At 49.3% G+C, this 71084-nt stretch overlaps 3 protein-coding genes across 3 annotated transcripts; 2 read left to right on the top strand and 1 right to left on the bottom strand.

Annotated features, from left to right (window-relative positions):
- Window positions 1-16112: 16112 nt before the first annotated feature.
- LOC136504564 (mRNA-decapping enzyme-like protein) lies at window positions 16113-20258 on the top strand. The gene is made up of 8 exons (XM_066499505.1): window positions 16113-16443; window positions 16545-16585; window positions 16685-16734; window positions 18022-18166; window positions 18766-18822; window positions 18933-19056; window positions 19339-19791; window positions 19867-20258. Exons 1-8 carry the CDS (start codon window positions 16258-16260, stop codon window positions 19918-19920), a joined length of 1110 nt encoding a protein of 369 aa, XP_066355602.1. The 5' UTR covers window positions 16113-16257; the 3' UTR covers window positions 19921-20258.
- A 400-nt stretch (window positions 20259-20658) lies between these two features.
- LOC136505858 (probable F-box protein At2g36090) lies at window positions 20659-21893 on the bottom strand. The gene has a single exon (XM_066500993.1). The coding sequence runs from the start codon at window positions 21832-21834 to the stop codon at window positions 20827-20829; it is 1008 nt and encodes a 335-aa protein (XP_066357090.1). The 5' UTR covers window positions 21835-21893; the 3' UTR covers window positions 20659-20826.
- Window positions 21894-23171: 1278 nt separating this feature from the next.
- Window positions 23172-38005, top strand: LOC136503156 (zinc finger BED domain-containing protein DAYSLEEPER-like). Its single transcript, XM_066498325.1, has 3 exons — window positions 23172-23210; window positions 23256-24231; window positions 37113-38005. The coding sequence occupies exons 1-3, from the start codon at window positions 23172-23174 to the stop codon at window positions 38003-38005; spliced, it is 1908 nt and encodes a 635-aa protein (XP_066354422.1).
- Window positions 38006-71084: the final 33079 nt, after the last annotated feature.

A 71084-nucleotide genomic window follows, 5' to 3' on the forward strand; every position in this document is an offset into this window, starting at 1 on the left:
CGGTCTTGTAGTTCACCTACACACAAGAGATCAAGCTTTAGGAACCCAAACTTGTTGAGGGCCCTTCACCTTCTCAACAAGTGACTTTGCAACCCAAATTTTCTTAGGCCTATTCTTGTTGGGAGGTCCTAAGAACATGACTTTTATTTTCCCACTAGAATCCTTTCTAAGGATGTAGTGAGCATTGAAGGCAAAAGGTCTAGCATGCTTGGGCAAGGGTTGTGGTGGTGGAGTTTTGCACTCATGGGCAAAGTGACCTTTTTATCCACACTCAAAACATCTCTTTGGCTTTGGCTTTGACTTGTGTTGTTGTTGAGCTTGAGCCTTCTTCTCTTGGTTTGCTAAATACCCAATGCCACTTCTATTCATCTTCATGACGGTGTTCATAAGTAGCTCACTTTGTAGATACTTGCCTTTTGTGAACTTGGTCAATCCAATCTTGAGATGCTCTTTCTCCAATTTGAGCTTCTTGTTTTCTTCCTTGAGAGCATCATTGTTTTTCTCTTCCTTGAGCTTCTTGTTCTCTTCTTTGAGCTTCTCATTCTTAAGGATAAGTCACCATCATGATCAAGAGTTTCTTGCACAATAGTGTTGTGGCTTTTGATCTCTTCAAGATCTTTCTTGAGCTTTTCATTGTCATTCTTGAGCTTGACAAACTTATCATAATCATTGGCCTCAACCACTTGCTTGCCCTTGCTACTAGAACTTTGCTCAATGCTCTCAATGATCAAATCATCACATGATGTAGCTATATCAATCATAACAACATCATTAGTAGCATCATGTGGCTCATTGGATAAAAATTCTTGAGCAATAACAAGATTATCATGATTGATCTTTAGAGTTGTATATTCTTCTTTTAGCTTGTTATGGCTAGTGATGAGCTCATTGTGTATCCTCTCAAGTTTATCATGTTTATCTCTAAGCTCTTTCTTAGAAGATTTGAGCTCCTTGAGTTTGGATGATATAGCATCATTTGCTTCTCTAAGCTCAATACTAGCCTTTTCCGCCATATCACATTTTGCTAAAAGTGAATCATTCTTAGCTTCTAGCTTTTCATTCTTAGCTCTAGTCTTTATAATGATCTTAGTGTATTGTTTTAGCAATCTAGCAAGATCATCATAAGAAGGTGATTCATATTCATCATCATCACTATCGCTATCATCATTACTAGCATGTTCATCACCACTACTATCATCATCATTTGATACCTTGCGTTCATCCTTGGCCATAAGGCATAGGTGTGTAGAGGATGATGGCGGTGGTGGCGGTAAAGATGATGAAGAGTCAATAACAATTACGGCCACCTTCTCGTTGTCACTATCATCATCGGATGAGCCACTAGATGAATCAATGTTCGTGAGCTAATCACCGACGATGTATGCCTTTCCACTCTTCTTCTTCTTGTGAAAGTATTTCTTCTTGCCATCTCTCTTCTTGTATGCCTTGTTTTTCTTCTTCTCATCTTCTTCTTCATTACTTGAGTCATCTTTCTTGCCCTTGTACTTGTTCTTGAACTTGTCTTTCTTGGACTTGGTGCATTGGTGTGCTAGATGACCAAGTTCTCCACAATTGTAGCAATCCATCTCGGAGATTGGCTTCCTTTTAGAGCTAGTGAAGAACTTCTTCTTCTTGCTATCGAACTTGATGCCATTCTTGTTGAGCTTCTTTAGCATCTTGGTGGTTTTTCTCACCATGAGAGCAAGACTTGCATCATCAACTTCATCATCACTTGAGCTCTCATACTCAAGTCTTGCTTTGCCCTTCTCTTGGCTAGCTTTGAATGCTAAGTCCTTTTCTTTTTTCTTTGTAGAGGATGAGCCATCTTGAGGTGTGATGTGCATGTACATCTCATGAGCATTGATCTTTCCTAAGATTTGTGTCGGTGTAGCGGTGGAAAGATCATCTTGATGAAGCACGGTCACGATATGCCCATATTTATCAATGGGGAGGACACTCAAGATCTTTCTTACAACATCGGATGGTTGCATTTGAGTGAGTCTAAGCCCATTGACTTTCCCTACAAGAACATTCAAGCGTGAATACATTTCATTAGCACATTCTTTAGGAAGCTTCTCAAAGGAGTTAAGCTTTTTTACGACAAGATGATAGCATTCCTCACGCTCACTCTTCGTTCTCTCATGGAGCGCACAAACGTCCGACCATAGAGCATGGGTGTATTTGTGCTTCCTCACTCGGTTAAACACATCTTTGCAAAGGCCTCTAAAGATGGTGTTTCGTGCCTTTGCATTCCATTTCTCATAATTCACCTCATCGCCTTTTAGGTTACTAGCATCCCGAGGTTTTGGGAAGCCTTATGAGGTGGCTCTAAGTATTCCAACATCTAGAGCTTTTAAGTACGCCTCCATGCGAATTTTCCAATATGGAAAATCACCCCCTCAAAGATAGGAGGAGGTCCATCCCCGTGAGACATCTTTCTCTAGGCGGTTAAGCCTAAATATATGAGCACGAGGCTCTAATACCAATTGAAAGGATCAAGATGCTCAAGAGGGGGTGTGAATTGGGCTAATTCTAAATTTCTTTACAATAATTAAATCTAACGGTTAGCCCAATTAACCCCTTATGCCTAGAAAGTGTTTATAATGTTCTACCACATAAAAAGTCTTGCAACCTAAGTTCCAATCCTACTCTCGCATGGCAATTCTATGAATGTAAAGACAAGTATTGAATTGCTCAAAGTAAAGGCTCAAAGTAAATGCTCAAAGTAAAGAGAGAAGGAGGAACGCGGCGATGTTTTGCTAAGGTATCGGAGAGTCACCACTCCCCATTAGTCCTCGTTGGAGCACCTGCGCAAGGGTGTAGCTCCCCCTTGATCCGCGCAAGGATCAAGTGCTCTCTATGGGTTGATTCTTTGACACTCTGTCGCGGTGAATCACCTACAACCACTCACAACTTGAGTTGGGTCATCCACAAGCTCCGTCGGATGATCACCAAGCTCCCAATCACCACCAAGATGTCTAGGTGATGGCGATCACCAAGAGTAACAAGCATGAACTCTCACTTAGACCACAACAAGCCTAATGAGAAGGGTGGATGCACACTTTGCTACTCTTGATCTCACTAATGAGGGCTCTCTTTGGGATTCTCAAATCTCAATCACCACACTAGGATCTTGCTCTTCTTGGCACACTCAAAGGTGTTTCTCAGCTGTTGAAATGAGCAAAAGTACCCCCACACGAATGGAGGAAGTATTTATAACATAGGCTAAAAAACGAACCGTTATCTGCCTCTACGGGGTGACCGGACGCTCCGGTCATGTTGACCGGACACGCCAGTCAGTTCACCCCAAATTCCAGTGATCAAATAGTGACCGGACACTGAACAGCGTCTGGTCGTGATTTTCCCTCTCTGGAACCTTACTGGAGTCGACCGAACGCTGGCCCTCAGCATTCGGTCACTTCACCTCTCAGCGTCTGGTCACTTCCAGACGACTTCACCTTGATCAAATGAACTAACCAGACTCTGCGCCAATGTCCGATCACACCGAAGCTAGTGTCTAGTCAGTATTTGACTCTCCATTCACTTCGAACTTTCGAACATACAAGAATGAAGTTTGCTCCAAAGGATCTAAGGGCTTTTAGGAGCTACCTAGTGCTAGGTTTAGCAAAGTGTGCACCACACCTAACCCACTAGACTCACCCGGGTCAAGCCACCCTTCCATACCCCCCTTAATAGTACGGCCAAAGGAAAAACAAAGTCCTAAACTACTCTAAGTGTCTCTTCAACACCAAACGACACTTAGAACTAGTCCATCCTTAACCTTGTCGTCCATCCTTTGAAAACCGAAACAATTTCCATCGTAGGGGCATGACCACCATAATAGCCCAATCGATCTCCATTACCATGGCCTAACTTAATTGCCTCTGCAAAACACACGTTAGTTATAGTAATCACGTATTGTCATTAATCACCGAAACCCAACTAGGGGCTTAGATGCTTTCAGGGGGCCTTACTGTATGGGAGTCAATGGCGCCCACAATACTATAGGAAAAATGTCGGCGCCTACAACACCGCTTCATCTCTGTTGTGCTAGGGAGGTTGCAGAGTACTATTTCTGTAGGTGTACAGAGTACGGTCCCTGGTATTGTGGTTTGACTTATGCACCCTGCCTTACTTTCTCCGTCTGTTTCCTGGTCCTTACCGAGTGGGCATCCCCGGTCGGTTGGTCCTAGTCGACTCTGATTGCGCCAGTCGGAGAAGAGCAGTGAGCAGCAGTTTGGCGCATCCCCGGTCGAAGACGCGGGTCAAAGTCAGAAGTAGTGTTTTGGCCAAGCCTTCCAGTCGGAGAGGCCATCTGGAGGCGGGCTAGAGACCGAAGCGAGTGCTCCGGTCGAAGAGGTGGGTCGGAGTCAGAAAAGGGCGCCGTTCCTCCTTGGCTAGACCTTCTGGGCGGTGATTGGATCGTCCTTCTGGCCTGTCGTATAGGTAATTGGGCTGACCTATGAGTTGCGCATTGTTTGTAACATTGCCTGCTGGGCTGAGCCTTTGTTGGGAAGTTGGTCCATGAGGGACTCGGGTTTATGAACCCGACAGGAGCCCCCGAGCCCTCGGGCGATTTGGGTAGAATCATCTGGGGTATTTTTGTCTTCACGGTGGGTGCACGCGAGCGCACCCACGGGTGTAGCCCTCGAGCCCCTAGGCGATTTGGGTAGAATTGTCCGAGGGGGTTTCGTGTTGCCAGCAGGGGAAGTTTGTTTTGTCAATGGTAGGCGCGAGCGCACCCGCAGGTGTAGTCCCCGAGCCCCCAGGCGATTTGGGCAGAATCATCTTGGGGGTTTTTGTTAGCGGGCGTGTGTGCATGTTTTTCAGTCGAGACAGAGTCATCAACCAAGGCATCATTGCGTAGCTGAGGCATTCAATTTTTGGATCAGGCAAGGTAGAGCTCATGGATCCTAGCGTCGATGTGCGCCATGGGATCGGGCGAGGTAGTTAGTTTAGGGATCGGACGAGATGAAGCTCATGGGTCCTGGCATCGGTGTGCGCCGTGGGATCGGGCAAGTCAAAGTCATGGATCCTAGCCTCGGTGCAGCCCGTGTAGCTGAGGCAGTTAGTTAGTTAGTTAGTTTAGGGATCGAGCGAGCCAGAGCTCGTGGATCCTAATAGGGCAAGTTTGGGATCACAGACCCAGGCATTTTTGGTGTGCAGTCAAGGCGTAGCCGATGGATGGGGCGAGTTTAGGGTTGCAGACCCAGGCGTTTGGTGTGTAGTTGAAGCATAGCCAAGGGATGGGGCGAGTTTGGGGTCGTAGACCTAGGCATTTGGTGTGGAGTCGAGGCGTAGCCGATGGATGGGGCGAGTTTGGGGTCGTAGACCCAGGCGTTTGGTGTGTAGTTGAAGCGTAGCCGAGGGATGGGGTGAGTTCGGGGTCACAGACCTAGGCGTTTGGATGTCTTGAGCCCTCGAGCCCCATTGGGCTTTGGTAGGGGTCAGTTTTGAGTTGTGTGCGTTACCCCGTCCTCGGTTTCTCACAACCGGAGGGGCTGAGTTTTGTCACTTGCCTCGATCGCTCAAGCTCGAGTGACGCGCTCGGTGAGCTCGCTAATGGGTATGATCGAGTGGAATCTGGGTCCATCGTTCATGATGGGGTCAGCATAGCCCTCTTGTGACATTCCACTGCTCCTTTACCTACAACCCGGTAGATGCCTAGGTTGTTCTAAAGACTGACCTGGGTGGCCTGCTGGCCTCCCTTGATGGAGATTCTATGGGCTTGGTAGAGGTTTAGGATCGAACGAGAAGGTTGAGATGACCCTGTCTGCTTTGGGGTGGACTGGGTGAGGGCCGCACATGGCTCATCTGCGTTTTCTCCCCTGGCTCTGTTTGACGTGGGGTGGCCTCAAGCCCTTCATGGGTCGGCCTTCGAACCCCTATCGGTCGTTGCTCATGTCGAATGAGGCAACTACCGATTTGTGATGCAACATAGAGCGTTGTGATGCATTTCGCTGCACGTGCGATGGCTTAGTTCCCGAGACCCCACACGGTTCAGGGCCTAAATTGTCTAGGGGGCACGGGCGTATGGAATGAATGCTTGTATGGATGTATGAAATAATTATAAAGAAATAGGGGGGTCGGTAGTGTTACCTTGATGACTCAAGTGACGGGGTTTGAAGAGCTCTAGTCAGAAATGTCTGACCGAGACCCGTGCTCGTCGTTCGTGATGGAGTCAGCATGTCCTACATGGGGCATCCCTTTGCTCCTAACCTGTCTCTCGGTATTTTTCCTGAGCCATTCGATCGACTTTAGGAAGCCCGATGGTTTCTCCTGGCGAAGATCCCGTGTTTTGGGTTTTTTCAAGTCCTGCCTGGGGAAGCGGAGAGCCGCCTACGTGCGGTGGCACTTTTGTTCTTGCGCCTGGTGTACGGTAGTGGTGGGCCATACCCAGGGCACGTCCTGTCTGACTAGGGGCCATTCCATTGGGCAGGGTGCGTCTCATCGATCAGGGCACGTCCCATCGTATCCCATCTGCATTAAATGGGGAAGGGAGAGGGTTTTTCGCTCCATTGTTTTGATTTTCCCAATCGGCGCGCCTTCCCCAACTGCTGCGCCCTTTTCCTTAAGTAGGAGAAGAGAGAAGGTTTTTGCCCTGTTCCTTCACCTATTCCTCATCTGCCACCTCCTCTCATTTTCCTTCTTGCCAAGAGCATTTGTGAGAGTCGTGGCGGTTCCTAGGAAAGAAAAGGGAGAGAGCGAGGGAGAAGAAAAAACTCACAAATCCTTTCGCGAACCTAGAGCGAAATGTCATTTTGGAGGTCATCCACTATGAGGGAGTCGGTGCTAAAGGTCTTCGCCATGAAGGGGTTTCTACCATCGAAGGAGGTGGCGCTTTGGAGGGCTCCCAGGGGGGAGGAGTTCCCACAACCTCATCCCAATGAGGTGGTTTCCTTTCTTGCCTTCCATGAGAATGAGTTAGGATACCCCACACACTAGTTCCTGCATGGGCTCCTCAATGAGTGGGGTCTAGAGCTACAACACCTCAATCCGACGGGGGTGCTGCATATTGCCGGCTTCATCACCGTCTACGATGACTTCTTCCGGCGGCTGTTCTCTGGGCGACCTTTGCTGGTGGGGAATCCACATGAGGTCATGCCGGTGGGAGGCTTTGCCCTATAGAGAAAACCAAGCGCGGAGGGCTCGTATCCCATGTACATCCCCTACGATTCCAACTGGGGGTGGCATGGGGAGTAGTTTTATATCAGGAACCCAGTGGAGGCGCCGTTCTCAGTGTTCACTAGCAGGAGGCCTTAGAGGCGGGATAGTTGGTCGTGGGGCCTTTCCCGTTGGGAGAAGATGAAGGTGGAGATCATCAAGGCAGAGCTCCAGAAGCTTGTGCGGCGCGGTCTTGACGGGGCGTGGGTGTTCCACACCCTCTATCACCACTGGGTCGCTCCATTGGTGGAGAGGGCATGGCCGATGTGAAGGTATGGCGGCCTGTTGGACCCTAATCGTGTGTCGCCAGAGGAGCTGCCAAATGACGAGGTCTAGAGTCACCTCAATTGGGTGCTGTAGTTGAAGCCCAAAGAGAGGGTCGATGGAAAGCCCGGACCTGTCAATGCCTCGGTGGTGTCCAAATAGGTATGCTCCCCTCTCCTTACTCTGTGTTCTTTTCCCCTTTGTTTTACTACTTTTTTATTTTGAGTTGCCTATTTTGTAGGGACTTGAAGCTTACAAGTTCTGGACACACCTTCTGAAGGGGCCGGAGGGCGTGGCTCGGTGGGCCATCCAGAAGGAGGCGGCGAATGCCAAGAAGAAGAAGAAAGCCGAGGAGTGTTGGTGAAAGTATGAGAAGGAGAAGGAGGTCGCCCGACACATGAAGGTCGGGGAAAGAAGGAGCGATGTCAAGTCAGAGCTCGAGTTAGAGGATCCCACAGAGGTGGATGACATGATTTTCTCTGAGGAGGAGGAAAGTTAGAAGGTCGTTGTGACCTCGGTGGAGCATCGTGACCCTGCGGCGATGTCTGCTGGTGATGAGCAGGAGGCGGAGAGGCATTCCAAGGTTCCCGTGCCGAGGAAGCATGCTACGAGCGCGGACGCCGTCGGTGAACGAGAGGCGAAGCGAACGTGGTCACCGCGCCCCTCAGTGGCGTCGCCAGTCTCGTCCCCACCTACTACAGGCGTGAACAAGCAGGCCAGGTGGTCAGAGGAGCGGGCTTGCACCCGTGCATCGCCGGGACCAATGCCAACGTGTGACTCGCAGCGGGAGGATGTCCCGCCTGCTGCTACGGTCGGCGCATCCTGAGCTAAAGGTCGCGGTGACCCGCAGGCCGAGCAAGAGCTGGTGGGGATGACTCTGCCCCTGGCTGAAGTGAGGGGGCATAGGTCATAGCCTAGGAGTGGTCCTCGCCCTGCGGACCCATCGACGCCGGGTCTTGGTTTTAGAGTCATGACGCTTACCTCCCGGTATGTTTTTCTTCATTTCTTTTTGATCTTTTGTGGTTGAGTCTTTTTGGAGTATGACTGACCTGTACTTTTTGTCAGTGGCCAGATGATGATGGGGTTGAGCATCGCCCTAACTCCTGTGCTAGAGGTTTGGAGGCCCACCCTACAGCGCACCACAGTGAGCGGCGGGGGAATAGGGTGGGGGTGGCGAGTCCTTCCCTTCCGGGGGTGGTGCTCCCTAGGTTGGTTGCTAGTATGACGGTAGCGGCGACGATGATGCTGGCGGCGATCCCGATGGTGACGGCGGAGACTTCGCTGGTGGTGTCCCTCGCGGCCTCTCCTCCACTAGCTGTGGTGGAAGAGGAGAAGGAGACTGAGCCCCCTGCCTCACTAGGCAGAGGGCTGCACAGCTCACCCTCGCGGTTGGAGCTGAAGGCGCTGGGGGGAGACTCGACCGGGATGGAGTCGGAACACCCTTCAGCAGCCTGCACAACTGAGGTTGTGGAGATCCCATCCGACGACGAAGCGGATGATGTGGTGGAGCTACCGGTGCCATCACGGGAGCTGGTGGTGGTTCAGTCAGAGGCTGGGCCCTCATGTGGGCTGTCGAAGGGTGATCTGGAGTGGCCCGGTGAAAGCTCTAGTTTGGTTTTGGTGAATTGATGAAACCCAAAGTGCTAGCCTAGTTTATCAAGTGATCATGAGATAGGTAGCACATTCCAAGTGGTGAAGCAAATAAAGATCATGACATGATGATGGTGATGCCATGGTGATGATCAAGTGCTTGGACTTGAAAAGAAGAAAGAGAAAAACAAAAGGCTCAAGGCAAAGGTATAAATGGTAGGAGCTATTTTGTTTTGGTGATCAAGACACTTAGAGAGTGTGATCACATTTAGGATAGATAGCCGTACTATTAAGAGGGATGAAACTCGTATCAAGATGCGGTTATCAAAGTGCCACTAGATACCCTAACTCATTGCATATGCATTTAGGATCTAGTGGAGTGCTAACACCCTTAAAAATGTTTGTGAAAAAATATGCTAACACATGTGCACAAGGTGATACACTTGGTGGTTGGCACAGTTGAGCAAGGGTTAGGAACTTCACTGGCGGAGTGTCCACCCATAGAGTGCGAACAGTCCGACGGTGCCACCGATGCCCTAAACTTAGGTGAATGTGGTCACTGTAAGTGACCGGACGCTGATCTCTGAAGGACCGACGTGTTCGGTCAGTAGCAGCAGAAGAAGCGTAGCGTCGGTCGTCGACCGAACGCTGGTGCTGAAATGACCGAACACTGGCTAGCTGCGTCTGATCACACTGACATGGTCATGCATAGGGGAAACGCCAAGTGATCGGACACTGGGTGAGTCCGGTCGAGCATGACCGGACGCGTCTAGTCATGAAAAATCATTTCTGGATGCTTACTGGAAACGATCGGACGCTGGGGTTCAGCGTCTGGTCACTTTGAGCTGCTGCATCCGGTCATCACATGACCATTGAGATCAAGCGCTTAGTATTTGAAGAGAGGGAACACGTGGCATGCATCGCGTGACCGGATGTTGAGGTCCAGCGTCCGGTCGATATGACCAGAGCGTCCGGTCACCCCATGTTGTGCCTAGTGAAGGGGTACAATGACTCTATTTCATGGGGGCTTCTATTTAAGCCCCATGGCCGGCTCAAGCTCACACTCTTAGCCATTTGCATTGACATAGCAACCTTGTGAGCTTAGCCAAAGCCCTCCCACTCATCTCCATCATTGATTCATCATCTTTGTGAGATTCGGAGAGAATACAAGTGCATTGCTTGAGTGTTTGCATCTAGAGGCACTTGGTGTTCGTGTTTCGCTGTAGGATTCATTTGTTACTCTTGGTGGTTGCTGCCACCTAGACGGCTTGGAGCAGCGAGTATCGTCGAGCTAAGGTTGGTGATTGTCTCCGGCTCCGATCGTGGTAATTATGAGGGGTTCTTGACCTTTCCCCGGTGGAGAGTCAAAAGGTACTCTAGTGAATTGCTCGTGGCTTGTGTGATTCTCATATTGTGTTGGTTGTGCGGCACCCTATTGAGGGTTTGGCGTGTGATGCCAATTAGCGCGTGAACCTCCAAGTGAGTGAATCGCCACAACAAGGACTACCTTGCCGGCAAGCAAGTGAACCTCAGTAAAAAATCATTGTGTTCATCATTTGATTCCGAGGTGATTGGTCTTCATTGATATTGATTCTTGTGATTGATTGATTCACTCCTCGACACGGTGGTATAACTATCTTACTCTCTCCCTTTACATTATCGCAAACTAGTTACCAAGCTCTTTAGTGTAGCTAGTTGTGAGAGCTTATTAGTTTGGTTAGTGTAGCTCTTTAGTTAGTCTTTGAGAGCACACTAACTTAGTGTAGTGCCATAGCTATTGTATAGATAGAAACTATATAAACTAGAATTGTGGTAGGTGGCTTGCAATTTTAGTAGACTAGCGTAACACTTGCTTCGCCTCATAATTATCTAATTGGTTTGTTAAGTGTTGTTATAGAAATTTTTATTAGGCTATTCACCCCCTCTAGCCATTAGGACCTTTCACCTGGCCTTGAGGACCCATCAAAGGCGCAATTCGTCCTTCGGGATTCCCAGGAGTGTCAGCTCTAGGACATCCTTAGGGGGAAATGACTCGCCATGGAGTCCAATCTCGCCAAGCTGTCGGTGAAGCTCGAGGACACCCAGAAGCGGGTTAAGTCCGCCTAGCAGTTGGTTAAGGTTGACCTGTAGCTCGCCGTGGAGGTGAGTTTCCCGTGTTTGTCCTTGATCTCTTAGTCTCTTGTTGGTTGCCTCAGTATGCTTGTTTTTTCATTTTCATAGGGTCTTAAGGAGATGTCGTCCTGCAAGTCCTGTTTCCTCCAGATGGAGCATGCCCAGATGGCCGAGCTTGAGCATCAGTTGGAGTCCACCTGCCATGAGTCCCAGGACCTGGTGGCCGAAGTGACCACGGTGCGGGTGGAGGAGCAACGTGCAGTAGAGCGGGTGACCGCCGCCGAGCGAGGGCTTGAGGTGGTGAAGGCCCGCCAAGCAGAGACCAAGGCGAGGCTTTGGAAATCCCTAGCGGACACCGAGGCGTCATTCCAAAAATCCCTGGAGACCCTTGAGTCGGAGTGGAATGCCCTGGAGTCAGAGCGGAATGCCCTGGAGTCATCGCAAAAGGCCCTGGAGTCAGAGTGAAAGGCCCAGTCGGAGGCAGACCAAGAAGTGCTCGTGCTTCAGGGCTGGGTGATGGGGATGGAGGAGGCGAACGCCCGGCTGCACGAGCAGGTGGCCCGCCAGGCGGAGAAATTCTCCGTCCTCGAGAACTTCTGCCTCGGCACGTACCTTTTCTATTTTTTGTCGTATTGGTTTCTTCCTTCAACTTGTTTCTGAGCTTGTCGCCCTTCTTCTAGAGCTAAGCGGAAAGGTGAAGTCATTGGAGCGGGACCTGGAGATGGTCAAGGCGACTTTTGGCTGGAATGTAGAGGCACTAGCCAAGTCTCTTGAAGGGCGACGTGCTCTCAAGGGGGAACTTGACCAGATCCGTAATGTTGCCTAGCTCATCGTCTCGGAAGTCTTCGGGTCGGTGCCAAGTACTAAAGCGCCCGCCATCCAGCTGGCAGAGGTCCCGAATGAGGTCCGGGCCCTCATCACACATGGGCTGTTCTATGGAGCATTAGGGGTGTTGACTTCAGTGGCGATGTACCACCCAAACGTAGACTTCACCACTATCTACAGCGGGTATGCCGATGGCTTGAGCACGGAGGACATCCAATCGCTCTGGGAGAGCTTGCTGTCGCATGCAAGGTTGGTGGCAGAGCAAGTCTCTGTGCAGTGGGTGATGCATGCCCACCGTGAGGACATGGCCGGAAGCGCACGTCGGGGGGACGTCGCCTAGCCTGTGGATGGCACGGAGCCTAGGTCAGAAGTGGACATCGCCCCACCTTCAACCGAGCCGAATGTCGTCCCATCGAGGAGTGAGCAGCCCACGCCTTCGTTGGTTGCACCGGCAGCAGATGCCATCGAGCCGCCCCAATAGCTTGTAAAGTATAAGTAGTTTAGTAGATGCAAAAAGTTAAGTTCATGGGGGAGCCCCCGCATAAACATTCTTGTGTACTTAATGACTACAATCGATTTTGTTTTTTGTGATTGAGTCACTCCGTTTGGGGAAGCTTGTCCCTTTCGTTCCTTAGTTTTATCTTAGCATAATTTTGTTTTTTATTCTTTCTTTTTCGTACATGCCCATTCGTCCCGTAGGCTGCAACCTTAGGAGTCTGGGCGTGGCCCGTGAAGCTCAGCTGCTCGTAACCGTAGGTAGAGGTGGGGTGCGATAGGTCAGGATATTTTAAAGCAAAGCTACGTAAGGCAATTTAAAGGAATGAACTACCCTTTTGTTCGGGTAGGAAGGAGTTTCACCATATGATAATAAACAAAAAAAAGAGGTAGTAGTGCACCCTCGTGGAGCCCCCGAGCGACCTGGGCTAAAAATGTTTGGGTCAGGGCGCTTTTGTAGGAGCAAATGTTAAGTAAACAATGGTAAGACTGAATTTTAGGGGAAGAAATGACATAGCTGTTCCAAGCGCTGGTGAGAACATTGTCGTTGTCGTCCTTCAGTCAGTAGACGTTCGGTCGGATCACCTCGTCCTTCAGTCGTCCGGATCCTTGCCCACAACAACCCCTTTCTTGGCCGCTTCTTCTTCGCCTTTTTCTTCCTTCGGTCCGCCGGCCTGTCGCAGAAGGCGCTTGAGGAGCTCGCAGTCCTTGTAGAGGTGTTTGACGGGGTAGTCGTGGTTGGTGCACGGGCTCTCCATGAGCTCGTGGAAGTGGCCCAGAAGGTCCTGCTAGGGCTGCTTGCTCATGTGATCAGCCGTGGCGACCAACGCGGAGTTGGTCAGTCGACGATGATCTTTTCTATTCTTTTTCCCTCTCTGCGTGGAGGGGTCCTCGTCCTGATCCTAGCGCTTGGCCTTGCCTTTGCCTCGGCGTTCGTTGGAGCGCTGCAGGAGCGGCGCTCATCGGATGCGTTGGACAAAGGCCCATGGTCCCGGGCCATTCGGGCTGGGACTCCGGTCGCTGCTATGAACGTCTTGGTTCGGCTTGAGCCGCTCGTGTGCAGGTGGTCAGTGCGAAGCGGTCGCTAAGCCATGATGAGGCGGAGATGTGGCCTCCTATGCCGCGCTTAGCGGCTATGGCGGTGAGCGTGTGGACCGATTCATCTAGTGCGTCCCCACTCCCGTGGTGGGGAGAGAGGCTGTGAGTCGGTGTCACGATGCAGAGCTCTCCGCCTATTGAACGGCGATGGTCTCCACTAGTGCCCGGAGGTTCCGGTGGATCGCCTGTTCCTAGGGGTCGTTTGGCTCGGGAAGGCCGCACAGAAGCATTGCCGCAGCGTTGATGTTCAGATTGGCCAAAGTGAACTATGGGGGATCATTCCCCTTGTCCATGGTGTTGCGCTGGACCCAACGGGCACGACCCCGGGCGCTGCTCGCCGGTTTATGCGCACGGGGCGCAGTGTGGTGCGCCGAGCGCACTGGCGCAGTCTGTGGCTGGTTCAGTCGCTGTTGTCGTAGCTCCTCGCCGTGCTCCCGTGTGAGATCAGAAGTCTCCACACGAGGGTTCGGAGTGATGTGAGTCTACAAGGACCCCATCACCACCGGTGGCTGTCCCGGAACGTCCGCCATAGCGCACTTTCGGGACGGATGGTGGTTAGGCGCCATGTCGCCGATGCTAGAGCCGTCACTCTCAACATCGTCATCCATGAGGTCGAGGAAATAGGTGGGAGCATAGCTCGTCATCCCCATGAATTCGGATATGAGAGGGGGCGGCGCCGGCATCCTTTGAAGCCCCCGGGCGTACGCGTCCGCGGGAGACGCGAGGCCTTAGGGGAACCGGTAGTATGGCGATCGCGGCGGGGACAACGGGGTCCCTCTGGATAATCGGTGAAAGATAGAGAATAGCAAGTAAATAACAATATGTACATTACTCACAGCGGGGTTTGAGCAGAGAATTTGCTCGGAATGAAGCGCAGATGCCTCGTCGTTGAAGTCGTCATGCGTTCCGAAGCCGATGGAGGGTGCCCCTCCGATGGGCGCTGGAATGAGTGCCTCCTCGCGAAGGTGTAGTACGCCGAGCCAGTCGGCGACGAAGTCCAGGCTTCCAAAGAGGAAGGCCTGGAATGGCTCGGAGATAGATGGAACCCACATCCCGACAGGTGGGAGTGCAGGAAACTCCAGTGAGCCGAAGCGAGTCGTATCGTCTGAGCCCGCCATGGCGAAGGTGGCGGAAAAGTGGGCCATCCGATGACGAAAAAGTGTTGAACGTACAGTGTCTTCCCCACGGATGACGCCAACTGTCGGTGCAGAAAGTGACCAACAAGTAAATATTTATAGTTTTGTCGTATGTTGTGATCGGAGGTGGCCTAGCACTCAATGATACATGGTTTATATTGGTTCAGGCAACATGCCCTACGTCTAGTTTGAGTTGGTCGGTGACTTTATGCCTAGAGTCTAGAAGTAATATTTCAAAGAGTAAAATTCACAAGTGCTCCCTAACCTTGCACAGTGGTGTCATATGGGCCACTAACTCCTAAATTTTGCTTTACGGATCCCTAAACTTTTACTATAATGTCCTTTGGGTCTCTAACTCTCGAATTTTGATATTTAAGTTACCATGATGCCATTTAGGTCCCTAAACTTACATATTAATATATAAATGGTGCTAACGTGGCATGCTAATTATATGCTGATTGAGAGATTGTTTATACGTAAATTGATTATAAAACATTGTGCTATTCACTGATTCACGTGTAAAGATCTGATTCACTAGATTGTTGCAGTGACGGATGTTGCCATAAGATATAGAGGGGCCATGCTAAGAGACGAAGCTCAAAACTAATTCCATACATAGTAAAGAAACTTTCTAATTGAAAATATTTAGATAGTTAGAGGAAGTGAATAGCCTATAAAAATTTATTCTTCAATAATAAAGACGCTAGACAAAGTTCAATAAAAGACAATCATATCCTAATAGTCACTACTATGCCTAGCCTAATTGTGTACAGGTTTATAGATATCTAATGGCAAAAAAATAATCATTTTTTATTTTCCAAACTGCACTCACCCCCCCCCCCCCCCCTTGTTTTGTATAAAATCCGAGCACCGAGCTCATGACCCTATACTCATAAGAGTTAGAATAACTCACGTCTAATTATGATGGATATAGAGTCCAATTCCAATACGAATGGGGTCCCGTCCTACATACGTATCTTGTGTATTTTTTAAACCCATGCCCCGTGTTCATATGAGTTAGAACAATCCGCATCCAATATATATACTGAGCCCCGCTGCAAACATGGACATGTTTGCTAGTTTGCATAGAGTAGGAAGCAATCGTATTGAGTGATCTCCAGCAAGTTTGTAGTCAATTTTGCTAAAATTTAAGTTGTGGACACGGTTTTTTTAGTTACAGCGTCTACCTTTTGACATAGGATTAATATCTACTTACACTAATTTTGTTATTATTGGATATATTAGATGAATTTGGACTCAAACGCAATTAAATTAAGGTCGGATTGGACATTAGTTATTTTGTATTGAGTTAGATTAGACTTGAATTTTTTCCGTTTAATTTAGTTGGATTTTTACTAATCCATTACCACGTCTATCCAGGATCCACGCACGAGGGGTGAGGACTGAGGTGTCCCGTGTACGGTGCTGTAAATTTTGTTCCGGAAACATCTCCTCCTCCTCTCCTGTGCTGTCTCTCTGCTCACTCCCCCAGTTCCTCTCTCGCTGCTAGAGCTAGACCAACTCTCAGATCCACCCCAATTCCCAACACGCGGAGACCGAGCCCAGTCCAGCGATGCCGCCGCCACCGCCGCCGCAGGCGAACGGGGGGAAGGTGACCCCGAACCTGGCGATGGACGCCGAGGCCACGCGCATGCTCAACCTCACAGTCCTCCAGCGCCTGGACCCCGCCGTCGAGGACATCCTCATCACCGCCGCGCACGTCACGCTCTACGACTTCAACATCGACCTCAACCAGTGGGTGAGCCAGCGATTCTCCGCCTCCTCTCCTCTGCCCGCCCTGTGATCCCATCCGACTCCGATCTGATGCGGGGCTTGTTTTCCTCTGCTTGCGCTGTGCAGAGCCGCAAGGACGTGGAGGGGTCGCTGTTCGTCGTCAAGAGGTGAGTCACGGGGATCTGGGAATCGAGGGTTCTACTCTAGGGTTTCCATCGGTGCGTCTGTGATCTAATTGCTTCTGGAACCTGTTGGATCGCATGTAGGAACTCCCAGCCGAGGTTCCAGTTCATTGTCATGAACAGGCGCAACACTGGTACGCACATTGCGATCTGCACTGATTTTGCTCGCCTGTTGCTTTGGTCGTTAGCTTGTGTGCTGGTTAGTACATTTTGTGCTTGTAGGATCCGTCGCAAGTGCATTGGGACCTTTAGGCTATGGAGTACGGATCGCGATTAAGCATTCCTTCAGGGCATCCTAATAAGAACTCTAAATGTTAAAGCGGACTAAATAATTTTGCTGCAATACAGAAATGTAAGGTTTCGTTGATTGGCTGACTGCTGCAGCTTCTCGTATTATTGACTATACATCGGATCTTCCAACATAATGTTTTACAAACCACTCGTGATGCTACCACTAACATGTACAAATAGGAAAGGCGACAAAATGACGCAGGGCAAGTAACTCTTTAAAAAATTAAAAAAATGATCCATTTGAGGAACTTTTTTAATAACTACTCCAGATAGGCAGATACCAGCGCATCAATTCCTTTTTAGCTTGTAGAAGTAAACATTCAGCACAGAAATGTGCACTGTTGGCAAAAACAAAAGAAAAGGGTACTGTGTACTGGGATCTAGGTGCTTTGACCTTGAGTATAATCTTTAATTCTGTGTGGGTTAGTACTTACCACCTCAGCTCTATTTCTTAGTTCTTTATTTTGTGCTGTTAAATATGTACAAATACGAAAGGCGACAAAATGGCACTAGGGACAACAATGAATAGGGCAAGTAACTCTTTTCTTTTTAAAAAAAGTTGATCCATTTGAGAAACTTTTCAATAAGAACTCAGATACCTGTGCACCAATTCCTTTCTTTTTTGCAAGGAGATGTTAACATTCAGCACAGAGATGTGTACTCTTGGCAAAAACAAAAAGAAAACAGTACTGGGATCTAGGTGCTTTGACCTCTGAGTAGCAGAATGCTGATATTCTTTAATCCACACTCTGTGTATTCTGCACGATAAAATGAAGATCTGTGATTATGATATTTAATTCTTTGTGTGTTAGTGCTTAGCGTCTCACCTTTTTTTTTTCTAAGTTCTTCAATCTTTTTTTTTTAAAGGAGTTTTACCTCTGCTTATAAGAAAGCAACAGAATACAACCATCTGCTGGGGTTACCAGTTACAAAAGAAACCAGCACGTTGACAAGCTAATACAGCGACACACGCTCATATCTCGATCACATCAGTAGGAGCTACTACACTAGGAGTGAAAGCCTAAGTTCTTCAATCTTCATATTGTGCTGTTAAAGTGGTACATTTAGAGGCAAACTGATCATTGTGCCAGATTCCTCTTTTGAAAATCTTATTAGTATCTTCTTAACAGATAATCTGGTGGAGGATCTATTAAGCGATTTTGAATATGAACTTCAGCCACCATATTTGTTGTACCGAAATGCTGCCCAAGAAGTAAATGGTATTTGGTTTTATAACCAGCATGACTGTGAAGCTGTCGCAAGCCTTTTTGGAAGGTAAAGCTTCTCTCCTGCTTGTTCCACTTGTGCTAGTGGGTATAGAGCTGTTATGTGTAATTCAAGCGAACTTTAACTTGAAAGGGGATAGACTGTTATCGTGCGACAAATGGATGGATCTTAAGTTGTATAGGGCTGAACAATGCCAACAAAAGGCAGTTTCTCTAGGTGGAACTACGATGTGTATATACAGGTTGTAGGACCGAACTTGGGATAGGGATATTTTGTAACTTAGTTTCATTTACTGCAATCTTAACTCTTAAGCCTCTAAAAAAACTGATTTGTGAATAAGGTTATCCAGTCATTTAGAGGGGAGTTAATACATTTGATATGTAAATCAAGAATAATGCATATTGTTATATGCCAGTCAAGTTATCTGTTTTCCTCCAATCCTCTGAGCAGGTGGTATGCCCATCTCAAAAGAAAACCAGAGGGGTTTGAAAAGAAAATAAATGCGATTGCTAGGGATTTTTTACTAGTGAATGATGCTCATTTGATACATGAGGGTCAGAGTTATTATAGGAGACTCTGATATGACCTGTGTAGGTATGGAAACTTTTCCCTTTTGCTCAAATTTTGTTCAATACATTTTCTTGCAGAATACTGAATGCTTATGCAAAAGTGCCTCCAAAACCAAAAGTACCTACCACAAAAAGGTATTTTTGTTTAGTTTCTGGATCCACTGGGCAATATTTTCCCACGTTCTAAGCTCTGTTGTGATCAATATATTGGATTCACCTATGTAGTATCTTCTAATGTGCAACAGTGAGTTTGAAGAACTGGAGGCTGTTCCGACATCTGCTGCTATAGATGCCCCCCTTGAACCTCCGCTGTCATCCCCTGCTCTAGTTTCTGATGCACCTGAAGAATCACTGGTTAATTACTTCAACGTATGTTCTCTTCCAGCCTCGTGAAGCTCTGTTTCCTTATATGATGCCTTTCAGTTCATTTGATATATTTTGCAGTAGCTTAAGTTGTGTTCAAATAGTAAATATTCTTCATGTATCTGGAGTCTCAAAATGATGGCCATTGCCTCATCCTGATTGATACATGTTTACCAGTATAGTTTAGACTGCTGCTTGCTTGTCATGGTTGTATATAGTTTGGGCTATTATTTTATTTTTTTCCATAGCGTAATGCCTACTTACCTTTTTGTTTTAAACAATCCACAGGCTGCTGCTAGCATTGGGAGTGTATCAAGTGCACAAATGGCTGCCAGAGCACATCCATCGACTGAGGCCGTCGCATCTTCCCATGTGCCGCTGATTGTTCCATCTGCTACTCCAACACATCAAATACCTCATCCTTTAGGGGGGTCATCAGCTCCACCACTTCCCCTCCATGACACAAATCTGCATGCCAGCCATTCTGCAAATCTTCAAACACCAGCTTTCTTTGCACCTCCATCACCTTCTTCAACATCTGTGGCACCACCGGCTTCATCCATGATGCCTACAGCAACGCCTCTTCATCCAACTTCAACAGCTGCTCAACGTCCTCCATATGGCACTCCCTTACTCCAACCTTTCCCCCCACCGTCTCCACCTCCTTCCCTGACCCCTGCACACAACGCACTTGTTATTTCGAGGGATAAAGTTAAGGATGCCCTCCAGAGACTTGTTCAGGTATGCCTCGCATAAAACTGTACAATTTAACAATATTTATTTGCTATATGATTTAACTCTTGCTGTGTCCAACAGAATGACGAGTTCATCGATTTGATATATCGTGAGTTGCAAAATGCGCACATGTAGACTGCTCACTAGTCTGTATGGAGTTTATCAAAAACCAACGATAGTCTTATGGACCTGCTCGCCGCGACAAAGATTGCCCCCCTTGTTTTTGTTCTTGTGAGTTTTGTATGATTTATTTCTTAAAACTTGTGTATAGCTTGTCTCAAATGTAGAGTGCTTATAGCAGTGCTTGTAAGCATTTGTCCTGCTGGTTTCCAAATAACTGTATTGTCATATAGTATTTATGTAACTGAGTACCAACTACCAAGAATGTTAGATTCCGCGATGCCCGCCCTGGGGTATCTGGATTTTGTAAAACAGGACCTGTGCAGGGAATTTAAATGCCATATTTTTCGTGTGGTTTACCTTGGTGGTTCCTGGACATATTGACTCTGCCGTTTGACATTTTTCTTGGAAGATTTTCAAAATATCAACAATTCTTTTTTGAGTTTTTAAAATCAACAGGAAATTGGAGGGAGCCTTGTTGTATTTTTTAGCTCAGCTTCCATTTCATAAATGTCCAAACTTGTAAGAATAGCGGAGAGTGGAGCCATCTTTATCATCATTAGTGAAATGAGTAACGAGTCATCTGACCAAGCTCGGATGGCCCTGCCTAAATTGCTGTTCTTGTTAAAACATTTATGTATCCTGTAAACTGCACAATGTAGGTGCTAAAAATGTACGTACTAATAGGCCCTGGTCGTCTGAGCTTATCAGTCAGAATCAATCCTACTTTTTAGCTATAGAAACAGTATTTTTCTCTCGCAACAAATCAGCCCTGCAAATCAAATGTAGCAGCGATAAATTCTGCCCAACAGGACCTAAATATTTACAAGTATTGCGTCTGTGCGCGTGTCAACGATAGGTCGATAGCTCCCTTCCACTATTTACATTGCTCGGGCAACTTTCGTGGCGTTCACCGGAGTGTCAGGCCGTCAGCATCAGCAGGAACCCCAGGAAAGCCGCCGCTCCGACGCCGGAGCAGCAGAGGTCGATGATGCCCTCCCGCCTGGCCTCCCGCTCCTTCCTGTCGGCCCTCCCCTTCACGAACTCTTGGTACCGCAGCTTGGCCTCTTCTTCAGCGCCACGTCCCCGCCTGGCGCCCGCCATGGCCGCGGCCACCACGGCCAGCCCATCCCGTCCGCTGACGCCGCCGCCCTCGGCGTCCTCCACGCACAGGCTGACCTCCCTGACGTGGCCGTACCGCTCGTCGCACGTGACGGCGGCGTCCAGCACGACGCCTCCGCCGCTGACGCCGAGCACGAGCGCGAACCGCACCACGGTCTCCCCCGTGAGCCACCGCCGGTCCACGGACACGGGGCGGCGGCTGGAGGCGTTGACGGCGCGGCCGGACGCTGGGTCGATGAGGACCCAGCTGAGCTCGAGCTCGGCGGGGACGATGGGCGCCGCCGGCAACGTGAAGCCCTCCTGCGCGAGCGCGTCGACGCGGAACGGCGCGCCCAGGAACCAGGCCGAGGACGCGTCAGTCTCCACGGCGCGGGACATCACGCACGCGCCGCCCTGGCGGAGGTCGACGGCGGAGACGAGGCGCGCGGGCAGCTGCAGGCTGCTGAGCGGGGCGGCGCCGGCGGGCGTGGGTGGCTGTGGCAGTGCTGCGACCGGCACGGCGGGGAACGGGAACGCGTCGGCGAAGAGCCGCCGGTGGTGGTGGGCCTTGCCGGCAGCTGTGACGGGGGGCACGTCGCGGAGCGAGGGCCAGAGCGCGAGGCAGAGCGCGCGCCAGGCGGCCGGGTCGGCGGCGAGGTCGCGGAAGGCGGCGGACGTGCAGCCGAGCGCGGCCAGCGACGCGCCGTCCAGGCGGCGGAGCACGAGCGCCAGGACGTCCGCGGGCAGGTCCTCGATGGCCGTCGCGCTCTCGGCGCCGTCGTCCCCCGCGAACGCCGGGCAGCACCGGTTGTCGTCGTTGATCGCCATGAGCTCGCGGATAGGATCGCAGCGTCTGGTAGCAACGGAAGTTGTGGAGGTTCCTTGTTTCGGTTGGTTTTGGATACGACCGATGACCGAATCCAGTGTTTGGATATATATATATATATATACTTCTCTGTGCGTTTGTCATGAGTGGAGTAGGGTAAGTGGTCGCTGTCGGAATACCACGGTTTCGTGTTCGTCATGTTGATCGTACGGGAGGCTGCCGAGACGAGAAGCCACGGATCCCTCCAAGACTCAAAAGTCCAACAAGTCCCAATCCCATGGCGTTTGGTCTAAAGCCACGGAGTGATGGACGTGTAATCCGCTTTGACTGACGCGTCACGGTCATCCAAATCCAAGAGGTTGGTGTGTCTACTGCACGGCACGGCGACAGCAGCGCGGATCGATCCATTCCCGCTCCGGTCGACGAACGAGGTTGGTGTGCCCATATCTGGGCACAAAGCCCGAGCCCGTGAGCCCGGCACGGAGCCCACTATTTAGGCCCGGCCCTAGCCTGGCCCGGCCCGAAGGTCAATGGGCCCAGGCTGGCACGGCACGGGGGTGCAGGCCGTGCTTGGGCCGCACCCTAGGCCCACAGGCCGGCACAGCACGGCCCGCAAAATAACGGCAGGCCCGTAGCGGCCCAACGGCAAGCAGGCCGGCGGCCGCCGGCCCAAGAACTCCCCCCTCCTCCCCATATATAAACCGCGACCCCCCTTGGCCCCCACCCCCACCCTAACCCTAACCCCATTCCCCTCCCAACCGCCGCCGCACTCGACACCCGCTCGGTCGCTCGTCGCCCTCGCTCGTCGCCACTTGCCTCCTCTCGTCGATCCATCTTCGTCGTCGGTGCGACCGTCGTCCTTGGATCCGGTGATATCGCCGTCGCTCCATCACCTCTCCCTGAGTTCCCTGCTCCCTCAGTCCCTCTCCGTCTTCCTTTTTACTCCTTCTCCTCTGTTTGTCGATGAACATGTGAGTCCGCCTCCCCGTCTCTCTTCCGCCGTCGCTCGCCGTCCTTCTTAATCCCGTCTTGCCCTTGTGTGGCCCTCGTCTTCTCCGGCGCCGGGCTCCGGTTGCGCAGGCAAGTCTATCCCCATTCGTAACCCTAACCCTAGCCCCTAGATTTATATGTTTCTCAGTGTTTTGATTTTGTTTTTGGGATCATTTTCTCATCCTTTTCTTCTTTTCGTGTTCTTTTTCTTTGCAGGTCTGCTGCCAATGCCTCGTCGTCAACTAGCCTTGGCGTAGACGGACGACGGGCAATGGCACCGCGACCAAGCCGTAGCCGCGCACCGTTGAGGAACGGTGCTGGAGTTCAGCCGTCCGCGGCCGAGGGCCCCATGGCGTGTGACCCGCAGGGCGACGATGCCATGTTCCATGTGACTGGCGACGATGACTTGGTCGCGGCTGGGCTGTCCCCGTAGCACGACGACGACGGCCGTGACCCCTTTGCGGTGTTTGATGACGCCACCTACGGGACACAGCCGGCGATCGACGTCGATGCCGTCGATGCAGGGGCAACGGGGACAGGGACGGTGGACTCCAACACCCACTCCAACAGCACTGGTGTTAATGGTAATGCTGATGGTAATGGTACTCGTACTCCTTCCTCTGGTGCTGTTTCTGGACTTGGTAAGCGCAAGTCTAAGTGCTGGGGTGACTTTGAGGAGGTTTATGAGAAGATTAATGGTGTCAATGTGCGTGTTAGAGCTATATGTAAGATGTGTAGAACTATGTTGAGTGCTAGATCTGCTGCTGGTACTGGTCACATTCTTAGGCACCAAAAATCTTACAAACAGAAACTTGATAATGCTTTTAGGGTTCAGTCTCGACTAGCTTTTAATGCTGATGGGTCTTTGCATAATTGGAACTATGATCCTGCTGTTGCTAGAACCGAACTGTGTAGATTGATTGCTAGGCTTGATCTTCCTCTTGGTTTTGGTGACACTGATGCATTTGAGAAATATATTAAAAATTCTCATAACCCAAGATTTGTTAGATCATCTAGAAGAACCACCACTAGAGATCTGGATAAGTTATTTGTTGAACGTCGTGCTATGATTAGGAACTGTGTGCATGCTTCTGCATCTGTTGCTTTGACTTCTGACATATGGTCTGGTAATGCTAAAGAGGATTACATATCTGTTGTTGCTCACTATGTGAATGCTGATTGGGAATTGCAAAAGAAGATTGTTGGTCTTAGGTTGATTCAAGTTAAGCATTCTGGTGAAAACATTTCTGCTTCCATTGCATCTGTTGTTGAGGAGTATGGCTTGGTTGATAAAATCTTTTCTATCACTTTAGATAATGCATCTTCTAATGTTAAGGCTATGGAAACTTTGACACCCATGTTTGCTGGTTATCTTGGTTGTGATCCTGCACCTGATGATCCTGCACCTGGTTACAGTCTTGTGCATCAACGCTGTGCTTGTCACATTATTAATTTGATAGTCAAATCTGGACTAAAAAGAATCAAACCTTATATAGAGGATTTTAGAACTGCAATTAATTTTTTGAACTCCTTGTCGGTGCTTTGGAACCAGGGGTCCCTCAACCAACGAGTGAATTTGTGCTGTGTGCCCCTAATCCCGGATGGTGATGCAAAGAGACACAAGGTTTATACTAGTTCAGGCAATCGAGGCCCTACGTCCAGTCCGAGAGATCGATCTTGTATTCCTTGCACCGGAGTGCTCGTAGTAGGGGGTTACAAGCTAGGTGAGAGAGGGATCTAGCCCCAGGTCTCGGCGTGGGTGGTGCGGGCTACTTGAGGCGTTGTTCCCAAGCAGCGTAGGAGTGCGTAGTTCTAGCGGTGTGTTTGTCTTTCTGCCTTTCTCCTAGAAATGGCCCCGGTCCCTCCCTTTTATACTCTAAGGGAGAACTGGGACCGTACATAGGTTGCTACATAGCGCTTCTATAAATGGGGTGGCGTGTCCGAGCCCTGTAGCCGGCCACTGTTGTGGCATGGTCGATGGAGTGGCCCCGTCCTTGTCGTGCAGAAGTGACGCGCCGGTCATACTCGATTTTGTGCGTCATGGGGCTCTAGTACAGCTTGATGCAAGACATGGCGGGCGACGTGCTGGTCACCGTGCAATGACGTCGTAGGGAGCAGCGGCCCTGCAGATGCCGAGGCTGAGCCATCGTGGGGGGCTCGGCGGACATGGATCCTCAGGCCGCCGAGCCCCTGAAGCAAACTGCCGAGGCCTTGGGGGGAGTTATTGGACCTAGGTACTGATTCCGAGGCCACAGTAGCCCAGACGTGGCTCCCCACGCTGCGTTGTCCTCGGAGCAGGAGTTGGCAGCACAGTGAGGCATGGGCGTCCACCATGTGCATGGTGGTTAGTACAGTGGCGGGTAACCCCTGCCCAGTCCTGCCTCCTGTCCCGTCGGCCATTCCGCTATACTGTGCCGAGCATGCGGCCGATGTTAGGGGCAGCAGTTGGCTGAGTTAATGCGACACGACGTTTTGTCAGAGGGACGGGAGAAGGAAGAGGCAGCGGAGTGCTGCCGAGCCCGCCTTGCGCGAGACGGAGGGTCGGTGGCCCGGCCGAGGCCTTTGGCGGGGAATCGCTCGAGGTCAGTGGCGAGGGGGCCTCGGGCGAGTCGGAGAATCGGCCGAGGCCAGCGGTGTTTAGCTGGTTTCGATCTTTACGAAGTCTAAGCAGTCGGTTTTTGGGTCTTGCTTAGGGTACCCCTTCTCATGGTATCCGACAGTAGCCCCCGAGCCTTGGGGGAGTGGAGGCGCTCCCCCTGAGGTTCTGACGAGGATTGGCTCTCGACAGTTCCCGTTGGGATGGTGTTTTGTACTCAAGGTTTCGGTGGGTGCGCGCGAGCGCACCCGCCGGGTGTAGCCCCCAAGGCCCTGGAGGAGTGATTTCACTTCTTTAGGGGCTTTTTTCTCTCTTGAGTGAGGGGTTTTCATTGTGTTTGCCGGGCCCGTGGGTGCGAGTTCGGATCGCAGGGCCTCGACGATGCTGCAGAAAGAGCCCCTTAGCCTCCGCCTGGAGCGAGAGGGCCGTCAGGGGTTCCCCCGGCTTTTTGTATGACCCCCGTGCTTCCTTTTCGCTCGGAAGGAGGGGTGGAAGATGCCATGCTACCCTCGGTGGGCGCGAGCGTCGGCATTTCCGGTGAGCTGTTATCGGGTAAGTCCAAGTGGAGGCCCGTACCCCGTTCGCTGGGGGTCGGCTAGCGGTCCGGAGACGCGCTCCAAGAGTACCGGTGGGTTTCTCTAGTGGGTGCCAAGGCTGTTCGCTGGGCCTCGGTGGCTCGGTGCCTCCCTACGGTGGGATCCCATTCGAAGACCTCCCTGCCGGTCTCGGACACGACACAGGGCGCGCCCGTACAGGCTCGCCCGTAGTCGTCCCTGACTCTTTTGCCCTGGGGCAGCTATCGAAACCCCTGGGGGCCCAGCCTTCGAACCCCTGGACCGTAACAGGCTTGGGTCGCTTTGTCTTTATCTTGGGTGCAGGAAGAGCCCCCGAGCCTCCGCACGGAGCGAGAGGGCGGTCAGGGGTCCTCCCGACTTTTTTGTCTGTCCCCCGCACGTCCTTTTCGCTCGGACGGGGGGGCTGTTTGCCGAGCCCACTCGTGTGTGAGCTTGAGCCGCTGGGTCTCGGCAAAGTTGCAGGAGGAGCCCCTGAGTCTCTCGTGCGGAGCGAGAGAGCGATCAGAGGTCCCCCTGGCTTTTTGGTTTGCCCCTCGTGCGTGAGGGTCTGTCTGCCGAGCCCCCCTCGGGTGCGAGCCTAGGTCGCGGGGTCTCGGCGTCTTTTGCAGAAGGAGCTCCCTAGCCTCTGCACGGAGCAAGAGGGCCGTCAGGAGCTCTTCTAGCTTTTTGAACGACCCTCGCGCTTCCTTTTCGCTCGGAAGGAGGGTTTGTTTTGCCGAGCCCCCTCGTGTGCGAGCCTAAGTCGCTGGGCCTCGGCAATGTTTTTGCAGGAAGAGTCCCTTAGCCTCTGCGCAGAGCAAGAGGGCCGTTAGGGATTCTCCTGACTTTTTACTCGACCCTCGCGCTTCCTTTTCGCTCGGAAGGAGGGGTGGAATGTGCCACGCTACCCTCGGTGGGCGCGAGCGATGGCATTTCCGGTGAGCTGTTATCGGGTAAGTCTGAGTGGAGGCCCGTACCCCGTTCGCTGGGGGTCAGCTAGCGGTCCGGAGACGCGCTCCAAGTGTACCGGAGGGTTTCTCTAGTGGGTGCCGAGGCCGTTCGCTGGGCCTCGGTGGCTCGGTGCCTCCCTACGGTGGGATCCCATTCGGAGACCTCCCTACCGGTCTTGGACACGACATAGGGCGTCCCAAGCGTTTCGCTTGCTTGGGCCTCGGCCTCGTATAGGCTCGCCCGTAGTCGCCCCTGACTCTATTGCCCTGGGGCGGCTGTCGAAACCCCTAAGGGCCCAGCCTTCGAACCCCTGGACTGTAGCGGGCTCGGTGCCCAGTTCCTTTGCCTGAAAGGAATCGGGGGGGGGTTATTTCTCTCCCTACGGCTAATAACGGCAGGCACATCTTTTGAGGCGACTTTTTCGGGGAGGCGAAACGGCGCCTGCTGCTGCTGCGGTTGGACGCGACGTGGCATCAGCCGACGGGACATATCTGCACGCACGATTTAATGAGGAGGGAGTGAGCGCGTGGGCGGTAAAACCGGATCTGGATAACCGCGCCGGATCTTTTGGGGGAAACTTCCCCGATTTCGTCGCCCGACGGTTTCGTCTTGTCCCTGCATAAATACGCAAAGAACCTCGCCCTTCCCCTTCTTACCTTTTCCGCATTCGCCTTTGCTGCCTCCGTGCCGTTGCTGAGAGCATAGAGCGCCGGGGAGGAGAAGGGCGAGGGCGAGAGACTGAAAGAGAGAGGGAGAGAGATTACCGCCGTAGCAGCGTCCTCCGCTGTGCAATGGCTGGTGGTCCCGTCATCCTCCCGGCGGATCCTTGGGAGCGGTCCGACGTCACCGAGGAGAAGCTGCAGTCGCTCGTGGAGGCTGGTCTTCTTCGCCCGATCACCGACCCTGACGAGCCGGAGTGGATTGCTCCGGGGAACGAGTCGGAGCCGAGGCCGCGCGACGGCTATGTGGTGAGCTTCGTCGTCTTCCACGAGCGAGGCCTTGGGTCGCCGGTGGATAACTTCATGCGGGCGCTCCCGCACTACTATGGCGTGGAGCTTCACAATTTCAGCCCCAACTCCATCGCGCAGGTGGCCATCTTCGTCGCCGTCTGTGAGGGGTACTTGGGGATCGCTCCCCACTGGGAGTTGTGGCTCCACTTGTTCCGAGCGACGTTCACCACCAAGCCGGGGGGAACGAGGGGGGCTCGGAAGGTGCAGAGGGCTGGCGGCTGCACCCTTCACGTACGCCAAGACCGGCAGTCCCTCTACATCCCGGCCCAGCTGTCATCGTCCAACCATCGTTGGTATGACGACTGGTTCTACCTCCGCAACGACGGCAGAGGACTTCCCCCTTATACCGGGCGGGTTGTAGAGAGTCAACCAGAGAAATGGGGATACGGCGTCGTCAAGGTCGATCAGCCTAGGCTGGAACCGCTCTTGAGGGCCTTGGGGAAGCTGCGTGACCACGGCCTTTCGGCGGCCGTGGTCGTGGCGGCTTTTCACCGCCGGAGGGTGTTGCCGCTGATGGCCCGGTGGCGGCGGCTGTTCGAGATGACGCCGGGCGATCCGATTGCTGGTGTCAAGATGTCCGCCTTCGCCCTTACCGACGACGAGACCCTGCGTCGGGTGAGAGAGGCGGTAGACGGGAAGCCGAAGATTGACGATTTGATGCCGTTCCCGATGCGCCCGTCGCGGGGGTATGTCTCGCTGGTAAGTTGGATGTTGTCGAGGCTTTCGCGGCCTTCTTGTTTTTCGCTTTTTTTTGTCTGTTGTCTTACTTCGTCGTTCCCACAGGGGATAAGAGACGTGCGAGGCTCCCCGTCGCCCGTTCCCGAGGACACCCGGTGGCGATCCGTGAACAGGGCGCGTGCCGAGGAGGAGAAGAAGAAGAAAGATGCCAAGGAGGCGAAGCGCACGAAGAAGCTCCTCGCGCGCGAAAAGCTGGACGCCCATCGCCGGCGTCAGAAGCTCGACGGTCTCCCGTTGGAGCCGTCTCCCTCGTCGTCGGTGTCGGATTCTTCGGGCGACGGCGGCGGGCGCGAGGTGGGGACGGCCTGCCTGGAACACCTCCTCGACATTAGGGAGATGGTGCCCGGGGCGCCGGCAAGGAGCCTGACGCTCCCAGGAGGAGGAGGTGTCCCGGGGCCGGTGGCGGCTCGTCCCGGGGCCGAGGCCAACACACCCGAGGCGTGGGTGTCGGAGGAGCGTGCCGTTAGCCCGATGGGTTCGACGGTGGAGGTGGAGCGGGCGACGGTGGGGGTGACCCCATTGTCTCCGCGAAGGGTCGAGGAGGTGTCGGGGCCCGACGAAGGCCAGCTGGCACCGGTGTAAACAACGTTTGGAAATTTAAGGGTAGAAACGACGTAGCTGTTCTATGTTCCAAGCGTTTGTGAAGATTTCGCCCTTCTCGTTGGCCAACTTGTAGGTCCCAGGCTTCAGCACTTGAGCGACGATGTACGGCCCTTCCCAGGGTGGGGTCAGCTTGTGGCAGCCCTTGTTGCTCTGCCTCCATCTCAGCACCAGGTCGCCCACCTTCAGGTCTCGGCTTTGGACGCGCCGGGCTTGGTAGCGCCATAGGGCTTGCTGGTACCTGGCTGAGTGTAGCAGTGCGACGTCTCGGGCTTCCTCCAGTTGGTCGAGGGCGTCTTCGCGGGCAGTGCGGTTGCTTTGCTCATTGTACGCCTGTAGCCTCGGGGAACCGTATTCTAAGTTAGTGGGGAGGATGGCCTCAGCTCCATAGACCAGGAAGAACGGTGTGAATCCCGTGGCTCGGCTTGGGGTATTTCTTAGGCTCCAGATGACTAACGGGAGTTCGGCAAGCCATTTCTTGCCAAACTTCTTCAATTGGTTGAATATTCTTGGCTTAAGGCCTTGTAGGATCATGCCGTTGGCACGCTCTACTTAGCCATTCGTCCTTGGGTGCCCTACGGCCGACCAAGCCACCCGGATGTGGTGGTCGTCACAGAACGTTAGGAACTTGCGTCCGGTGAATTGTGTCCCATTGTCAGTGATGATGGTGTTAGGAACCCCAAACCTGTGGATGATATCGGTAAAGAACAGCACCGCTTGCTCGGATTTGATCTGAGCGATCGGACGAGCCTCGATCCATTTAGAGAATTTGTCGATAGCTACCAGCAGATGGGTATGGCCCCCGGGTGCCTTCTGCAGAGGCCCAACCATGTCCAGCCCCCACACAGCGAATGGCCATGTGATGGGGATGGTTTGGAGGGCTTGGGCTGGAAGGTGCGTCTATCGAGCGTAGTACTGGCATCCCTCACAGGAGCGTACTAGCTTCGTGGCGTCGGCCACCGCCGTTGGCCAATAGAAACCTTGGCGGAAGGCATTACCTATGAGCGCCCGAGGCGCCGCGTGGTGCCCGCAGACTCCCACGTGCAAGTCCCAAAGTAAGGATTGGCCAGCCTCGGTGGTGATGCATCGTTGGAGAATACCAGATGGGCTACGCCTATACAACTCGCCGTCGCAGAGGGCGTAAGTCTTGGCGCGTCACGCAAGCCGTCGGTCTTCGGTACTGTCAGCAGGCAGTTCTCCTTGAACGAGGTGATCAAGGAAAGGGACTCGCTAGTCCGTTCCTTGGTCGGCTTTGGGAGGCTCTGCGTCAATCGCCATGGCCTCGGGCTCGGCGGGCGAGGTCTCGGTGGCAGAGGGGGCCTCGGGCCCTGCGGTGGGCTCGGCCGATGGGCCCTCTTCCATCGCTGAGGCGTAGTCGATGGATGGCTTGTGGAGGTCTCTGGCGAAGACGTTCGGGGGGACCGGGGTCCGTGCCGACGCCATCTTTGCTAGTTCATCCACGGCCTCGTTGAACTTTCATGCAACGTGGTTGAGTTCGAGACCGTCGAACTTGTTCTCCAGGCGACGTACCATCGCGCAGTATGCCTTCATTTTGGGGTCATGGTAGCTTGACTCCTTCATCACCTGATCGACGACGAGCTGCGAATCACCCCATATGTCGAGACGTCGTACTCCAAGTTCGATGGCGACTTGCAGGCCGTTGATGAGGGCCTCGTATTCGGCGACATTGTTGGAGGCGGCGAAGTGAAGCCGGATCATGTAGCGCATGTGTACTCCGAGGGGCGAGACCAGGAGCAGGCCCGCGCCAGCTCCAGTCTTCATCAGAGACCCATCGAAGTACATGGTCCAGCATTCTGATTGGATCTGAACGGGTGGCAGCTGTGTGTCGGTCCATTCGGCTACAAAGTCGGACAGGACCTGTGATTTGATCGCTTTCCGAGGCGCGAAGGACAAGGTTTCCCCCATGAGTTCGACAGCCCACTTGGCTACTCTACCCGAGGCCTCCTGGTTTTGGATTATCTCTCCCAGAGGAAAAGACGACACCACAGTCACCGGGTGGGACTCGAAGTAGTGATGCAGCTTGCGTCGAGCCAAGACTATGGTGTAAACCAGCTTCTGGATGTGGGGGTAACGCGTCTTAGTTTCGGAGAGCACTTCGCTGATGAAGTAAACAGGTCGTTGGACGGGTAGAGCATGTCCCTTCTCCTGCCTCTTGACTACTACGGCCGCGCTGACCACTTGGGTCGTCGCGGTGACATAGAGCAAGAGGTGCTCGCCCTCGGTGGGCGGTACCAGGACAGGGGGGTTGGTCAGCAGTGCTTTGAGCCTGGCGAGGGCTTCCTCGGCCTCGGCGGTTAAAGAAAAGCGCTCGGACTTTCTCAAGAGGCGGTACAGGGGCAGGCCTTTTTCGCCGAGGCGCGAGATGAAGCGACTTAGGGCCGCAAGGCATCCCATGACCCTCTGTACTCCCTTGAGGTCTCTGATTGGTCCCATGCTGGTTATAGCTGAGACCTTCTCTGGGTTGGCCTCAATGCCGCGTTCCGAGACTATGAATCCCAAGAGCATGCCTCGCGGGACCCCGAACACGCACTTCTCGGGGTTGAGCTTGATGCTCTTCTCTCTAAGGCATTTGAAGGTCACCCTCAAGTCATTCACGAGATTTTTGGCCTTTCTAGTTTTGACCACGATGTCGTCTACGTAGGCCTCGACGGTCTGCCCAATGTTGTCGCCGAAGACCTAGGTCATGCACCGCTGGTACGTGGCACCTGCGTTTCTGAGGCTAAAGGGCATCGTCATGTAGCAGTACATGCCAAACGGTGTGATGAAGGAAGTCGCGAGCTGGTTGGACTCTTTCATCTTGATCTGATGGTATCCGGAGTACGCATCGAGGAAAGACAGGGTCTCGCACCCTGCGCTGGAATCAACGATCTGATCGATTCGAGGTAATGGGAAGGGGACCTTTGGACAGGCTTTATTCAGACCGGTGTAGTCTACACACATCCTCCATTTCCCATTTTTCTTCTTGACTAAAACGGGGTTAGCCAACCACTCTGGGTGGGATACTTCCTTGATGAACCCGGCCGCCAAGAGCTTCTGTACCTCCTCCCCAATGGCCCTGCGCTTTTCTTCGTCGAAGCGGCGCAGGCGTTGCCTCGCCGGTCTAGATCCAGCCCGGATGTCCAGGGCGTGCTCGGTGACTTCCCTCGGTATGCCCGGCATGTCCGAGGGACTCCATGCGAAAATGTTGGCGTTCGCACGGAGAAAGTCGATGAGCACGGCTTCCTATTTGATGTCGAGGGTGGCGCTGATCTTCAGCGCCCGGTCGTCGGGGCATACGGGGTCGACTGGGATGAGTTTGATGGTTTCAGCGGGCTCGAACGCCCCCGCGCGACGCTTGGAGTCAGGCACCTCGCCACTGAGCTGGTCTAGGTGGGTGATGAGGGTCTCGGCCTCTGCAAGAGCCTCGGCGTACTCGATGCACTCGATGTCGCAGTCGTATGCATGTTCGTACATGGATTCGATTGTGATGACACCATTAGGGCCTGGCATCTTGAGCTTGAGGTAGGTATAGTTGGGCACTGCCATGAACTTGGCATAGCATGGTCGCCCCAGGATGGCGTGGTAGGCTCCCCCGAACCCGACTACTTCGAAGGTGAGGACTTCCTTGCGGTAGTTGGAAGGGGTGCCGAAGCAGACGGGAAGGTCGATGCGCCCGAGGGGTTGCGTGCGCCTCCCCGGCACGATGCCGTGGAAGGGTGCAACGTCACCTCGTAGCCTCGACCGGTCGATCTCCAAGAGCTCCAGGGTGTTGGCGTAGAGGATGTTGAGGCCGCTGCCTCCATCCATCAACACCTTGGAGAGTCGGGTGTTGCCGATGATCGGGTCAACGACCAGCGGGTACTGCCCGGAATTCAGAATATGGTCGGGGTGGTCACCTCGATCGAAGGTGATCGCCTCTCGGGACCAGTTGAGGTACTAGGGGGTGGCCACTTTGACCGAGAAGACTTCTCGGCGTTTCCTCCTGCGCTACCGCGCCGTAAGGCATGCTGAGGGCCCAACGAAGATCATGAAAGCGTTGCGTACCTCGGGGAACCCGTCGTCCTTGTCCTCGTTCCGACCGCCGGCACCCTTCTGCTTGGCGTTGTCGTCGGGGAGCCCGAGCCTGGCGTAGTAGCGCCGCAGCATGGTGCAATCCTCGAGAGCATGCTTCACCGGACCTTGATGGTAAGGGCAGGGCTTCTTCAGCATGTCGTCGAATAGCCCGGGGCCGTGGGGGCCTCGGGGATTCCTACGATCTATTGTGGCGACATGGACGGCCTCGAGGACCTCCTGCTTCCCTGGGCGACCCTTCTTCTTTTTCTTAGGGAGGTGGGAGGCTGAGGCCACGGGGGCCTCTTCCCTCCGCTTACCCTTGGAATCGGCGTCGGGGAAGATGGCTCCGACAGCCTCTTCCCCTGAGGTGAAGCTGGTGGCGATGTCGAGGAGCGCGGCAGCAGAGCGCGGGACGTTGTGTCCTAACTCTCGGACCAAGTCCCGACAAGTGGTGCTGGAGAGGAAAGCCTGGACGATCTCCGAGTCACCGACGCTGGGTAGCTCGGTGCACTGTTTGGAGAAGCGCCGGATGAAGTCTCAGAGAGACTCGTCCGGCTTCTGACAGCAGCTCTTAAGATCCCAGGAATTCCCAGGGCGTACGTAAGTGCCCTGAAAGTTCCCGACGAAGATCCTAACCAAGTCGCGCTAGTCGTGGATTTGCGAGGGAGGGAGATGCTCGAGCCAGGCTCGTGCCGAGTCCGACAAGAGCAGAGGGAGATTGCGGATGATGAGCAGGTCATCGTCCGCGCCACCTAGCTGGTAGGCCAGGCGGTAATCGGCGAACCAGAGCTCTGGGTTGGTCTCGCCGCTATACTTTGCGAGATTGGCCGGCTGTCGGAACCGGGCGGGGAAAGGAGCCGCGCGGATGGCCCTGCTGAAGACCCGAGGGCCTGGCGGCTCAGGGGAAGGACTGCGGTCCTCACTGCTATCGTAGCGACCGCCTCGGTGTGGGTGGTAGCCCCGGGCGGCTCCGTTGTCATGGCGCCATCGCCTGCCAACTACTTCGTGGTCGCCCCGTGCCTCGCGTTGGTCTCTAGGTCGATCGCGTACCGAGGGGGCCCTGTTGACCGTCGGTGTGCGAGCGGCCTCAGGACGGACCGAGGCATCCTGGCCCCGGCGAGGTTGTGTTGTGGGCTGCTCCGAAGTGCCTCTGCGCCGGCGGGAGGCGGAACTTTCGGCCTGCTGCACCGCTGCGGTCTCGAGGAGGTCGCGGAGCTCTCCGCGGACCCGTCGCCCCTCGGTGGTGGAGGGCTCGGGCATCGCTCGGACCAGCATCGCAGCCGCTGCGACATTCTGGCTAGCACGATTAAAGATTGGGGGTGGCTCTCCCCCCTCGTTGTCGTTGATGCGGTGATGGACGTCGCGGGCCCTCCCTCAGGCTCCTCCGCCCTCACCACGCCCTTGCTGCTCTTGCTCGAGAGTGTCCCAAAGCTGTTGCAGAAGGAGTCGGTCTTGTTCGACCTTGGCTTGAAGCTCGCGGAGCTGCTCCAGGTCTAGGCGTTGATGTCCCCCGCGAACGGGATTCTCGTTCCGTGCTGCCGGGGCTTCGAGACGCAGAGGTGTGGCGTCGCCCGCCCCTGCCCGGGGCGGGGAATGGTTGCCTGTCCTCTCGTCCTCTTCGCCCGCCCTTGGCATCCCGAGCCCGACGTGGAAGCACTCACGAGATGGATCGTAAGTCCCTTCGTCGTCGGAGTCGGAGTAGCCAAGGCAGTAGTCGCTTGCAGCCAAGAATTGGCGCAAAGCCCTAGGGTTGTGGAGTTCGGAGAAATCCACCCCGGGCCATGCCTCGTCCTCGTTCGAGGAGTCGGAGCGGATGCTTAGGTCGAGAGCGAAGCGCTGGCGGCGTTCCGAGGGGTGCTCGTGAGTGGCAGCGTAAGTGTAGGCGTAAGAGGCGGCGGCATTTCTCAACCCAAAGGGGTATGGGGACGGTGCCGTCCCCATATTCTGCCCCGCCGGGGTCGGCTCTTCAGGGAGTGGTGGAGCGGAGCTAGACAACTGGGCATCGCCGCGAGCCACCGGCGATTTTCCTTCGTCCATGCTCAGGCCAGACAGGTCCCCAGCTAGGGACCCCGTACCAACAGCTGGTCGTAGGATATCGGCGGGGAGTGGCGTGCCTCCCTAGGCTCACGTAGCGTCGGGGTGGCCTTGCTCGCGTCGCGCCTGGCGAGCGTGGCGAGAGCGGCCGCCCGGGCGCCGCCTGCGCCTGGGCTGCCGGGGCGCGACTTCATCGTCGGACGGTGGGGCTCGAGGGGTGAGGAGCACCATGTCGTACTCATGCCCTAGAGACATGAACTCTAGGCTCCCGAACCAAACTACGGTGCCGAGGCGCAATGGTCGTACGGGGTCTGCCATCCGAAACTTGCTAGGATGACGAAGCTGACACGCAGCGCCCCCTACTTGGCGCGCCAACTGTCGGTGCTTTGGAACCAGGGGTCCCTCAACCAACGAGTGAATTTGTGCTACGTGCCCCTAATCCCGGATGGTGATGCAAAGAGACACAAGGTTTATACTGGTTCAGGCAATCGAGGCCCTACGTCCAGTCCGAGAGATCGATCTTGTATTCCTTGTACCGGAGTGCTCGTAGTAGGGGGTTACAAGCTAGGTGAGAGAGGGATCTAGCCCCAGGTCTCGGCGTGGGTGGTGCGGGCTACTTGAGGCATTGTTCCCAAGCAGCGTAGGAGTGCGTAGTTCTAGCGGTGTGTTCGTCTTTCTGCCTTTCTCCTAGAAATGGCCCCGATCCCTCCCTTTTATACTCTAAGGGAGAACTAGGACCGTACATAGGTTGCTACATAGCGCTTCTGTAAATGGAGTGGCGTGTCCGAGCCCTGTAGCCGGCCACTGTTGTGGCATGGTCGATGGAGTGGCCCCGTCCTTGTCGTGCAGAAGTGACGCGCCGGTCATACTCGATTTTGTGCGTCGTGGGGCTCTAGTACAGCTTGATGCAGGACATGGCGGGCGACGTGCTGGTCACCGTGCAATGACGTCGTAGGGAGCAGCGGCCCTGCAGATGTCGAGGCCGAGCCATCGTGGGGGGCTCGGCGGACATGGATCCTCAGGCTGCCGAGCCCCTGAAGCAAACTGCCGAGGCCTTGGGGAGAGTTATTGGACCTGGGTACTGATTCCGAGGCCACAGTAGCCCAGACGTGGCTCCCCACGCTGCGTTGTCCTCGGAGCAGGAGTTGGCAGCACAGTGAGGCATGGGCGTCCACCATGTGCATGGTGGTTAGTACAGTGGCGGGTAACCCCTGCCCAGTCCTGCCTCCTGTCTCGTCGGCCATTCCGCTATACTGTGCCGAGCATGCGGCCGATGTCAGGGGCAGCAGTTGGCTGAGTTAATGCGACACAACGTTTTGTCAGAGGGACGGGAGAAGGAAGAGGCAGCGGAGTGCTGCCGAGCCCGCCTTGCGCGAGACGGAGGGTCGGTGGCCCGGCCGAGGCCTTTGGCGGGGAATCGCTCGAGGTCAGCGGCGAGGGGGCCTCGGGCGAGTCGGAGAATCGGCCGAGGCCAGCGGTGTTTAGCTGGTTTCGATCTTTACGAAGTCTAAGCAGTCGTTTTTTGGGTCTTGCTTAGGGTACCCCTTCTCACGGTATCCGACACTCCTCTAATCAAAGAATTGCTATGTTTAGAAACTACTGTGAAGCTAAAGGTATGAGACCTAGAAAATTTAGCTTAGACATTGATGTTAGATGGAATGCTACTTATCTCATGCTAAAACACTTGGTTTCTTACAGTGAAGTATTTTCTGTGTTCATAAATTCAAATTATGGTTCTGCACTGTTGTCTCCAGCCCATTGGCACATGGCTGGAAAAATATTGGAGTTCCTGGAAGTATTTTATGACTCTACTGTTACACTGTCTGATGTTTATTATCCTACCAGTCCTCTTGTGCTGCACCATGTTCTGAAGATTGCAACCCATTTGCATGTATGTGAAAGGGATGTTAATCTTAGACCCTTTGTGTACCCTATGCAGCATAAATTTCTTAAGTATTGGAAGGACATTCCTCTCTTATACTCATTTGCATTCATTCTTGACCCTAGAGCTAAGCTCAGAGGTATGCAAAGGGTCCTCCATTTACTTACTGAATATACTGGTACTGATTACACTACTTACTATGCTGATTTGAAAACTGAGTTGCATAAAATGTTTGAGAAATATTTGAGAAAGTTTGGTGCAACCAGGTCACAAAGGGTTGCTGGTCCTACCCCACCCACTGGTAAGAGAAAACAGGCTTGGGGGGTAATTTTTGGAGGATCAGGTCTGCCTGGTCCTTCTAGTGGCACTGTCTGTTCTTCTTCTCACTCTACTGCTTCTGAACTATCAAGCTATTTGGACAGCGACTGCATAACTGCTTATGAGGATGGTTTTGACATTCTTCTGTGGTGGAAGGACCACAAACTAACCTATCCCATCCTGGCTATTATGGCCAGAGATATCATGTCAGTTCCTGTTTCCACTTGTTCTTCAGAGTCTTGTTTCAGCTTAGCAGGAAGGTTCCTAGAAGAACGGCGCTGGAGCTTGAAACCAGAACATGTTGAGATGCTGACCTTGTTGAAGGACCGGGAGCTAGGAGAGAAGAGGGAACAACATGAAGCTGCTGATACCAAGGAAATTGAAGATGCATTCGAGAATCTGTTCCTGGATAAACCAGAAGGTGAAGATGATGCATCTGGTGGCTGAGAGTGGCATTGGTTGGCTGGGAGTGTTGGAGTACTTTTGTGTGAGTTGAGAGTGGATGTGTCCCTCACTCACTTGCTTAGTTTTCATTTGAACAATGGTCTGTAATAACTATGTAAGATTAAGACATTTGGAGCTGGTTGCACTCTTTTTTCCTGCCTAGGGTTTCTCACAAGGGTGAGTTTTACCTAGGTAGGTTTTTAATGAGGCAGCATTGCACAAAACAGCTCTTTTTGATATTTAAATCTGTTGTCTTCATCTTGCTATTGCTGCTGTGTTATTGCCTAAGTGTCCTAAATGACTAAGTGTGAAAAAATTGTGTTGGTCAAAATTCATACTTATGTGTTCATGGTTGAAAAAAATGGATTGAGATGTTTATTTGGAGGTGTTTTAGATTTAATGGGCTGTGGGCTGGCACGGCCTGTTATTTTTGCCGTGTCTCACGGGCCAGCACAGCACGAAAAATGGCCCACTGATAATGTAACCTCATTTAACAAATCATGAAGTTGTGTCCAGTCTGCACTAAGATCTTCATTAAGTTGTCTTGTAAATTGGCTCTCCCATTGACCATTACTAAAAGCTTGAGCTACCTCTATATCAGGTTTAGAAGTTATTTGAAACAATCTATGAAACGGAACTTTCAGGGGACAGTCACCCAACAGTCGTGCCAAAATCTTGTTTGTTGGCCACTCTTATGTCTACTGCTCTGCCCGTTTGGTACCATTTTCTTAACTCTAACAATGATCTCCAGAAACAGATGGGAATATAGACATGCAAATTTGTTTGTTGGGACTGTTTGTTTCTAAAAAAACGAATTTGAAAAAAATGTAAAATAAAAAAACCGAAATATCCGAGCCATTCTTCATCCCCAAAGAGCCCAATAAGGTTCGTCGGCCTCGTCGTACCTCCGGCGTCTCGTGCAAGCGAAGGTCCTGATGGGCTCCAACTTGTTTGGACCTCCAGGCCCAGCAACTGCAGATAAATGTAGCCAAAAAAAACTTGGCTCCTTTCCGTCACATGGACCTTCAGGCTCCATCCTCACGCTTTGTCCATGCACTTCCATTTCGGAGCATGCATGGGTTTTGCCGGCACAGGCTACCTCCAAGCTGTTCGCAATGGCGAGGGCCTGCTAGGGCTTCTCTCCGGCTCCGGCTCTGGCTATTGTAGAGGAGCCTTGTCAAACATTTTTCTAGAGGAGCCGTTTCTCCAGAAAAAGCAGAGGAGACAGAGCCGTTTTGGAGGAGCCACGAATTGTAGTTTCTTCAAAACGGCTCTGGCTCCTCTGGAGGAGCCCCTCAAGACGAGCCGTGCCAAACACCCCTTGAATGTGCAGAAACTCAATCTTGTCTCGCTGCGCTGCAAGCAGCGTCAAATCAAGGCATCGACAGGTTAATCCTGGAGTCTGATTGTATGACCATGGTGAAGGCCTTATGCTCTGAAGCTCTTGATCGGAGCCCAGCTTGAGTTATCTACAAGGAAGTACGAGAATTGATTAACCTGCCTTTAGAGTCGGTGAACGTAGTTCATGTTCCACGGTCTTGTAATATATGTGCACATGAATTAGCTCGCTTGAGTCTTGGTTAGGACCCGGATCAGTCGTATGTTTGGCTTGATCCTCTTTCAAGTTTTGTATCGAATCTGTTGGTTTGCGACATTGCTGAACCTCATATTATTGAATGAATGAAAGACTGAGCGTGTTTGATCAAAAAAGAAAGGCTGCACCAAAAGCCTCCTTTTGCCTCCACAATGCATGTTCTTTTGTGGATACACCGGCTGTTTGGCTACCTTGTACTGTATTTGGCTCTAATAAACCTGTTCAAATCAAAATCAAATACAGTTGCAGCGAAGTTCAGATCGTTGGGATAGCCGATAGCTTTTGTGTAACCTTCAGACTCCAGTGCCACCCAAGCAACCCAACCCAAGGCCTCGGCTCATACGGAGGTGTCTGACCCAACAAAATATGACCGAAACCGGCAGCCCACCATGCGAAGCCTCAAGTGCTGGCGTTTCAATATATTTTCATTTTCATTCATACAAAAAAAAACATTTCGGGTTGCGCGCCACCTCAACATGAGCTCCCTGCATTTATCTATATTTACGAATATTTGCTATGACTGGAAGAAGAATTCATTGATCCCGTTCGGCTTACCTTATAATCCATACTATTCAGCTTGTTTTTTAGCCGGAACAGTGTTTTTTCTCTCACAACAATTTAGCAAGAACAGTGTTTTTCAGCCAATTCAGCCAAGTTTTAGCAAGCCGAACAGACGCTTGTTGACAAATCACTTAACAGTTAACACTGTCACTTTCTCTATGTTGTACTTGGACTATTCTTTTCATTCGCGACCCTTCCTATTATAAAGACTACAGCAATAACTTGTGCAGCTTCGATCCAATGATGGCAGGATCAGTTTTTTATACACACAACATGCACGCAAATAATAGCAGTATTTAACGACACTTGCATTGTATTGTCACTAATTTGTACAAGCAGTTTCAAAAAGCCATGTTCTTGTAGGCTCCTTCAGTCTGCGCTGCTCCACTGATCGAGACAATCCTTCAGGGTCGACAAAAGCTTATCACCGGGCTCGCGCGTTGATTATGACGACGACCGGTTCGTTTGGTTGGTCTCTGTGACAACTGACAAGTTAGGCCTTCGCAGATTAACTGCGATCCAATAATGTGTAGTGCCGCAACAGCTGGTTTCACAAAGTACATGCAACTCAGACCAAACCTCAAGGAAGAACAAAAATTTCAGCATAGCCCAAAAATTTCAGCATTAAGTAATATCATATTGAATAATTTGGTCATAAAAATATCTAAAATGAAAAAAACTGCCACTACAAAGTTTTAGATATTGTCAAGCAGAACTACAATTTTGGTGTAGGCCATGTCTTCATTCGAGGCTGTTCGGAAATTTCAAAATTTTGAATCTCAAAAAATGAGAGTTGTAGATGAATATTTGAGACACTAAAAGACTTTATCAAATAAAAAACTTGTTAACTATAAAGTTGTACTTGACCACTACAACTTTGGTATTAACCATATCGACGTCTAAGATCGTTTGGAAATTATAAAATTTAAATATTCATCTACAACTCTCATTTTTTGGCTAATCGGATATGGAAAAAGAAGACTGTGAAAAAAAAAACGAAAGCCAATCGGATACGGTAAAGCGGACAAAAAAAAGGATAAATACAAAGAATCTTTTGACGCTAATAAGAAAACAGGGAAAAAATATTTGTTTTTAATATTTATATGATAAAAAAGAAAAAAGGATGGCAAAAATCAATAGGAAGTTAAGGACAGATGCAATCGGACGTGGAAAAAGTGGACCATGAAAAAAACAGAAGCCAATCGCATACCATAAAGCAGACAAAAAAGGTAAATACGAAGGAACTTTTCACTCTAATAAGAAAACAAGAAAAAAATAAAAAGGTCCAAAACCCAAAACTCATCGTGCTTTGATATTATGATAAGCTTTGACTGATTTCTATTTTTATCCTTTTCTATTTGAAGTATGATTCCTATTCAGATTGTTTAGGATCGAAGGGATCTATTGGATTAGTATTCGTAGCTATCCTGGTTACCTTATTATCTGTGTGCATATGTCATATATAATATGGGAGACTTCTAGACAGTTTCCACATTCATAGAGTTAGTTGGTAAAACTTACACTTCACTATTTTCTTTGGCTTCTGTCAAAAAACAAGTTATTAACTAGAAATAACTATTTTTGGGTACAGAACGAACCTTGAACAACCAGAGCTGGCATCGGGTGGTGGATCTAGCGTCGGCGGCGTCGGGTGGCGACTGGATCCGACTTCGGTGGCTGGTACTATGGCCAGGCGAGGGTGAGCTCACGTACGAGCGGTGAGTGGAAGACTGGAAGTCGGCAGCAGTGGACGGATAAGACTGCGGAAGCGTAGTAGTAAAATACAGTGCGGTGAGTAAAAGACGCATTTGTAATAAGGAAAAAAGTAACTATTTATCACCCCCGGGGATCAAACCTTATACCTCCAAGTCCACAAACTAAGTGTCTTACCATTGCGCTACGCTACTGATTTCGATTGAAGTGCCCCATAATATTTATATGACGCTTTACCAGTGGTAGACTAGTTTTGTGCTATGGAAAAAAGGGACAAAAATATATCCCACACTAGGGATCAACCTTGAGACCTCCACCTCAACAAGTTCCTAAGTTACCATTCCGCTACGATCGTGATTTCAAACAGGGAGCAGTTTTAATCTTTTTAAAAGGATCTGAATACATTAAAAATTGGGGAACTGCATCCGCATCCCTTCACCTACTCTCTCATTCAAAAGAATATATTGGAACTGCCGCCGTTCATCACTCTCGCATTCATTCTGCCTCTCGCCTCTACTCCACTCCTCTTCGCCTCCACAGCCGCCTCATCCACTCCTCTCGCCGCAGCCATCCCCGCAACTGCACGCCACCAAGATGATGAGGCTAGGGAAGCATGGTGCCATAGGGACCCAAGCACTGGGTGGTACGCCCCTAGGTCCTCCTTGCCAGCCGCGCCCTCACTAGTGGCGGTGGAGGAGGTGGAGGACGCCCTGGCCCCCCACCGGGGTTCAACAAGAAGGCGTCTGGGAAGAAGGTTGTGCCCTCTTCCTCGGTGCTGACAAGGGTGGCGGCGAGGAAGGAGAAGCAGCCGGCGGCGCCAGCAGTGGCAGAGAAGTGTAGCCACAGCGAGGCAGGAGACAAGTCCTGCAGCCGGTTTCTCCGCAAGGGTGTGAACTATGCAGGCGGTGAAAGCCCCATCCCTGGCTAGCTGGTAATGCACATTAGGGTTTTGTTCTTCTTTGTTAGGAATAGTTAGGGCACACTCATTTGCCCTGAATTCATTTGTTTACAAAATCCAAATCTTCAGTGCTATGTTTAATATATCACCATGTGAAAAGAACAATGCACCACAAGAACAATGCACATTCATCTTGTGAAAAGATTGACTTTGATATGCTTAGTACCTTGTAGTAATCAACCGTGATGAAATTATCTGGACTGTAGAATGTCTATGTACTATCCCCTAAACTAGGAATGCTGCAGACATGTTGTAAATGTGTGATACTTCCAACAATTAAACATAAGAAAATAACCTGAATATCATAACTCATAAGGATTAAAATTGGTGCTAATAAAAATTGAGGTATTCGCAAATCAGTTTTGCTTTCAGTTAAGTAATAATATGTTGGTATTTCCATGTAAAGTCTACTTTTTCATGAATCTCTATGGAAAGAAGGTGTTGAACGATGCTTGCTCTACAACTACTAGATTAATTTATTCAGAAATTGTAAACCATTGATACTGCACAAAAGTTAAATGGATCATTATATTATTGTGTCATTTGAAGTTACAACGATAGGATGTCATAATGCACCAAAATCACTAACTAATCCAAATCACAAGCAAAAGAAGATTGGAGGAGAAAATACCTAAGATAATAAATTTGAGTTGGCATAGAGTTCACGGTATTAATTTCTTTTGTTCTGTTCCTGTATGCATGAATGCATCTGTAAAAGAAAAAAATTATGACTTTAAATTAGCTATGCTTGCATTTTTCCACATGTAGATTGCTGTTATAGTTGTTTTATTTCTAAAGACCGAACTGTCATGGATATTTTCCTAAACTGTCATGGCTATTTTTGAAAACTGTCATTGCTGCCTTTTGCTGTTAAGCCAACTGAAAATGTGAATGTTTCTAGTGAAGCTTGCTCTGCTACCTTATATGAAGCTATGATATATCATATATGTTGCTAACTGTTTGTGTTCATATATGTAGGTTCAATCTTATGACATCCCTCGATCTACCATGGAGGAGGCCCTGCAAGTGGTTGTGAAACCCATCGTGCAAAGGCTGGACAAAATGCAACAGACCCTTGGCGAACTTCTGAAGAAGGATGGGAATGAGGGTTTCGATAAGGAGTTGGACGACTTTGGTAGGCATCTGTCGGCCATGGTTAAGAATGTGCATGACTTCCACAGCAAGCTCAGCAGGGCGCCATGAATCCACAGCTGGCGAACCACTAATGTTGTCATGCTATCGTGATGACTTTTGTTCTTTTCTGTGATGTATGTAGTAACTAATATTATGTCAGACCCTAGTGGTGATAGACAACTTATGGCTGGAACATCTATCTATCTATATATTAATATATATCTATTGTTTGTTGGTTTGTCAATTGTTGGTATGAATCTCTATGGCTGTTGCGATGTTAATTGTGTATGTATGTTTGTCAATAGCTCATAAGTGTTTGTAACTGGATGCTTCTCCTGTGATATGAACGGATGCCTATGTGTGTTGCTCATATGTGTGCTGATATGCATGTCATGAGAGATCAAATGAAGTAGTCTTCGACAGGGATTTGTTTAAGAACATTCAGATGCCTGATAACATATTAATTGGACTCTATGATGTACTTTGGCTGGAAATGCATCTATCTATATATTATTACATATCTATTGTTGTTGGTTTGTCAATAGCTGGAATGTCTCTTCCCTCATTAGATTGGCTACAGATTTGTGGTTAATTGCTAATGCTATGTATGCATTCATCTGTATAAAGGAAAAAATAGTGCAAAAATTAGCCTCCAAAAGTTTTTTTGGCTACAAACGCGTGTTCTTAAAATGGCCTGTTATAATAAAAAAGGCAAAAAAATTGTTCGTGTGCCACGAGGGGTCGAACCTGAGACATCGGGGGCCAAAACCTAGTGTCTTACCATTGCGCTATGTCTGTGAGTTCTATCAAATAGCAGTTTCAATTGTTAAAAATGGCTAATTACCTCACAAGTTAGAGAAAAAGCATGCCAAAAATTTTGTCCCCCACGTGGATCAAACTTGAGACCTCCAGGTCCCCAAATAAGTGTGTTACCATTGCTCTATGTACGTGAGTTCGATGAACACATGGTTTCAATTTTTAAAATAGGTTTAGTGGCTATTAAATTGAATTCAAACTAGGTGGTGGTGGGGCTGTGCTGTCGGAGTCTTACTACAGACGCCATGTTATTAACAAGAGTATGTAATAAGAAAAGATTGGGGAACCGCGCGCATGCATCCGCATCCAATGGGTGTGTCCCTTCACATTCACACAGTTACAAGTATTGGAAGTTATAAGAGTATTGGAACTCACTGTGCATTCACTCCATTGGCCCCTCCTCACCTTCCCCGCCACCGCAGCCGCCTCCACTCCTCTCGCCTCCCCCGCCGCCGTAGCTGAAAGCATCTAGGCCCCTAGTTGGGTTTCAGTGATTAATGACAATACATGATTACTATGACTAACGTGTGTTTTACAGAGGCAATTAAGTTAGGTCATGGTAATGGAGATCGATTGTGCTATCATGGTGGTCATGCCCCTACGATGGAAATCTTTTTGATTTTCAAAGGATGGACGACAAGGTTAAGGATGGACTAGTTCTAAGTGTCGATTGGAGTTGAAGAGACACTTAGAGTAGTTTAGGACTTTGTTTTTTCTTTGGCCATACTATTAAGGGGGTATGGACGGGTAGCTTGACCTAGATAAGTCTAGTGGGTTAGGTGTGGTGCACACTTGCTAAACCTAGCACTAGGTAGCTCCTAAAAGGCCCTTAGATCCATTGGAGCAAACTTCATTCACGTATGATCGAAAGTTGGAAGTGAATGGGGGTCAAATGTGTGGCAGAACCGCCTAATTTAATGCCTCACAGGAGTGCTTGTCTTCCATTAGACACTAAGCACTCAGGGGAGAACACTAGATTACTCGGTTCCGTCGGACACACCCCAGGGGAGAACCCGAAAATCCACATTTTTGCCATTAGGATCACAAATGAGAGAATAAAGCTTACATCATTCGTAACCATTTCTTACATCACTTTTAATACAACATCAGAGTATAATATTTATTAATATAACAGCGGAATGAAATCATGTTATCAGAGTTATAAACAATTTAATTGAACAGCGGAATAGAAACATGTGAACAGAGTTACAGCGGAAATAAACCTCTATTAATGACATGATGAAGTATTGATATATATAGACTACGGTAACAGATTATGAAACTTTCATTTATAAAATTATTTGGTGAGAGTTATAAATAACAACTACGATTGCAGCATAAAGGAAATCCTCTCTGAGCCCACCAGGAGGAATCCACACACAAAGGTCAGCTCAAGCATCCACCTATCACCTGCAACAGGGGGAAATAAAACCCTGAGTACTCAATTGTACTCAGCAAGACTTACCCGGCAGGAGAAAAGAAAAGACTCCAAGGATATGCAAGGCTATCTGGTTTGTGGGTTGCATTTGTAGAAAGCATTACTAAGCGTGCGTCCTTATATTTGATTTTTAATAATAGCCACATTGGTTCATTAACTAACCATTCTATGTAAGCACCTGTGCTACTTTCAAGCAGGTGGTAAGCAATCAGATTTCCTTTGTCCATCTTTCATCTTTCAGTTCTTACTACGATGCTAAACCGTAGACAAGCCGTACCGGATAGCCCGACGATTTGCGAATCAATGTCCCCAGCTGGGTACCCCAAAAACACACGCCCTGCTTGTATCCCAGGCACAAGCAGGACCAACCTATCACTCTCCTGTCCCGGGTGTCCAGGTCCCCGTCCAAACTGGGACTCCAAGCCCCCGCCCCTGAGTCCCGGACTCAGCACGGTGCAAGGACCTCCTCCACCAAAAACAAACCCTAACAGTCGGTCCGGAAAGAGTCGGATCCGCGACAAGAGAGCAACAAGTTTTCCAAGCGCCCATACACAAGTATGTGCTCAGGATAATAAGTCTGTGACCTGCCCAGAGTCATATGCAATGATCGGTCCTTAACCGACTAGACAGGGAAAAACGGTGTAACCAAGCTATGACCCACTTCCGCGGCGACACAACTTCTTAGACCCACCAATATCCAAACCATATCCCTGCCCGATCACCATTTTGTATATTCCAAGTGGTAATCATATAGTAACATATTTTCCTATATCTCGCGAATGACAGGCAATCACTCGACTTCTACCGGAGTCCTGTAGCATAGCAATCTATACGATTCTGTCATACTAGTAAGACTTATAGGGTAAAGATATATATGCAAGTGGTCTCATTCAACTCCTTAAAACTTAATGCACAAATATAATTTAAACTGCAGAAAGTAGGGGTTATGCACCGGGGCTTGCCTGGGTAAGATATATATTGAAAGTTAGTATTTGCATCTTCAAATCATCCACCATCAGCTGGATAACAAGCCCATTGCATCACCTCCTGGAGAGAATACCATTACACCATCTTTGGATTCCCAATCATCCTTCAATCGATCCGTTGATTCGTCATCGTACCTATATGATATGCATGTGATGCAAATGCGAAGATGTAATTAATCAACTGCAATCGTGACTCGTAAAATACGACGTACGCCTCTCGAGTTAACGGGCTAGTTCTAACGCTGGTCTACGTATCCATGTTGTCGAATAAGACGTTATTCCCCAACAACTATTTTAGTTATATAAACCGACGGTGTTTCTATATTTTATTCTATCACTATTCAAAATAAGACATCATTATCTACTTAGCACACTAATTATTCCGGAAATGCAAAAACTACCGTGAGTACCTAATATTGCTAGGAGCCTACTGTAGAAATTTTAGATTCAACACTATAACCAATTGATCACAATAATTTCTACAAGTTTATATTTTTATAATGTTAAGTATCTCAATTTAATTATATAGGTCCCAAAAATATTATCAAACTATGTGAACACAATATACTAATAGCTAGATCGTGATTTTATAAAACTAACAAAATCGGTTTTACCATTTTTGGATTCCTATATCATTTAATATTGATTTTTACAATTTAAACTAGAGACCAATATTTAGAAAGGCATTTCAGAACTGAAAAGGGTCAGTGGCCCAAAACTGGCCCAGCTCGGCCTGGCCCATGAGCAAGCAGCCCCGGCGGCAGCACCAGCCGGCCCAGCGGTGCGGCCCACGGATGCGCGGCCCAGGCGGGGCGCCGAGCAGGCCGGCTCAGGCGAAACGCGGCGCGCGCGCGGCCCACGCAGCATGAACGGCCCAGGCGAAACACCTATTTAACAAAAGAGACCTCGTCGTCTTTCTAATTCGTATTACGCCTGTTGACACTATTTACTTCAGTCACCAGTTTTGCATTAAGGGCCCCAAAATTACTTGTCTTCGCATTACCAAGTCCCCGACCGTCCCTGGAACAGAGCACGGCACCGGACTTGCCGACCGGCAGCCAAACCCGGCCGGAAAAATGCTCGATGGCGATGGAACGCTAGCCGCGAGTGGCGCAATGCCAGCACGGGGTCCGCGCGGCCACGCAGGACCACCACGACCCGCGGCAAGGGCGGCGGCGTGCAGGAGCATGCCTGCCCACGAGCAGTCATGGACGGCGACAATGGCGCACCCACTCCGGTGGACCTACGCACTCTAGGAAAGGCGGAGGTGGCGGAATAGCATCGGGGACTCACCGTGAATCCCGCTGTAGAGCCAGTTGGAGCGAAGGGCGGTAGAGCCGGCCTGGCCACGCGTGAGCGGCCAGGGCCGCGGCGCTCCAAGGTAGACACGGCCACGCCACCGTGTCGTCGGCGAGGACGTGGAGTAGCGGCGTGGGGCATGGCCACGGCGAGGACGCGCGATGCGGGGACAGAACGGCTCCACGGTGAGGCGCTTCGGCTGCGGCTGTCAAGACCGGACTCCTAGGCACGGCGAACCATGCGCGCGGGACACGGGAAAGGAGCGGCTCAGACTGCGGTGCAGGAGCAGGGAAAGGAGGCGCGGCGCGGCGTTGCGGTGGTGCGGCCTGCCCGCGTAGAGGACGGCAGGCGTGGTCGAGGAGCTCTGTGGGGCTCGGCGCTTGGAGGTGCGCTGATGCGGGCATAGACGGGCCAGCGGCCAAGGAGCAGCGCTCATAGCGCGGCTGACGGCGATGGGTGCAGCCATGGCGGAAAGAGCGCGGAGGAGCCGGGGAAGGCACGGCTGCGGCTCGGGGAAGCTGCGGGTTCGGCGTGGAACCAAGGGCTCGACGACTGCGGATGCTGCGGCTGCGGTCTAGCGCGGAACGAGCAGGCAATGCAGAGAACTTGCGCGCGCTCAGGCGAGGAAGAAAAGGAGACAAGGCAGAGCCGCGTGGAAACAGGCGCACGTGGGCGGCTGGCCAAGGTTGTACGCACGGCAGTGCTAGCGAGGACAGGGACAGAGGCCAGCAAGGATTTGACCTCACAACGGGAAAGCAAGGACCTTCGTCGTATTTGAACCGTGCTTGCTGTGCCAGCCACGGAGACAGCAGGAGCAGCGCGACGTGGTTGCATGTGCGTAGGCACTGCGTGCCTGTGGAGTGCACATGCATCCTGTGCGGAACTGCTGCCGGTAAGCGCTGCTGACACCGGTTGTTCGCACAGCAGAGAAATAGAGAGCGGACAGAGGAAAGAAAAAGTAGTACACGGCCAGGAAGTGATCGACAGATGCAGTACGTGTGTGCGCTATATATATATATATATATATATATATATATATATATATATATATATATATATATATATATATATGTGTGTGTGTGTGTGTGTGTGTGTGTGTGTGTGTGTGTGTGTGTGTGTGTGCAGGGCCGTGTCCCAAACTGCCTGGTGTTGTCTTATATAGTTTTCAATTATTGTTGGAATTATTTCTTTTGATTAATTACTTACTAAATGCTAAACTTTCTCCCGTTTCCATAGAACTCCAGTGCTAGAAGTATTTCTTTTAGAGGTTTGCTATATAAAACATTTTTTAAGAAAAAGAGTACATTTTAGCATATGCATTATTGTCATTCTATTTTTCTAAATTGGATAGGGCCTATTTTATATTTTAGAACAAGGCCCTAATTGCGGTGCTAAATAAGATCGTAACACTGGGGTGTTACAACCAACCCCCCTTAAAAAGAATCTCGTCCCGAGATTCAAAGCTGGAACCAGGAAGGAGAAACGCGATTACATTTCATAAATCAGGGATTACACGAAAGATAGACTTCGAATACTAAACCACATGGGGATCTAGGGATACATGGTTAAGAGCAACTTGGTACAACCGAGACCTACTCTAAAAGTCGAGATAGACGAGGACAATGGAGAAACAACAAGATAATGATTATCCAAATCATGGCGTAGCACCAGCAAATCCAGAAACAGTCGACTGAGAAGTAAAACATCGTGAATCCTAAGGCCTACTAACCAAGGGAACTTGAACTTCTTCGACGAACCGGATCCTTTCTTCTTCTCAGATCACACTATCTGTTCATACAGACGAACCTAGCTTCACAACGTCAACTGGATTTCGTAGCTCTGCTGTGAACGCGGGAGGAAAGGGGATGAATAAGAAGAGCAAGGACCAAGGGTATCTTATATAGGCGAACGGAGGTGTAAAGCAACACACCGAAGACGGATGTGGCGGGGCTGGAATACACAGACGGTGCATGCTGCGGAGATAAGGTCAGAGACATGGCGTGCTTCCTGCGTGAGCGACAGAGGGGGAAATAAAGGAGAGTAGATGAGGTCCGCTCGATGAGGCAAGCTTACGGGCGGTCGTGTCACCAAAAGAAGAAAAGAGGGAGGGGAAGGGGGGGTCTGGTACGAGGGACGAGGCATGAGAGTCGAGAGCCGACCGGATGCTGGGGAAAAGGAGCAACGCACAGTGCACAAAGACGGCGAGCACTGCACGATGCCGTGGCCACACGAAAACGGGGAGCTAAAGACCCGATACAGACAACGTTCGTAGGACACGCAGTGAAATGACCCAGCATGCGAAACACGGTCAACTAAAAACAGGGTTTGGGACATGACGTCCACACAGGCTTTTACAATTACTCCCGACTATCCACTGCTAACTTTCCTTACTACTCTTCTTTTTCTTTCCTTTACTCAACCACATCCGTCTTTCATGTAGACCGAGACCATGTCACATTTTTTTCTCCAAAACCACCTCTTGTTTACCTTGAGAGAACACTTCTGCATCAACCCATTGGGGATTTCCCATTTGAACACCTGAACATTTCCAAGGAGAAAATTTTTAAAACAAAACAGTATGGTGGTGTAACTTGGTAAAGGTACTTGGTCAACAACCTCGATACCAGCGCGTGCCAAGCAGCGTCACATGTGGCAGCTGTTCCACATGGAGCCCTCGGTTTCATCGCGGCACCATAAGCTTTTAACCAAGCAACTATCACCAACTTACACGCCATGAAGGCGGTGGGGTCATAGACCATAGAGTAAGGGGGCATCGCAAGGGAAAAATTCAACAACAAAGGTTTCCCTCCATAACAAGAGACAAGGAATTCAAATCCAACGACGGATTTGTTTTAAAAAGATTCAAGTGTTCTGTTGGGACATCCAAAGTTAGTCGATACAGTGTCCAATGACATCCAATCACAGCTGATCTGCTTGGCATCTGAATGGCAACTTCTCTTGTAACCCGCTTAATATCACCCATGAAACTCTTAAGCACACCTAATGGACTTAAGGTAGATGAACGCAATAAACACAGCGAATAAATAAAATTCATGTTCCAACGGTCTTATACGGGTACAACATATAGCCATGCAGGCTCACATTCATGGCATAGCATTCACCTACGGTCGGATGATCTCAACAACTACGGACGACAACAACGGCAAGAGTACAATACAGGGGGACAGCAACGAAAAACACTACTACTAGGCACAACGTCCCAAGGCAACTAGTCTACATTCTCATGGGGCAACGACTGAGTGAGAGGAACCAAGGGCTCTTCATCTGACACTTCCGAGGGTGGAGGTGCGGGTGGTGCTATAACACCAGTTCTTCTTCTTTCTGGCGGGTGGATAGGGATCCCTTCCAAGATTGGGGCATCCTGCCTTCCAGCAGCCAATGTCCTCCGTTCAGCCCTAGTGACAAGATAGGCCACCCGTAGCTGATGAACATGCCAATCTTCGGCCTTCTTTAGAGCTTCCGACATGGCAGTCTCCTAGCTCTCAGCAGATGCAGCACTGGCATGCGCTTCGGCGAGCTGCACCTGAAGCATCCGGTTGAAGATCTCGGCTTCCTCGGTGCGCCGAAGGCACGCCCTCAGCTCCAAGGCTTGACGGTTGTACTGCTCATCCAGAGCGAGTAGGTACGTGGTCAAGTGCACCATGATGGGACTGTCCTCTTGCACATCTCGTCCTTACAAAGCCTCCATGCGGGCCCTCCATGCCTGCCGATTCTTGTCCAAAGGAGGAAAGAACCGCATGGGGGTACGGGTAATGGGCTCCTCATAGATCTGGCAGAGGTACCGCAAGGCTTTGCGGGCCACAACCTGGTAGGTGTCGACAAAGCGAAACCCAGTTGCGGTCACATTCCAGGCTTCAGTGAGGTCAGGGAACTCCTCACTCTTCCCGATGTAGACAGTAACCTCACACCGCTCAGTGCCATGCTCCTCATACTCACGTCCCTCATACTCGGGGTGATCATTGACTCCGAGCTTTTGTAGGGTGGCATGCAGGATTCTGGGAAAACCCTCAATGTTCATGCAGTAGGTACTAACCCAAGCTCCTGCCATCTTTGGCGGTGGTTGCAAGGAAGGCTAAGCGAAAAGCTGGCTCAAGGAAAAGCTAAGCGAGCTAAAGTGCGTCGAGTGGTGGTACCAATGGCTAAATCAGGCTCTACTTATAAAGGCGGAGCGTTCGGTGGTCCTGGCGTGGTTCACCAGGGTTCCCGCATGGGGTCACTACGATGAATCGACCAAATTCCACGTTTTCGAGGTGAGCGACGTGCGATGCCATTACTGACTAGTACGACTGTAGGGCAAGGGTCCGACAAGAGCGCAGAAAGGGGGTATGGGGAGACGTGGGTCACGACCAGCGTGAACCACGGGCGAACGCGAGACACGAAGTCATAGTGCGGACCTAACTCTAGAACAGGAACGAGTCATTCGTGCATAATACGACGCGCGTGACACCTATGGATGGCGTATCTACCCGTAATACGAGCGCTACAATGCACAAAAGGAATATGCATGAATGCACGTCCTATACGTCCTTCCACTGTTGCCAACATATATGTCAACCATTCTTAGATTTTTGGCACATCGTTCTCTTCCTGTAACTAGCCGATACTATCGGACTATGCTCGAGTCAGTGTACATGCAGAAACTTGATTAAGTCTACCTAAGTCAGCAGAGTGCCATCTATCCTAGATACATAACCACAGTAATAGGGCTACTTATATAACTTCGCATATGAACATCCTAACTTTTTGCAACAATGGGTTGTCAAATTTTAGTTTAGAAAATGTTTTCGAAGCTTTATTTCCTCATTTATGCTCTGATACCACATGTGGCAGAACCGCCTAATTTAATGCCTCATAGGAGTGCTTGTCTTCCATTAGACACTAAGCACTTAGGGGAGAACACTAGCTTACTCGGTTCCGTCGGACACACCCCAGGGGAGAACCCGAAAATCCACATTTTTGCCATCAGGATCACAAATGAGAGAATAAAGCTTATATCATTCGTAACCATTTCTTACATCACTTTTAATACAACATCAGAGTATAATATTTATTAATATAACAGCGGAATGAAATCATGTTATCAGAGTTATAAACAATTTAATTGAACAGCGGAATAGAAATATGTGAACAGAGTTACAGCGGAAATAAACCTCTATTAATGACATGATGAAGTATTGATATATATAGACTACAGCAACAGATTATGAAACTTTCATTTATAAAATTATTTGGTGAGAGTTATAAATAACAACTATGATTGCAGCGTAAAGAAAATCCTCTCTGAGCCCACCAGGAGGAATCCACACACAAAGGTCAGCTCAAGCGTCCACCTATCACCTGCAACAGGGGGAAATAAAACCCTGAGTACTCAATTGTATTCAATAAGACTTACTCGGTAGGAGAAAAGAAAAGACTCCAAGGATATGCAAGGCTATCTGGTTTGTGGGTTGCATTTGTAGAAAGCATTACTAAGCGTGCGTCCTTATATTTGATTTTTAATAATAGCCACATTGGTTCATTAACTAACCATTCTATGTAAGCACCAATGCTACTTTCAAGCAGGTGGTAAGCAATCAGATTTCCTTTGTCCATCTTCCATCTTTCATCTTTCAGTTCTTACTACGATGCTAAACCGTAGACAAGCCGTACCGGATAGGCCGACGATTCGCGAATCAATGCCCCTAGCTAGGTACCCCGAAAACACACGCCCTGCTTGTACCCTAGGCACAAGCAGGACCAACCCATCACTCTCCTGTCCCGGGTGTCCAGGTCCCCGTCCAAACTGGGACTCCAAGCCCCCGCCCCTGAGTCCCAGACTCAGCGCGGTGTAAGGACCTCCTCCACCAAAAACAAACCCTAACAGTCGGTCTGGAAAGAGCCGGATCCGCGACAAGAGAGCAACAAGTTTTCCAAGCGCCCATACACAAGTATGTGCTCGGGATAATAAGTCTATGACCTGCCCAGAGTCATATGCAACGATCGATCTTTAACCGACAAGACAGGGAAAAATGGTGTAACCAAGCTATGACCCACCTCCGCGGCGACACAACTTCTTAGACCCACCAATATCCAAACCATATCCCTGCCCGATCACCATTTTGTATATTCCAAGTGGTAATCATATAGTAACATATTTTCCTATATCTCGCGAATGACAGGCAATCACTCGACTTCTACCGGAGTCCTGTAGCATAGCAATCTACACGATCCTGTCATACTAGTAAGACTCATAGGGTAAAGATATATATGCAAGTGGTCTCATTCAACTCCTTAAAACTTAATGCATAAATATAATTTAAACTGCAGAAAGTAGGGGTTATGTATCGGGGCTTGCCTGGGTAAGATATATATTTAAAGTTAGTATTTGCATCTTCAAATCATCCACCATCAGCTGGATAACAAGCCCATTGCATCACCTCCTGGAGAGAATACCATTACACCATCTTCGGATTCCCAATCATCCTTCAATCGATCCGTTGATTCGTCATCGTACCTATATGATATGCATGTGATGCAAATGCGAAGATATAATTAATCAACTGCAATCGTGACTCGTAAAATACGACGTACGCCTCTCGAGTTAACGGGCTAGTTCTAACGCTGGTCTACGTATCCATGTTGTCGAATAAGATGTTATTCCCCAACAACTATTTTAGTTATATAAACCGACGGTGTTTCTATGTTTTATTCTATCACTATTCAAAATAAGACATCATTATCTACTTAGCACACTAATTATTCCAGAGCTGCAAAAACTACCGTGAGTACCTAATATTGCTAGGAGCCTACTGTAGAAATTTTAGATTCAACACTATAACCAATTGATCACAATAATTTCGACAAGTTTATATTTTTATAATGTTAAGTATCTCAATTTAATTATATAGGTCCCAAAAATATTATCAAACTATGTGAACACAATATACTAATAGCTAGATCGTGATTTTATAAAACTAACAAAATCGGTTTTACCATTTTTGGATTCCTATATCATTTTATATTGATTTTTACAATTTAAACTAGAGACCAATATTTAGAAAGGCATTTCAGAACTGAAAAGGGTCAGTGGCCCAAAACTGGCCCAGCTCGGCCTGGCCCACGAGCAAGCAGCCCCGGCGGCAGCACCAGCCGGCCCAGCGGTGCGGCCCACGGATGCGCGGCCCAGGCGGGGCGCCGAGCAGGCCGGCTCAGGCGAAACGCGGTGTGCGTGGCCCACGCAGCATGAACGGCCCAGGTGAAACGCCTATTTAACAAAAGAGACCTCGTCGTCTTTCTAATTCGTATTACGCCTATTGACACTATTTACTTCAGTCACCAGTTTTGCATTAAGGGCCCCGAAATTACTTGTCTTCGCATTACCAAGTCCCCGACCGTCCCTGGAACAGAGCACGGCACCGGACTTGCCGACCGGCAGCCAAACCCGGCCGGAAAAATGCTCGATGGCGATGGAACGCTAGCCGCGAGTGGCGCAATGCCAGCACGGGGTCCGCGTGGCCACGCAGGACCACCACGACCCGCGGCAAGGGTGGCGGCGTGTAGGAGCATGCCTGCCCACGAGCAGTCATGGACGGCGACAATGGCGCACCCACTCCGGTGGACCTACGCACTCTAGGAAAGGCGGAGGTGGCGGAATAGCATCGGGGACTCACCGCGAATCCCACTGTAGAGCCGGTTGGAGCGAAGGGCGGTAGAGCCAGCCTGGCCACGCGTGAGCGGCCAGGGCCGCGGCGCTCCAAGGCAGACACGGCCATGCCACCGTGTCGCCGGCGAGGACGTGGAGCAGTGGCGTGGGGCATGACCACGGCGAGGACGCGTGACGCAACGACGGAACGGCTCCACGGCGAGGCGCTTCGGCTGCGGCTGTCGAGACTGGACTCCTAGGCACGGCGAACCATGCGCGCGGGACACGGGAAAGGAGCGGCTCGGACTGCGGTGCAGGAGCAGGGAAAGGAGGCGCGGCGCGGCGTTGCGGTGGTGCGGCCTGCCCGCGTAGAGGACGGCAGGCGCGGTCGAGGAGCTCTGCGGGGCTCGGCGCTTGGAGGTGCGCTAATGCGGGCATAGACGGGCCAGCGGCTGAGGAGCAGCGCTCGTAGCGCGGCTGACGGCGATGGGCGCAGCCATGGCGGCAAGAGCGCGGAGGAGCCGGGGAAGGCACGGCTGCGGCTTGGGGAAGCTGCGGGTTCGGCGTGGAACCAAGGGCTCGATGGCTGCGGATGCTGCGGCTACGGTCCAGCGCGGAACGAGCAGGCAATGCAGAGAACTTACGCGCGCTCGGGCGAGGAAGAAAAGGAGACAAGGCAGAGCCGCGTGGAAACAGGCGCACGTGGGCAGCTGGCCAAGGCTGTACGCACGGCAGTGCTAGCGAGGGCAGGGACGGAGGCCAGCAAGGATTTGACCTCATAACAGGAAAGCAAGGACCTTCGTCGTATTCGAACCGTGCTTGTTGTGCCGGCCACGGAGACAGCAGGAGCAGCGCGACGTGGTTGCATGTGCGTAGGCACTGCGTGCCTGTGGAGTGCACATGCATCCTGTGCGGAACTGCTGTCGGTAAGCGCTGCTGACACCGGTTGTTCGCACGGCAGAGAAATGGAGAGCGGACAGAGGAAAGAAAAAGTAGTACGCGGCCAGGAAGTGATCGGCAGATGCAGTACGTGTGTGTGCCATATATATATATATATATGTGTGTGTGTGTGTGTGTGTGTGTGCAGGGCCGTGTCCCAAACTGTCTGGTGTTGTCTTATATAGTTTTCAATTATTGTTGGAATTATTTCTTTTGATTAATTACTTACTAAATCCTAAACTTTCTCCCGTTTCCATAGAACTCCAGTGCTAGAAGTATTTCTTTTAGAGGTTTGCTATATAAAACATTTTTTTAAGAAAAAGAGTACATTTTAGCATATGCATTATTGTCATTCTATTTTTCTAAATCGGATAGGGCCTATTTTATATTTTAGAACAAGGCCCTAATCGCGGTGCTAAATAAGATCGTAACACCGGGATGTTACAAAATGCAGACCGGACACTGGCTTCGGTGTGACCGGACGCTGGCGCAGAGTCCGGTCAGTTCATTTGATCAAGGTGAAGTCATCTGGAAGTGACCGGACGTTGAGGGCTAGCGGCTAGTCGACTCCAGTAAGGTTCCAGAGAGGGAAAATCACGACCAGACGCGTCCGGTCAGTGCTGATCGGACGCTGGCCAGCGTCTGGTCACACTATAAACACTGGAGTTCAGGGTGAACTGACCAGCTCATCCGGTCAACATGACCGGAGCGTCCAGTCACCCTGCATAGGCACATAACGGTTTGTTTTTCAGTCCATGTTATAAATACTTCCTCCATTCATGTGTGGGGGTACTTTTGCTCATTCCAACAGCTGAGAAACACCTTTGAGAGTGCCAAGAAGAGCAAGGTCCTAGTGAGGTGATTGAGATTTGAGAATCCCAAAGAGAGCCCTCATTAGTGAGATCAAGAGTAGCAAAGTGTGCATCCACCCTTCTGATTAGGCTTGTCATGGTCAAGTGAGAGTTCGTGCTTGTTACTCTTGGTGATCGCCATCACCTAGATGGCTTGGTGGTGATTGGAGAGCTTGGTGATCATTCGGCGGAGCTTGTGGATGACCTAACTCAAGTTGTGAGCGGTTGTGGGTGATTCACCGCGATGGAGTGTCAAAGAATCAACCTGTAGAGAGCACTTGATCCTTGCGTGGATCAAGGGGGAGCTACACCCTTGCATGGGTGCTCTAATGAGGACTAGTGGGGAGTGGCGACTCTCTGATACCTCAGCAAAACATCGCCACATTCCTCCTTCTCTCTTTACTTTGAGCATTTACTTTGAGCAATTCAATTCTTGTCATTTACATTCCTAGAATTGCCATGCTAGAGTAGGATTGGAACTTAGGGTGCTAAACTTTTGTGCGTTAGATCAATAGAAACACTTTCTAGGCACAAGGGGTTAATTGGGCTAACCGTAGAGTTTAATTATTGCAAAGAAATTTAGAATTAACCCAAGTCACCCCCCTCTTGGGCATCTTAATCCTTTCAATTGGTATCGGAGTCTTATGCTCACGTATTTAGGCTTAACCGCCTAGAGAAAGATATCTCACGGGGATGGACCTCCTCCTATCTTTGAGGGGTATGGTTTTCCATATTGGAAAATTCGCATGGAGGCATACTTAGAAGCTCTAGATGTTGGAATACTTAGAGCTGCCTCACAAGGCTTCCTAAAACCTCGGGATGCTACTAACCTACAAGGCGATGGGGTGAATTATGAGAAATGGAATGCAAAGGCTCGAAACACCATATTTAGAGGCCTTTGTAAAGATGTGTTCAACCAGGTGAGGAACCACAAAGACGCCCATGCACTATGGTCGGACACTTGTGTGCTCCATGAGGGGACAAAGAGTGAGCGTGAGGAACGCTATCATCTTGTCATGAAAAATCTTAACTCTTTTGAAATGCTTCCTAAAGAATGTGCTAATGAAATGTATTCATATTTGAATGTTCTTGTAGAGGAAGTCAATGGGCTTGGACTAACTCAAATGCAACCATTTGATGTTGTAAGAAAGATCTTGAGTGTCCTCCCCACTGACAAATATGGGCACATTATGACCGTGCTTCATCAAGGTGATCTTTCCACCGCTATACCGACACAAATCTTGGGAAAGATCAATGCTCATGAGATGTACATGCACATCACACCTCAAGATGGCTCATCCTCTAATAAGAAGAAAGAAAAGGACTTAGCATTCAAAGCTAGTCAAGAGAAGGGCAAAGCAAGGCTTGAGTATGAGAGCTCAAGTGATGATGAAGTTGATGATGCAAGCCTTGCTCTCATGGTGAGAAAAATCGCCAAGATGCTAAAGAATCTCAACAAGAGTGGCATCAAGTTTGATGGCAAGAAGAAGAAGTTCTTCACTAGCTCTAGAAGTAAGCCAATCTCTGAGATGGATTGCTACAATTGTGAAGAACTTGGTCATCTAGCTCACCAATGCACAAAGCCCAAGAAAGACAAGTTCAAGAACAAGAACAAGGGCAAGAAAGATGACTCAAGTGATGAAGATGAGAAGAAGAAAGACAAGCCATACAAGAAGAGAGATGGCAAGAAGAAGGACTTCCACAAGAAGAAGAAGAGTGGAAAGGCATACATCGTCGGTGATTGGCTCACGGATATTGATTCATCTAGTGGCTCATCCGATGATGATAGTGACAACGAGAAGGTGGCCACCATTGTTATTAACTCTTCATCATCTTCACCGCCACCATCGTCATCATCCTCTACACACCTATGCCTTATGGCCAAGGGTGAACGCAAGGTATCAAATGATGATGAGAGTAGTGGTGATGAACATGCTAGTAATGATGATAGCGATAGTGATGATGATGAATATGAATCATCTTCTTATGATGATCTTGTTAAATTGCTAAATAAATACTCCAAGATCATTATAAAGACTAGAGCTAAGAATGACAAGCTAGAAGCTAAAAATGATTCTCTTTTAGCTAAATGTGATATAGCCAAAAAGGCTAGTGTTGAGCTTAGAGAAGCAAATGAAGCTATGTCATCCAAACTCAAGGAGCTCAAATCTTCTAAGAAAGAGCTTAAAGATAAACATGATAAACTTGAGAGGATACATAAAGAGCTCATCACTATTCATAATATGCTAAAAGATGAATATACTACTCTTAAGATTAATCATGATAATCTTGTTATTGCTAAAGAATATTTATTCAATGAGCCACATGATGCTACTAACAATGTTGCTAAGATTGATATATCTACATCATGTGATGATTTGATCATTGAGAGCATTGAGCAAAGTTCTAATAGCAAGGGCAAGCAAGTGGTTGAGGCCAATGATTATGATGAGTTTGTCAAGCTCAAGAATGACAATGAAAAGCTCAAGAAAGATCTTGAAGAGATCAAAAGTCACAATACCATTGTGCTAGAAACTCTTGATCATGATGGTGAGTTGATGCTTGAGAATGAGAAGCTCAAAGAAGAAAACAAGAAGCTCAAGGAAGAGAAAAACAATGATGCTCTTAAGGAAGCAAATAAGAAGCTCAAGTTGGAGAAAGAGCATCTCAAGATTGGATTGAGCAAGTTCACTAGAGGCAAGTATCTTTAAAGTGAGCTACTAATGAACACCATCATGAAGATGGATAGAAGTGGCATTGGGTATATGGCAAATAAAGAGAAGAAGGCTCAAGCTCAACAACAACAAAAGCCAAAGCCAAAGAAGTATTTTGAGTGTGGACAAGAAGGCCACTTTGCTCATGAGTGCCAAACTCCACCACCACAACCCTTGCCTAAACATGCTAGACCTTTTGCCTTCAATGCTCACTACATGCTTAGAAAGGATTCTAGTGGAAAGATGAAAGTCATGTTCTTAGGACCTCCCAACAAGAATAGGCCTAAGAAAATTTGGGTTGCTAAGTCACTTGTTGAGAAGGTGAAGGGCCCTCAATAAGTTTGGGTTCCTAAAGCTTGATCTCTTATGTGTAGGTGAACTACAAGGCCGGTGGAAGTCATTGGGTTATTGATAGTGGTTGCACACAACATATGACCGGTAATCCTTGTATGTTCACCTCACTAGATGAAGAAGTAGATGGACAAGAAAGAATCATATTTGGAGATAACTCAAAGGGCAAGGTTAAAGGATTGGGCAAAGTGGCAATATCAAATGATCATTCTATCTCAAATGTGTTATATGTTGCTTCATTGAGCTTCAACTTGCTATCCGTTGGACAATTGTGTGATCTTGGCTTCCAATGCTTGTTCACCAAGAAGGAAGTTGTTGTATCTAAGAAGGATGATGATCAAGTGATATTCAAAGGATTTAGATACAACAACCTATATCTAGTGGATTTCACCTCTGAAGATGCAAATTTGAAGACTTGCCTATTCACCAAAACAACACTTGGGTGGCTATGACATAGAAGACTTGCTCATGTTGGGATGAGCTCACTCAAGAATCTAATGAAGAATGATTTGATGAGAGGGTTGAAGGACATGAAGTTTGAGAAGGACAAGCTTTGTAGTGCATGTCAAGCCGGTAAGCAAGTTGCAAATACTCATCCAACCAAAGCTTTCATGTCAACTACAAGAGTGCTAGAACTCCTTCATATGGATTTATTTGGACCAACAACATACAAGAGTTTGGGAGAAAATCTTTATTGTCTTGTGATTGTTGATGACTATTCAAGATACACATGGGTATTCTTCCTTCATGACAAATCCGAAGTTGCATCTTGCTTCAAGAAGTTTGCCAAGAGAGCACAACATGAGTTTGAAGTGAAGCTCAAGAAGATTAGATGGGAAGAAATTTGACAACACAAACATAGAAGCCTATTGTGATGAAGTTGGGATCAAGCATAAGGTCTCTGTAACATACACTCCTCAACAAAATGGTGTAGTTGAGAGAAAGAACCGGACATTGATCACTCTTGCAAGAACAATGCTAGATGAGTACAACACTCTCAAAGCTCTATGGGCGGAAGCTATCAACACCTCATGCTATGCATCCAACCGCCTATTCCTTCAAAAGTTCCTTGGCAAGACACCTTATGAGTTGCTCAATGGGAAGAAGCCGGACGTCTCTTTCTTTAGGGTGTTTGGTTGCAAATGCTACATCTACAAGAAGCGGCAACACCTAGGGAAGTTTCAAAGATGTGATATTGGCTTTCTTGTTGGTTACTCATCAAAGTCCGAAGCATATAGAGTATTTAATCATGCCACCGGCTTGGTTGAAGAAACATATGATGTTGAATTTTATGAATCTAACGGCTCCCAAGGAGCACATGAGAATCTTGATGATATAGGTGATAAACCATTGAGGGAGGCTATGAAGAACATTCCGGTTGAAGACATCAAGCCTAAAGATGATGAAGATGATGTACAAGTGATTGATCCATTTTCTTCATCAAGTGTGCCACAAGATGATGATAAAGATGGGAGAGTAGAAAATAAAGACACCCATGTCTCCCATGATCAAATGGTGGTACAAGCACAATATGTTGATGCTCCACAACCACCTCCTCAAGTGGTCAATAGAAGAAATACACCTCTACTACAAGATCATCCACAAGATCTTATCATAGGGAGTCCATCAAAGGGTGTAATGAGTCGCTCACAAAAACTTGCTTCATTTATTGCTTATCACTCTTTTGTCTCTTGCTATGAACCTACCAAGGTGGAAGAAGCTCTTCAAGATCCAGATTGGATAAATGCCATGTATGAAGAGTTGAACAACTTCACCCGCAATGAAGTTTGGACTCTTGAAGAGCGACCAAAAGGTGCAAGAGTCATTAGAACAAAGTGGGCGTTCCGCAACAAGCAAGATGATCAAGGCGTAGTTGTGAGGAACAAGGCAAGACTAGTTGCAAAGGGGTTCTCTCAAGTTGAAGGATTGGATTTTGGAGAGACCTTTGCACCGGTTGTAAGACTAGAAGCCATTCGTATCCTCCTTGCATATGCATCACATCATGAAATGAAACTATATCAAATGGATGTAAAAAGTGCATTTTTAAATGGCTTTATTAATGAACTAGTTTATGTTGATCAACCTCCCGGGTTTGAAGACCCTATATATCCTAATCATGTTTATAGGTTGTCCAAGGCACTATATGGGCTTAAGCAATCCCCAAGAGCTTGGTATGAGCGCCTTCGGGACTTCCTCATTGAGAAGGGCTTCATCATCGGGAAGGTCGACACCACACTATTCACCAAGAAGCTTGATGGGCACATCTTCATTTGTCAAGTGTATGTTGATGATATCATCTTTGGATCATCAAATGAAGATTCTTGCAAAGAGTTTGGTGAATTGATGTCAAAGGAGTTCGAGATGTCAATGATTGGAGAGCTTACATTCTTTCTTGGTTTTCAAGTCAAACAAATGAGAGAAGGGATTTTTATCTCTCAAGAGAAATATACCAATGACCTTCTCAAGAGATTCAAGATGGATGAATGTAAGCCAATCAAGACACCAATGCCAACTAATGGACATCTCGACCTAGATAAGGGAGGTAACAGAGTTGATCAAACTCTCTACCGCTCTATGATTGGTAGCTTGCTATATTTAACCGCATCTAGGCCTGACATCATATTTAGTGTGTGTATGTGTGCTAGATTTTAAGCTAATCCTAAGGAAACTCATTTAATTGCCGTAAAAAGAATCCTTAGGTATCTTAAGCACACACCAAGCATTGGCCTTTGGTATCCCAAAGGAGCTATATTTGAGTTAGTTGGCTATTCCGATTCGGATTATGCTGGTTGCAAAGTTGATAGAAAAAACACATCCGGAGGGTGCCATTTGCTTGGTAGATCACTTGTGTCTTAGTTCTCCAAGAAGCAAAATAGTGTGGCTTTGTCCACCGCCGAAGCGGAATACATTGTCGTGGGTGCTTGTTGTGCACAAATACTTTACATGAAACAAACTTTGCTAGACTATGGTGTAGTCCTAGAAAAAGTACCTCTTTTGTGCGACAATGAAAGTGCGGTAAAACTTGTAAATAATCCGGTTTAACACTCTCGCACCAAGCACATAGATATCCGCCATCACTTTCTTAGAGATCATGTTGCTAAAAATGATATTTCATTAGAAGGTGTAAGGACCGAGGATCAATTGGTGGATATCTTCACTAAACCGCTAGATGAGGCGACTTTTTGTCGATTGCGGAATGAGCTCAATGTTCTTGATTTTAATAACTTCACTAAAAAATGAGCTTGTGGTGTCCCTTGCATTGCATTGTAATATACAACATGTTTAATTTTTGGTAATGCATATAGGGCTTGTCTAACATGGTTAAGATAACCGCCGTAAAGCGTGTGAAGAAGCTTAACCTTGGATCAAACTTGACAAGCAACTAGATTTATCTTCATGTATTGCATTGCATATGCATGAATGATGTTTTATCGTTTATCTTCAATTGCCCTCTTATTACCTATTTTCATAAAAAGAATAACAGCCTAAGGCAAAATATTTTTGAAAAACATGAGGGTTTGAGAGAGGTCACTCACATCAGTCCCAATTGGTGTTTATTTGGATCTTATTGGAGTTGGGACTTGATTGGAAATAGGCAGCCCGAAGGACTTTGAAGATTCGCTAGAAAAGGAGTGATCGGACGCTGCACCGGACTCTGATGTCTAGCGTCCGGTCAGTTCATAGGAGGTGAACCTGCTGCGAAGGAGTGACCGGATGCTAAAATAGTGTTCTCCCAGTGTCCGGTCAGATGGTGATCCAGCGTCCGGTTGATCGAAGACGAAGGAGATAGCTTGCACCGGACTCTGGCTGTGTCTGGTCGGGGTTCACCGGACGCGTTCGGTCACAATTCCAGGGGATTTGGACCTATTTGGAATCGACCGGACACTGGGTGGCAGCGTCCGATCGCTGCCACCGGTGCGTCCGGCCAGTTGAAAACATGCGAGATTCAATCTCTTTCCTGTTTCCTTCTCTGTCACGTCGGGGGACCCCTTTATAACCGCAAGACGCCCATGCACTTTGATCTATCCCACCGACATTGCCGCCTCGCTCCCGCGCCGCCGGCCGCCGCACCCCGCACCACCGCTCGTCGCACCTCCACGCCCGCGTTGCCGCCGCCGCCACGTCGCGCCCGAGCCACCGTGTTGCCCAACTCCACGCCACCGTGAGCCTATTCTGTTTCGCAAGCTCGCCGTGCCCTACCCTAGCTGCGCAGCAAGCTCCGCCACGCCATCCTCTGCCGCACCGCCTCGCTAGAGCCGCCACCGTGCCCTAGCGCCAGCACCTTCCACCTCGCACCATTCTGCACCGCCCGTGCCTCTGCCCTAGCCGCCGAGCTTGTGCCCTAAGTCGGTTCCTCCACATCATCTCAGTCGCTGATTTTCGTTGAGCCAAAACCCTAACCCTAGCCGATTCGGTAGTTCCCCGCGTGTCGCTTCTCATCTCTTCGGATCGCCGGTTCGTCAGGTAGCAATCCCTCGATTCAATTTCGTACCTAATTACTTGCTTTCTTATGATTTCGTATCTCTAGATGAATAATTAAGATTATCTGTATATCCTCTATTCTATCGTGCAGCGAGTTGGTGCTGTTGAGGTCCTATTTGCAGTTGTCAGTCAACTCGGGGCCAAGCTCGTGGGTACAGATCGAGGCCAAGCCTCGGAAGTGACAGTTGACAGTTGTTTCTTGTCAGCAGCACCACGACCTTCCACCGCACTGAGCTGATGAGCTGAGCTCTCTGAGCCTCTCGCCGCCGGCCGGGGAGCTAGCGTCACGCTGCCTTGACCTGGAGCTAAGGCGGAGCCACGGCGCGCGATGAGCAGAGAGCGGCGGCGCGGTTAATGAATTGAATTGAATGTATGTTGTACCGGTCAACTACCTGCACGCACCAAAATGTTGTACAAACGTGCCTTCATTACACGCGTCTGACCAAATAAAATTACCACAGACACGTCTTCGGAGCATGCGCCTGAAAATCAACACGCGTCCGTAATTAGTCAATAACTACAGACGCAGTCATGTAATACGGGTCTGTGAACACGCGTATGTAGTATTTCATTATTACATACTCGTGTTGACCCCGCGGGGTCAGTCACCTCGGTCTAGGAGTTACTATAAATGCTCGTTCGGTAATGAGCGTCCATAGATTGTTATCATAGACGCGTTTTCGTCGTGCGTCTATAGAATCGCCGGTTGATATGATCTTTTTTTTACGTAGTGCTCTTTGTCCGAACCCTCTATATAATTCCATATCTGAGCTGAGCTGCTCATGTTGGCAAATCACCTTTGATCTGCTCATTTTTCTAGCATTATACGTAGGTTTTGTATCGGTGTTATGTTTTTTTTTACGTAGACCTCTATCTATTATTGGATTCCGGACCATTTATGTGTACCGCACCTGGACTATGCTGCATGATTGCTCGATTGTTCTGAACAATACAAAGTGCTTTCTTGCTACTGGTGGGTTCGTGTTGACTGGAGATCCAAAATTGTTTTTTTTTTCGTTGGTACAGAACAATATAAATGGCAAAGCAAAAATGGCAAGGAACGTAAATAAAACAAACTATGCTGGCCAAGAGAAAGGGCGGAGGCCCACCTAGCTTTGTGGCACGGGCCTAGCTAAATAGAAGAGAAAGGTAAGGGAGGAGGGCCGACGGCTAGTGGGCCGCACAGGAAGGATTGGGCCTGCTGGCTACTTACGAAGAGGAGATGTTTTCTTTTTTTATTAAATATATAGGTTTTGAAAATAGTTTTTCAAATGAATCTGATACCATTCAAATTTATTTGTCTACTCAAACATTTAAACTTGAGGAAATCCAAATCACACACCTAAACACTTCTCTAGGTAGTGTAGTAAGGAGACACACAGGATAAGCCTTTGTAAACAGGCCCTAAGATGTTAATTGGAACTGTCACCTCCGGCTTCCTGGGCTGATATGCCTAATTGCCTATGATGACATATTGACATGGACGATCTATTCCAACATTCCATCGTCCAATCCGTTTGCTGTGTCGCCACCTGTTGCATGCATCTCCAAGCTGTCCTAGCTAGTTCGGTGATTGGTGGACAGTACTGTACACACACACACACACACCAGCAGTCTGATGTGATACTACTGCTGTATATCCAGATGCATCATGTATTCATGTGATGATCGATAGATGATCAAGTTAGTGACTCAACTTTGCAGCTGCAGTTAATATGCTCTTTGCTCAAGCTACACATACAACCCTAGCTAATTTCACCCCCAGTAATTCATGACAGCTTGACAACTACTACTATACTACTAGTACTTCTGTATAGACAATAGAGGTCGATCGCCTGCAAAGCTAAACTTTCTTAGACCATAGCAGTATGCTCTCTCCACCATCCATCCTAAAAAAGAGTGTCTTTTTTTTTAACGAATTTATCCAGATTTAATTATAACAAAAACGACACTCTTTTAGTGACGGGACGGAGTATGTATATATATGGCAGTTTACACATCTATGCCCTTGTTTAGTTCGCGAAATTTGGAATTTGGGGCTACTGTAGCACCTTCGTTTTTATTTGACAAATAGTGTCCAAACATTGACTAATTAGGCTTAAAACGTTCGTCTCGCAATTTTCCACCAAACTGTGCAATTAGTTTTTCTTTTCGTCTACATTTAATGCTCCATGCACGGACCGCAAACATTCGATGTGACAAGTACTGTAGCAACTTTTTAGACTTTAGGGTCCAACAAGGGCTATATCTACCTATACGAGCGCCGACAAGCAATCTCCATGCTAGCTAGTGCTAGAGAGCATGAGTATAGGCCGGCCGTCAGAGCCAGAGAACGATATCATTCATTGGTAGTACGTATAAGCTGCTGCGTCTACACATACATAGGGCGCGTTTAGTTCCCATTTTTTTTTGGGTTTGGTTACTGTTTGGCTACTGTAGCACTTTCGTTTGTATTTGGTAATTAGTATCTAATTATGGACTAATTAGGTTCGAAAGTTTCGTCTCGCGATTTCTCACCTAACTGTGCAATTAGTTTTATTTTTCGTCTATATTTAGTACTCCATGCATGTACCGCAAGATTTGATATGACACTTTGGGTTGAAAATTTTTGTAATCTAAACAGTGCCATAGCTGGCCCATGCTAATCTGTCGCCCATATCTATGTGGGTCTCTACTGCATGCATGCATGTTGGCGTCGGTTACGTTGATTGATTATTCTCTCATGCATGTCATGCGAAAGTAGTGGGCTATCTAGATATAGAGTACTACGTATATAGGAACTAGTGATCTCAAAGCTGCAGGACAGCCAGCTGGTGTAGCAGCGGACTAGACACAGACAGTCGTATGCATAGCTGCTTGCATTTCATTGCATGCTATCCTAAATTCTAGGCCTTGTTTAGATTGCTTTAAAGTTCCAAGTTTTTTCACTCTCTCTCCATCACATCGAATCTAGGGATACATGTATGCAGCAGTAAATGTAGGTAAAAAAATAACTAATTACACAGTTTGATTGTAAATTACGAGATGAATCTTTTGAGCCTAGTTAGTCTATAATTGGACAATAATTGTCAAATGCAAACAAAAGTGCTACAGTGCCAAAATTTTCTAACTCTTGCAATCTAAACAAGGCCCTAGCTAAAAAGAGCTCGCTGTAAACAGTGAGCCATGGATATTTATTCAGGTAGCATATATAGCTTACTGGCTATGCGACTGTGCATGTGCAGAAACTTGACTGCATCTCTCATGGTGTTGGGCCAAGGCGATCCACCTTGTCCTTGTCGATATAATGACCCTTATCTTTAGGTCTCAAGATCATCCTATGTTGCCAATACAAGGATACCGCCGTCACCTCGTCGATTCATTTTTGCATATACGACTGAACGACCAAGCCTGATGTAGTAGGCCCTAGCTAACTCCATGGTTGCCTTGTCATTCTCACCGCCTCTGACCTCCTCTCGTTCTTGCCTCCTTCTGTGATGAATATGAAAGCACGACGTAGGCGTAGAGCGTGGATCAAACAATTCGATCGGCGTGTTAATTAAATAATTATTAATTCATCCTAACTGATTATAATAATACTACAAAAACAAGTAGGAATAATGAATATAGGCCATCCAGCACCGACTGTATGCTAGTGTGACAGCTAGTGTGTTGGCGGCTGCTGCTGCCTGCTGTGGACTTGGAGGTTCGTGAGCAAAATCATCAGCAGGCATAAAAGTACACGCACAAAATCTGAGGATCATGCATATATCTGTCTGCAGAGAAAGAAAAGTGCCCTTATTAAAGATACTCCCTCCGTAAAAAAAAAAAATGCAATTCTAGTTTTGAACCTAGATGTTTTGTGTGTGTGTGGGTGTGGGGTGGTGTGTGTGGGGTGGGGGTGGGGGGGGGGGGGGGGGGGGGGGGGTGTTTGACGGAGGGAGTACGGGCTAGGTAGCGAGGTCTGTGTCCGTTCGTGCGTGCCTGACTATTCATTCGCATGGATGAAAGTTGAGAGGCGTTGAGTTGTGGCCTAGTGGGTGGAGCCTGGCTGCAGTCTCTGGTCCCTGGACACAGCATGCAATGCCATGCAAGTTGACTGCACCATATACTCCGGAGTCCGGAGTAGGAGTATACAAATGCAGCTCGCGAATGGAGATGGACCCCCAGCACCAACTGGTAGTGGACAAGGTAGCTGCTAGCTAGGGTTGTGCAGTTCCAACCATGCAAGCCTGTCTGTCTGATTGCAAGGCCCGCAGCCTAATCATTTGGGCAGGGATATATAGCGGGTGATTGCTGTCAGCTGCTGGTCCCGTGCATGCCCTGGACCATGCATGCATTCGCGCGCGGAAAAGATGATCGGCTGCTTGCGGCAGTGGATCTGCTTCTTCTCCCTTTGAATTCTGATGAGCACTTGCCCTTCTAAGCTTCCACTGCAAATCATGCATCATGCATACATCTGAGTGTACACTGATTGAAAGCTACTTCTTGCATCAACTGGCATCACTCTCGGATCGATCAGTGTACATGCATGATTTGTCAGCTATCCATCAAGAGAAGCTAAGGTTCTGGGAGCCAATTCAGTAAGCATGACACAACGCATAATCTAGTAACTGCAGGAAAACGTACGGCCTGATTAGCTAGCTAGCGTGACTATTCTGCATGGGTGAGAGACATCTGCATCTGCATGCTGTGGTGGAGCCTGCCCTGGACGGCAGGGTCTCAGCCCTCTCATTCCAGACTCCAGAGAGCATTTCTAACTGCACCCACGCATGCAGATATATTGCAGATTGCAGAGCCAAGGGGCCCGGTGGATCGATCCATCGACAAGAACTGAAGTGAAAGGGTTCTGAATTTCTGATGTTCCATCTAACCGATATGATGCCTGTCTGATTCCCTAGACCGACCTAACAATCATTTGGGCAAGATGAAAGTGTCTACTTTTTTTGAGCATGTGAAAGTGTGTACTTACGGGCGACTACTGTTAGCTAGTAGCGTGTGTCGGTCCCCGTCTGTTTGTGGACCATCAGCTCATCACTGAAAAAAAGATGATCGATCGATCGGCTCCCTGTTGCTTGCGGCGCTGGACAGCTAAATGAATGGTCGATCTGTAGCGCATCATATTTTAATTAATGTGTTGTTTCAGCATCACTCAGAACAATTAAAAGAGATTGATTTGCTGTAGTATAGTATATAGTGGAAAATCGATGGATGGTTGCTATGTATCTGCAGCGCATTGGTTGGTCCTTTAGCTAGCTGATTCCCATGAGATGGATCGAGGTTGCAAGTTTGGAACCATACACTGTACTCATACTACTTTCCTGTGAACAACGACATGCATGAACAGGGATAAATACCTCTGTTTAGGTTGTTAAAAATAGGCCAGATCTTGGAGAATATTTGTCTGCAGCTTTGCTTATTTGCATTGTACCTTGATAGCAAAGAATATATGCCCATGCCTCTGCATATATAGCAAATAATCAAAACAAATTCTTCGCCTCTTGCACATACTTTATTTGTTCAAGATATCCTAGCTAACCGATATCATCCTTTTACCTAAAAATAAAGAGATCATCAATACCACAAACCAGAATTCTTCTCTGTTCTCTCCTAATACCAAAACCA

Source organism: Miscanthus floridulus, chromosome 14 (assembly GCF_019320115.1).
Source record: "Miscanthus floridulus cultivar M001 chromosome 14, ASM1932011v1, whole genome shotgun sequence".
Lineage (NCBI taxonomy): Eukaryota > Viridiplantae > Streptophyta > Magnoliopsida > Poales > Poaceae > Miscanthus > Miscanthus floridulus.

What these genes read in the sequence shown, in the direction of transcription:
- LOC136505858 (XM_066500993.1), bottom strand. Translation starts at nt 21,834, where the DNA reads ATGGCGATCAACGACGACAACCGGTGCTGCCCGGCGTTCGCGGGGGAC.
- LOC136504564 (XM_066499505.1), top strand. Translation starts at nt 16,258, where the DNA reads ATGCCGCCGCCACCGCCGCCGCAGGCGAACGGGGGGAAGGTGACCCCG. An exon ending in ACATCGACCTCAACCAGTGG is followed by an intron (nt 16,444 to 16,544) that starts GTGAGCCAGCGA and finishes TGCGCTGTGCAG; the next exon opens with AGCCGCAAGGACGTGGAGGG. An exon ending in GTCGCAAGCCTTTTTGGAAG is followed by an intron (nt 18,167 to 18,765) that starts GTAAAGCTTCTC and finishes ATTTTCTTGCAG; the next exon opens with AATACTGAATGCTTATGCAA.
- LOC136503156 (XM_066498325.1), top strand. Translation starts at nt 23,172, where the DNA reads ATGGCGTGTGACCCGCAGGGCGACGATGCCATGTTCCAT. An exon ending in GCGACGATGCCATGTTCCAT is followed by an intron (nt 23,211 to 23,255) that starts GTGACTGGCGAC and finishes CTGTCCCCGTAG; the next exon opens with CACGACGACGACGGCCGTGA. An exon ending in ACCTGATGATCCTGCACCTG is followed by an intron (nt 24,232 to 37,112) that starts GTTACAGTCTTG and finishes TGTTGTCTCCAG; the next exon opens with CCCATTGGCACATGGCTGGA.